General features: G+C 37.5%; 1 long non-coding RNA gene across 1 annotated transcript; it reads right to left on the bottom strand.

Annotated features, from left to right (window-relative positions):
- Positions 1-48,193: 48,193 nt before the first annotated feature.
- Positions 48,194-66,311, bottom strand: LOC150093968 (uncharacterized). The gene is made up of 2 exons (XR_016550317.1): positions 66,223-66,311; positions 48,194-49,540 (listed from the first exon to the last, which is right to left on the bottom strand). It is a non-coding gene; the product is annotated as an uncharacterized LOC150093968 (long non-coding RNA).
- Between the last annotated feature and the right edge of the window lie 5,778 nt (positions 66,312-72,089).

Raw genomic sequence — 72,089 nt, 5'->3', positions numbered from 1 at the left:
TAGCTTGAGGATGTTTGTCTTGGAGGTATGGCTCCAGGCTGGGGTGGCGTATATAATTCTGGGACGGATAACTGTCACGTAGAGTAGAATTTTGTTTCTTGTGCTTAGTTTGTTGTATCTGTTGATCAAGGGGTATAGCTGGGCGATAACTTTTGAAGCTTTGGTGCACATGTTCTTGATGTGGCTGTTGAAGCATAATCGCTTATCGAGAAGTATTCCTAGGTATTTTGCTTCAGTTTTCCAGGGAATTTTAGAGTTGAACAGGGTGATGTCTCCTTTGGGGGATGCTCTTCTTCTTGTGAAGAGCATCATTGTACTTTTCTGGGGTTTAATTATATTCGCCAGTCTTTAAACCATTTTTCTAGATTCAGGATGGTGTCTTGTAGTTTTTTGGTGACGAGAAGTGGTTGACGAGATCTGGCTAGAATAGCCGTGTCATCAGCATAAAGGGCGATGGTGGATGTGAGAGGATTTTGAGGGATGTCTGCCATATAGATGTTGAACAGGATCGGGGCTAGCAGTGATCCTTGAGGAACTCCAGCGAGGATTTTCCGTTGGGTTGAGACTGTTTCATTGATTTTGACTTGCATCCTCCTGTTGGAGCGGTATGATTTGATCAGGTGTATCATGTTTAGTGGAAGGTTAGCGATGATAAGTTTGCAGAGGAGGCCTTGGTGCCAGATCTTATCGAAGGCCTTTGAGATGTCTAGGAAGACAGCTGCAGTGTGTTGATTCCAATTGAATCCTGTGGTGATGTATTCTACCAGTCTATGGATTTGATGGGTAGTGCTGTGATTTTGACGGAGCCGAATTGTTCTTCTGGAATGATATTTAATTGGTTGACATGATCTTGGAGTCTGATGAGGATGATTTTCTCAGCAATTTTCCCTAAATTGGATAGCAGGCTGATGGGACGGTAATTTTCAGGTAGGTGTGGGTCTTTGCTGGTTTGTGAATTGGGATGACGTCAGGTCAGCTATTTTCCATGACTGAGGGAAGTGCTGCCATTTGAGGATGGAGTTTATGATGTTTGCCAGATGTGCTATGGCTTTGCGTGGTAGTGCCTTGATGACTTGGTTAGTGATGCCATCCGGACCTGGGGCTTTTTTGATCTTGAGATGGTTGATGATGCCGATTATTTCGGTAGGTGAGGTAGGAATTATAGGACTTGGATTGACATCGGGACGATTTACTGTGAACCTGACTTTACGATGGATCTTGTATACGTGGCTGATGTTTAGGTTATCATATGCAGGACTGCATTGTTTCTCTAGGTTTCTTGCTATGGCTTCGGCTTTGTCAGCATCTGTGTATGCAAGGTGCTGTTCTGCTTGCAGAGGGGAGGGGGAGGGATTTGCTCTTGATCATGAGGTTGCTTAGGAATTTCCATATAGAATGATCTGCTGTGGAGATGGAGGTGAGCTTGTTGTCCCATTGTTGGTTCCTGTGGTTCTGAAGAGCTTCTCGGACAGATTTGTTTAATCTGTTGAGGGCTGTTTTGTCCTGGGGAGCACGAGTGTTGTGATATATTTTTCTTTGTCTGTTTTTTTCCCTTATTAAGTCCATGATTTCTTCCGGGAGACGATTTTGTTTGTGGGTAATCGTGGATACTGTGGCTGCTGTTATGGCTTTATTGATTTGATTGGTGAGGTTCTTTATTGCCGTGTGTATTTCTTCCTTGGCTTTTATATGGGGAACCGGACCAATGTGTTCTGGTAGCATTTTCTTGAGTTTCTCCCAGATGATGGAGGTTTAAGGGGGAGGTGACTGATCTTTGTTCCCTAAGTGAAGTAGGATTGGGTTGTGGTCTGATGATAATTCGTTCAGTGCTTGAATGCTGTGCTGGTATTTGATGTTGTGTAGAATGGCGATGTCTAGGATACAAAATCTAAAACATTTTTATGTCAAGTTATTTGTTATCTACTCTGTATAAAATAAAAAGGTGTTAGAAGGTTTATTTATGATTATGCAGGAGTATAAACATCTACTCTATATATTCATGAAATAATTTTTTCTTTTTTTATTTTTTCTTACTTTATTTATCTTTCTTCCATTAAAGTTCCTTTAATTAGAGGTTTCCAGGAATTTAAGATAAGCCGAAATTTGAAACGTTTTTATATCACGGATGTGCCATAAAATTCGAAACGGATGTGACGTCAGCTTGGTAGGTCATGACTTTTGAAAGGCGACGAAATGCGTGATGCTTTATACACCTTTACTATGAGTTGCCATTGTGTTGCACTGCCATTGGATAGGTATATAGCTCTCTCCTAAAGGTGGTGCAACACATGGTCAACCGCATATAATCAGTCATGTCCTACCAGCCTGGAAATCGGGGGATTGGGCACCGTAGGCGCCAGGGGAGCATAGCCCCCTAGTATATATATAAATAAATAACATAACAGAAAACGTGAATACACATCAGAATTTTACAAATTGGGACTTGCTACGTAACTGTATTGCAAGAAATTATATCAACTTCTAAAACATTCGTTGACTTTAATTTCAGATTATATATTTATATTGCAATAAATTGTATGAAAATATATCAACTTCTAAAATATTCGTTGACTTTACATTTCAGATTACGAAACTTATCCTTATAAGGACTGGCTTAAAGGGGCGAAGCAAGAATGCTTTTCATATTCCGCGTTATCTGTAGAGGACAGTGTAGGGATAAGGTGTTATTGAGCTATTAAAGCTTTGATCATGGCAGAAGGTAACAGCAATAGCCGAGCCTCAGTTAGGACTTCATTGGCTACAGCACTACCATCCATTACCCTCCGAGGCTATTGGATTGAATGAATCAATCACCGCATCTCACGGTCGATTGATTCATCATTCCTCTGGGATTACCTTACAATTTGTTGTTACTGCCTTTTGGAAATAATTTATGCTATTATTTGTTTGGTGTATAAAATTTTATAATATTTTTAATACTTTTTTAATATCTTAAATATTTTTAATATTTATTATAATATACACTTTTTATATTTTATAATTCTATTTTAAATTACGATTAATCTTCCAGCTTTCACAGTAATTTTTGAGTTACAACATATCATTCAATTATAACAATTATCATTTTAATTGAAGAACTCAGAAATAGAATTGAGCTATTTTTTTTTAAATATTACAAAAAAAAACTGTGTTCTCGTGCGGAGGCGAACGTATGTGGCATTTAAAAAAAATAAATAAGAATGACTGAGTGTTATTAAATCAGTAACTTTAATAGAAATTTTACTTTTCAAAATCAATGAAAGAAAAATTAACTGCCAAAAGTGCGTTGATGTTGCCGCTGTGGCTGACAGGTCAGTTTTCAATCAGTTCACTTTAATTACTAATATTCAAAGTAAGGGGGGGGGGGAATAAAATAAAATAAAATAGACCGATCGATCTCTTCATGTGTCCTTTACCATACACTTGTCTTTTATTGGGGTCATCTGTGATGGCATCTGTCCGAAATCACCCTGCTAATAAATTGCTCTTCATAATTAATTTCCGTGGGTGTTGATCGTTTCAGAGCTGGTAAATGTTCCGATGCTGCCAATAAATGGTGATGAAAATGAAAGTATCAGCTTCAAATTATCTTTCGGTACTAGCGGTTATCAGCGACAAGAGTTGTTTAAGTACACTTATATGTCATGATGTACTTAAATATATATTAAAGCTTATATGTAGATGACGACATAATCTCTTAACGATATATGCGAAGAAAATTCCTACATCGGCGAGCGAATCTCATTCTGCTCTGATAAGCAGTAAACACCCATCAAGGACTGAAAATGTTTCCTAGCGCTTTTCTTTTCAACCGAACTGAAATCATAATGTTCATGAAAGAACTCCGCTCTTTCTCTCTCTCTCTTACAAAAAATAGAAAATATCTCCAAAATCCAAATTATTGTAAAAATGCATTAAATGAACCTTGTAATATCTTAGATGGACTTTACTTAGCAGTACTACGAAATCTATATTCACAAATACCATAATGATAACAATTATTTATAAAATACAATAATGACAACTAGTACTTAAATATCTTTCTTCTAGTAACAACACCATAAAATCTAAATTAGTAGCGTTCAATAAATATTTATTATTATTTTTTATATTTCTTATTGAGGGGTGATCAAAAAAAGGATCGACCGTGAGATGCGATGATGAATACCCTTGGAGGGTAATGGATGGCAATGCTGTAGCCAATGAAGTTCTAACTGAGGCTCGGCTATTGCTGTTACCCTCCTGCCATGATCAGTGCTTTAATAGCTCAACAACACCTTATCCCTACACTGTGCTATACAGATAACGGGGAAGATGAAAAGCATTCTTGCTTCGCCCCTTTACGCCTATATATGAGGACTATATTTCTTATGAAAAAAAAAAGAAAAAAAGGTCACGAGTTCTGGGCGCGTAGGTGATCGGACGTATTCCTTTAGACTCTGCCTAGTTGAATTTTATATAAGGTTTTTCGGGAAGCTCGCATTGCACTGGAACTAACACAGTCCGAGACCCACTATCTTCCCCTCTGTATGAAATGAAATATGCAGAGGTTTAATGGCCGGCAGGCCCCGCCCTCAATGACGACCAGTGGTGGATTAATGGTATTTTAGGGAGGTAGGTCTCTGCACTGTGTCCAAGAAAGTTTCCGAAACTCCTTTTTCCTTGTTTTTAGGATAGTCACCGATAATAAACTAACGTTTTGCTGGTAGACGCTTACTCTAAGCTGTCTACAGGATTAGCTAGTGGACTCTCAAAGTCTACAGGATCACTTGCAAACTACTCGGGAAACCCGAGCAACCGCTATTTTCTCTTGGGCCAAATTATGGACTCTCCATATGATGAGCTCGACTTCAAGCAGCTATTGGCAGTCTTCAAACATGTAGGAGGCCTGCTGCAAAGGAAATGGCCAGGAAAGGTAGCAATTCACCAAATAGAAGAGGTTGAATCAGAGGACTACCAATCCCCTGACCCTCTTTCTAACACCTCACAAGATTCCAGCAGAGAAAATACCGCATTAGCTGATATTCACACACTAGAGGATAATGACGACTTTCAAGTAGTCAGTAGGAAAAGCGAAAGGAGTCTCTAGCTCCAGAACCTGAAATACTGCCTCAGACCTCAGAGAGAGAGAGAGAGCAACACCAATGGACACTACAGCACAAACTGAAAGAGTAGCAGAGACGGATACAGTTACACAACCCAAAGAGGGAATTCCACCAATGATCTTACGATCCAAAGAAAAATGGTCATCAATCACTGAGTTGATGAAAAACAACAATATCAAATTCAATTCAGCAAAGAACACCGACGAAGGGATCCGGATTCAGCCTGATGGTGCATCGGATTATTGTCTGCTCACCAGACATTTAGATGAATTGAAAGTCCCATATCACACTTTTCAGCTTAAAAGCGAAAAAAAATCAAGTTGGTCATCAGAGGTTTAGAAGAAACCATATCATCTGAAGAAATAGCCACTGACCTCAAATCGCAAGGATTAACACCAATAAAAATATCACGCATGTACATAGCGGATATGCTGCCCATGTCTCTGGTCTTAGTGGAGATCAGTAAAGACCAACGAGAGATTTATGACTTTAAGACTGTCTGTAACTTGGTTATCAGGACTGAACCCCTCAGAAGGAAGACAATGCCACTGCTGTCAAAAGTATAGTCATGCGTAGAAGCTTCGTAGGGCAGAATACAAATGTGTGAAGTGCGAAAATAATCATCCTTCACAAACATGTGCCAAGTCAAGAACCACTCTTGCTAAGTGTGGCAACTGTGGCCGCCCACATCCAGCTAACTACGAGGACTGTTCACTCCACCCATTTAACCTGACAAGGAGTACAGAGACAGTAGCCCCGTCCACTCAGAAGCGAGTGACACAACCTGAATCGGAAATTAAAGTGCGGGCTATTACACCTGATAAATCTCATGCCTCTGTAGCTTCCTCACGCAACAAATCGGCAGAAACCATACCAAGCAGCCAAAACTCTGCTGCGATGCTTGCTACCACTTTGCGAGAAATGCTATCAGCTTTTAGCAAATCAAATCCAAACCAGGCTGACAAAACAGATTTCTTAAAAATACCCAAGTCATATTCTCGTTGATTAATGGATAATTCGGCCATCACAATAAATTCTATACAGGTTGCATTCTGGAATGCTAATGGTCTCAGCAACATCATTCTAGAACTCCAAGAATTTGCTGCCCGCTACAAAATTGATATTCTGTTAGTTAATGAGACCCATCTGCGGCCCTGTCATAATCCCAAGCTGAAAAATTACTCTTTAATTAGAAATGATAGACAATGCCAGAGGTGGAGGTACTGCAATCTTTATCAAGAAAAACATCCGTTACAATGAAACAAAACAGATTCCTACAACTCATCTGGAAAAAACTGGCATTGAAATTTACACCATTAATGCAGGCATTTTAAAAATATATTCTGTTTATAACCCTCCAGGCAGAATTCTGCTATCCTCTGATCTTTCTCAGTTGCTTGACACTACGGAAGCAACAATAGTAGCAGGAGATCTAAACTCAAAACATCCCTTATGGAATAGCAGATGTGCCAATTACAACGGAAAAATCCTTCACAATTTAGCTAAGCTGAGAAATATTATCATCGCAGGTCTGACTGAACCAACACATTTTGTAACACACGGAAGGCCCGATGTATTAGATATAGCCATATTCAAAAACGCAACCCATCAATTCCAGATGCAAGTAGTTAAGGACCTCACTTCGGACCACAACCCAGTACTTCTAAAACTGGGAGAAGATCCGGAATTTATTCCCAATCAGTCATTTACTAATTTAACAAAATTCAACGCTACAAGCAACACTATCATGTATTCAATATCTCCTCCCGTGAAGAAATTGACGCGGCAGTCAACAACCTGGAAAACAGAATTCAAACTGGCTTAGCCGCAGCCTCTTATATTTCTACTCCAGCTCAATAAATCTACTTCCAGAAGAAATCCTTGTTCTAATCAGAAACAAAAATAAAATCAGACGCCGCTTTCATAACACGCTCTCTCCTCAAGACCGTCAAGAGCTGAACAGAGCATCAAACTTACTTCGCTATGCACTAAAAGATCACAGAAATCAGCAATGGGAAAGAAAACTTTGTTCCCTGAAAACTGAAGATAACTATTTATGGAAATTGGCAAAAACTCTCCGTACTGACCGTTCCAATATCCAGTCCATTCACGGAGAAAGAGGTATAGTTTATAGGAACGATGAGAAGGCAGAAGCCCTCGCTGAAGCGCCTTCAACTTCAGTGCACTCCTAATTATGAGCATACAGATTTGCTCTTCATAGAGAAAATTCACCGTCGAGTCCGTACTGCGCTCCAGAAGCTTAGCAGCAGTGAAAATATCTGTCTCGCCTCACCTAAAGAGGTCTACTCAATAATTAGGGAGCTTAACAACAAAAAAGCCCCTGGCTTTTTTGTTGTTAAGCTTCTTAATGATTGAGATGAAATTAACAACCAAATTTCATCCCAGATGAAATTAACAACAAAACAATCAAGGCCCTTCGGCACAAAGCTATCATGCATTTGGTAGAAATTATAAATGCAATACTCAGACTAAATTATTTTCCAACCCGATGGAGACATAATCCTCATCCATAAGCCGGGAAAAGCGCCTCATTTACCGCAAAGGTAAAGACCCATCAGTCTCCTTTCATGCTTGGGAAAAATGCTGAATATATCATCCTCAATCGACTTCATGATGTGGTGAACAATAACAACACAGTGCCGAAGGAGCAATTTGGGTTTCGAACCGGGAACAGTACTACACAACAAGTTCACAGACTGGTCGAATTCATCACTACTGGATTTAATTGGCGACAACATACAGGAGCTGTTTTTCTGGATGTAGCAAAAGCTTTTGATAAGATTTGGCACAAAGGCATCATCTATAAATTATTTATGGCCAACGTTCCGCTCTACCTTAGCAAAGTTATCGACTCCTTTCCAAAAACCGGAAATTTCAGATCAAGTTGAGAGGACTCAAATCCTCTTTGAAAAGAATCACTGCAGGTGTCCCTCAAGGCTCGCTACTGTCTCCGCTGCTTTTTAACATCTTCGTTGCTGACGTCCCTAACACGACACCAACCACCACAGCATGCGATGCGGATGACATGGCAATTCTGAGTAGATCTCTCAGGCCGAATTCGACTACGCAGCGCTTACAAACCGCAGCAACAAACCTAGAAAAATGGCTGAGGAAATGGAGAATAGATGTGAATGCGTACAAACGTACTGCTATTTTCTTCACAATACGGAAGGCCGACTTGTGAAGACAATCCCACTACGGAGAAGTCAAACTTTTCAATACAGCTAATCCATGGAAATCCAGCACCAAATATTTAGGTATTCAACTAGACAACCCCCTCAACTTTAACTCTCGCATCGATTATGCCTGCAGCAAAGCAAACTCCGCAATTATGCAACTTTACTCTCTTCTCAACCGAAGAAGCCGTGTTAACACTGAAAACAAACTACGAATCTATAAAGCAATCATTAGACCCACATCGACTTATGGATCACCGACTTGGGGTCACACCTCCCCTGGCAACATCAAAAAGTTACAGGTCATCCAGAACAAATGTCTCCGTATGATATTCAATGCTCCATGGTTTTGTCAGGAATATTCTCCTCCACCGAGACGCTGACATTCCTGATATTCACATGTTTCCCCGTGATACTGTCATTACATATTTCACCAAAGCAGCTCAATTATCCCAATCAACTCATTCGAGAGTGATCTAACTACGATGAAAACGATAGGTGGAAACCGTTTCCACCGCTTTCGGTGGAAACACCGAAAGCGGCTCTGCTCATCGTGCAGACCCTCCCACACTGCCCTAAAGTGGGTGAGCCAGGTGCTCGATAAATTCTCATTAATTTAAGCCATTTTTCATAGAGACGAAGGAATTATAATCCAAGGGATTGAGATCCATCCAGCCACAAAGGTTAAGGTTAAAGTATATATATATTTATAAATATTTAAAGATGAATATGTTATTTAATAATGATATAGTAGGAGTTTAATATTCTTATCTTGCTTCATGAGAACAGAGCATTTCTGTTTAGTGGCAGAAATGCTTAGTTTACAGGAGTAATCCTTTTGGGTCACTTAAGTGAAATTTAGAGTGATCTTGCAGATTACTTAGAGTTTTTGGAGAGAGAGGCAACCCCCGCACCTTATTCTAAATGGAATATGTAATTACAATGACAGATCTAAATATATTTCTTTCTTCGGATTCTATAAAAGAAGCCCAAATAATGGATTTGGGATTCGCTAATACTTTTCGTAAATTTTGTAAAATCATTAAACACATTATATGGGGGAGGAAATAGCCTTTGCTAAGGTGTCGGTAACGGTAGGGAATTCCATTTGAAGGTATCTAAAATATCCCCAAGGGAAAGAGATTGGGATTTATTTTATTTGATACTGAAGCAGCAAATTTTGCACTGTGCCAGTGGATTAGCTGCACTAGAAATCTATAACGAGCCCCCCCCCCTACAAGAAATGCTTTTTGCACTGTTTTTGACATATGTTGAAGCCACCACAGACTACTGTTTGCCTGTCCTGTGTTTAAATCCTTTTCTGATGAGAGCAGAGTAAAAAAAAAGAAAAGATTTACCGACAGTTTAGCCATTTCGAACAAGTGCGATATTTACTCTACACTCGCTCAGTGGAGAAGGTTACGAATTTCCACTTGAGTTCTGTAAGAACGTGGAAATGTCCCCAGGGTGGTTGTTCGAAGAATCGGAACAAAGTCATCGCAACTTTTACGGAAATGTTGCTTCTTGATCTCCGAGCCAGCAAGCTAACGATTTAAGAAAATCCGCAAGCATTTGTCCATCGCCTGCATTCTTAGTGTGGGACCTCCTTAAGAAAGAAAGAAAGAAAAAAAACCTGCTAGAGATTTCTCTGAGGAACATGAAGTTTATCTTTGTGATGAAAGGACTTTCTTGTACGTTTATAAACGTTTTTTTTTTGGGCTGAAATACAATATCGATCAGTTCTATTGTGTGCTCAGGATGTCTTATTGCGTTTTAATCAATGGAGTGTTCGCCATTTGGTCATTTCTTTTGATTAATCGTGTTGCTTTTCATCCGATTTTTCGGGGTTAGAAAGCGATTGGTGATGCATAATGATTAATTTCTTTTTTAATGTGGTATATTAAAACCGATCAAAGCCTCCCTAACAGATAAAATAATTCTGGGGTTCCATGATAATATCACAATCAATATATTTCTCAATATTTTGTTATATTTACTTTTTAATATTTTTTAAATTCTACACACACACACACAAAAAAAAAAAAAAACATTATGACCATCTAGGAGAATGTTGAGCCTCCTTTTGGCCGAAATAACCACTTATATTCGTCTTAGTGTTTGACTCTACTAGATACTAGATCAAAGGAGGTGTACTGAGGTATTTTGGATCAACTGGAACGAAAGAGGTCAGCGAGTAAGTGAGGCACTGGCATCGACCGAAGAATACTGCATTCCACTTGATCCGATCCCACAAATGTTTGATTGGATTCTAATCAGAAGAATTAAGCGGCAAGTGGAGCACACAGAGAGTTTGGATTTGCTCTTCGAACCGTGTTGCAAGCCTTGTGACACCGAGCCTTGTCTTTCTGGAAGGGTCTAGACCATCGGGCTAAATTGTCATCATGTAGGGCAATATCTGGTTCGAAACGATCTCAGGTACGAAGTAGTAGTCAAGTCGTGTTCGATGGGGTCAGACGACCAAATGATGTACATAAAAGCAATCCCCATACGAGGATAATCCCCATTTCCAGCCAACCATTTAGTCTTGGATTAGCTCTTTCACTAACAGGCTGGTGGTCATATTGTTTTGGCTTATAGTGTTGGTAGTTCAACCAAAGAATATGAAGTTGTTTGATGCCAAGTAGGCAGATGTGGGGCAAATGCTTAGTCTCGGGTGTTGCTATAGACTAGGATCAAATAAAGACCCTTGGAACTGCAAAGGCAGTAAACTTAGTGGATTCAATTAGGACTATTTTTATTGATGATTTTAACTATGGGAGTATAGACTGGAGGAAGGAAGGAAGCTTGCAAAGGAGGGAAAGAGAATTTATAGAGTTACTAAGGGCATCTTCCTGAAGCAACATGTTATGTAAAGAACTCGTGGTGCAAGAATATTAGATCTGCTAATAACATCTGGCAATCCGATCCCAAACTTTTACTAACTGGAAGCAAAGCAGTTACTGAATTTACAGTCGGATATACTAATAAGGAATATGTAAAAATATAAAGTAGGTGATTATGGTAAACTCTGATGGTAGCTGAAAGCTGTGCTATCGTATGAAAAACTACTTAGTAGAGGAGTTGGCAGTACGTCAGAAGTAGTCAAAGTGTGTTTCGAGGATGTTATAACTGACTGCATTCCCAGGGTTAAGAGAATTAATCAATCGCAGGAGTGTGAAGTGGATGAATAAAACTTAAAAGCAAGACCTAGATGATGTCATGGAACCAATATCATGGGAAACGTGATGAGGAATCATATGAGAAGTACAAATAACAGTACGAATGACAAACATGGCGAAAAAAGGAAAATCAGACTACGAAACGAAGTTATCATAAAGGAAGGATAAAGGAAATTTGACAGAATTCTTGCACTACTTGGAGGGGTTTTAAAATGAAGAATGACCGTGGTAAGATAGCCTTAAAATACAGTATATAAGAAAATGGAACATACACTGACTTTTCTTTCTTTCTTTTTAATTTTGCCAATGCATTTTGACAGAATCTTTCACAGAAGGGTTAATATACCTACTCAAAGGGATGGATATACAAAATAGGCTTGTAATATGGATTGGAACGTGACTATCTGACAGGTATCAAAGAGTGAAATATGGAGGAACTGAATCTAAAAGAATGAGAGTGACTAGTGCGGTAACACAGGGCTCTGTCTTTGGACCACTCCTGTTTAACTTGCATATTAATGACATTGAGGATGGCTTGGAGGGGGAAGCAGTCAATTATATGCAGATGATTCAAAGTTGAGCAAGGTGATAATGGGACATTTCTAATACATAATCCTTCAGGCTGACTCGAACAAACTAATTCTATGGACAAAGGTTAATGAGTGTTCTGTCTGAAAAATTGCAGATTCATTATTCTATTAATGAAATTTTTTTTGCAAGTGGTTGATGAAGCTAGAGATAGAGTGGGAAGATAGTGATCTGGATAGACAGTGAGTTGAAATTTCGAGTGCAAATTGCCAAGGTTGTGAAACGTCACATCAGATGGGAAGATAAAACTGACCAGGAATAAGAAAGTTATTCTTCCACATTACCAGGAAATGGTAAGACTATCTGCATTTCGCTGACATATCTAATTTCTGATCATTGGATATAATAAAATTTTGAATCATTTACGTAAGAAAACCTGTAGTTCGGCTACTGATTCATAGACGGCATTCCTTTCGTGTATTGAACAATTTACTTATTTATTCATAAAGATAGGAAAATGGATGGCGCTTGAGGTCTTCCTTGGAGCAATTTTCCTTATTTAATTATAAGACAACATTAATAACTTATCACGGTGTCTGTGATTTCATATTTATATAATTTACCTAACCAGTGAAAGAAACTGCAAAGTTATTATTCTGCATTTCGATATAAACAGTATAATGCTGCAGTAACTAGAATACTGGCTTTTGCCACCTTTAAACAATTAACAATCCGCTATATGTAAATATGCAAATTTTAATTGCCTTCCAAAAGTGATTATAACTGGCTGACAATGAATACATTTACTTTCATTAAGCAAGTAATAGGCAAGTTTCTCTTGTTTTACAAATGACCTTAAACATAAGAGGAAGCGTAATAGTTTAATTAAATAAAGACACGGTAGTCAGTTAATTACAAGCCTTAGCTGTACTTTATATGATTAAGTGGTCACATGACAAGAAAATTTGTGCCTTTTTCTCTTTATCTCCACCTAAGCTATTAGAAATATTCCGTCCAGGGAACTGTTGTTCCGTACAATGACCCACGAAACGCATTAAAGGTATTGAGTTGTGGCCCTCCTATCGTACAAACGTTAGTATGCTGTCTTACTTTTGCAATTTCACCCGAGTAAATAAAATAACAATTACAAAAAAAAAAGCCAAAAGTTGTAAAAATGCATTATTTCATTTGTAATTTATTAAATATCGTTCTTACTAAATTGCTAACTGACAGAGACATCTAACGGCGAGATTTCTGTTCACATTTTGCTGTTTTTATTTTATTTTTCTTTTGTATTTTTTCTTTTATAATTTTCTTTCTTTTTCTGAAATAATAGTTAGGTTTTTTGCTATAGAATATGGAATATATTATCACAATCCATTTAACGAATCCCTTCCCAGGGTTAGTCACAACATCTCTTTAGAGAATTTTCTAGCTCGACGTTAAATTGGTTTTAAGTTTCAGTTTCATGGATTGGATTGGTTTACAAATTATATTTTTCTTTTTGTGATCTTCGTAAATTGTTTTATTTCATTTAAATTGTGAAATCAATGAGCAATAAATGAAAGCATGGATCAGCATTAGTTCTTCTGCATAAAGAAATATTTGAGCTGTAATTTGGGGATACATATTAATAGGGCTCTCTCTCTCTCTCAGTTGAAGGTCTGCGCTTTTTATTTTTAAAATTGAATTTGCTTCGAAAAGATAATTTTGAAAGAAATAGATAAAATAGGAATAGTGTACATCTAATAATAATTCTTCTCTTATTTCTTAATTCTTATCTCTTAATAATACTCTGTAATAATTATTATTACAGGTAAGTAATAAGTATTTTTTTAATAATAATTTTTTTTTATAATAATAATAATTTCAATTTTCTTTCAAATATTTACATATGTACAATGATCATCTATTCAGTATATTATTTTACAAGGTTCAGCACTTTGTGCTACATGTAATGACATTTAAATAGTAATGATGATAACAGTTTTTTTTTTAAATAACAATCATAATAATAATTTACAATTATATTGTTCAGAGTTACATAAGTAGTATTATATTACATGTTGTAGTTTACTATTTTTTTTTCAAGTTTGAAAAGGTGTGATTATACAACAGTATTTACACATATGCAATCTAAATATCATATTTGCTAATTCTCACAAACATACAGTGTAAACTCATGATTTATATTCAAAAGAATTTTTTATTACATTGCATACATTTGTTACAGTTATTATATACATTACACACATTTTTTTTGCTGTGTTGGGAATTAATTTTTTTTTATTACATTGCATACATTTGTTACAGTTATTATATACATTACACACATTTGATTACATATGATACATTACTTACATTTGTTTACATGTGTTACTTACATTACGTACATTGGTTTACATATAATACATACGTTACATACATTGGTTTTCATATGATACGTACATTACATGCATTTGGTTACATATGATACATCTTGGATGAGAACTAATTTCTTTGCTTTCATCCTCGAAGCTTATATGTAAGCTTATCTGAGGTAGCAAAAGAGAAGAGTGAGAGAGTTAGGATGGTGAGTATCTTACCGCGGTATGACAGCGAAGTGTTTAGAAGGAGGGCGATAATTGCCAATGACTTTATGCGTGGGTTATGCATGGAGAGTGGTGTGGAATTTGTGGATGTGTGGAATGAGTTCGATGGGCGAAAGGACTTATATAAGATGGATGGGTTACATTTGAATGGAGTTGGTGTACGGAGACTTGAAAGAGTGTTGATGAATGATGTGGAAGTGGATGTACAGACTCAGGGAAACTAGATTTATTAAGAGGGGGGGAGTAGATATGAAGACTTTAGGGGGGGCAGTTAAGTGTATGAATGAGTATATTATGCCCGGGCGAGTACGACGGACAACAAATCAGAATGGGATAGTTAGTATAAGGCATAAAAGTAGGGATGGGACAAATGGGCTTCTGCGATTCATGTACACTAATGCCAGGAGTATTAGGAACAAGAAGGAAGAGTTTTTGGCCATAGTTGGCACTTCCAGGCCACAGGTTGTCGGTATTAGTGAAACATGGCTGACAGAAGATGATAAAGCTAGTGGGATTGAATGCGACGGGTATAGCGTGTTCAGGAGTGACAGGGTGAGTAAAAATGGGGGAGGAGTGTTATTGATGATAGCTGATTAGCTTCAGCCAAGGAGTATAGAAGTTGAACTGCAGGATGGGGAAAAAAGCACATTTGAGGCTGTTTGGTGTGAGATAGAATCTAGCAGAACAAAATATACAATTGGGTGCTGCTATAGACCGGGTGATGGAGTGGATGGTGGGGATAGTATGCATAAGCAAATAGAAGAAATGAGTGGAAGGAGGGTAATTATTATGGGTGATTTCAATTATGGTAACATTGACTGGAAAGAGGAGAGGGCACATGGGAGGAAGGAATTGGATTTTATGCGGTTATTAAGGGACAACTATCTACGGCAACATGTATTGCAAAATACCAGGGGGCAGAGAGTGCTGGACCTAGTAATTGCAACTGAGAACGTAGCTGTAACGAACATGACCATGTTGCCACCAATTGGTGAGAGTGACCATAAGGTCATGACTTGGGAGGTGGCTAAAGGAGTCGAATTTACAATTAAGACAGGGTACATGTGGAATTACCGGGCTGGTAAGTATGACAAGCTTAGGTGTGTGCTTGGCTCAATGCCATGGCATGTAAAACTGCAAGGGCTGGATGTTGATAGTGCATGGGAGGTGGTTAAGAACTGTTTGCAGGAGGCAATGGTTGACTGTATACCAAGAGTCCGAATAATAAATCAAGTAGGGGTTAAATGGATGAATAACACTATTAAGCTTGAGCTGCAAAAAAAGAAACAATTGTGGAGGGAATTTAAGGAGAAGGGTGACCATCAGGTGCAGGAACAGTATAAAGCTCAGGCCAGGATGGTAACAAGGGTGGTAAGAAAAGCAAAAGCAGATTACGAAAGGAAATTGGCCATGCAGGCTAAAGAGAATCCCAAACAGTTTTTTCAATATGTTGCAAGTAAAAGGAAAAATGCTCATGGTAGAATGATCTTAAAAAATGCTGAGGGTAGGGAGGTAACCGAATCAGTCGATGTTGTGGAATTACTGAGCGAGCACTTTGCAAGAGTATATCATCCAGGTGGTGACTTTGCAGAAATGGAAGAACCAACAGCTTATACTGGAATTGTGATGAATGAAGTAGAGGTAACTAGTCTATTACAGAACCTCAATGTCAATACATCTGTGGGATTGGATGGTATACCAGCTCGTGTCGTACGTGAAGCGGCCAAAGAATTGTCAGTGCCCTTGACCATTTTGTTTAATTTGAGCCTCAGGACTGGGTCAGTCCCAAGGGGGTGGAAAGAGGGGAAAATAGTTCCACTGCACAAAGGTGGTTCCAAGGCTGCTGTTGAAAATTACCGGCCAATCAGCATAACAGGAATCATTATCAAGATCTTAGAGAAAATAGTCAAGAGGAAAATACAAGATTGGATAGAAGAAAATGGGATACTGTATCGGGGACAGCATGGTTTTGTGAAGGGTAGGTCATGCCTCAGTAACTTGCTCACGTATTATAACACAGTGACGGCTGAACTGGATAAGGGTAATGGGTTTACAGTGATTCTACTGGACCTTGCTAAGGCCTATGACAGGATACCACATGGAATTCTAATCAGTAAATTGCAGCATATGGGAATGGACATAGGGTTGGTGAGATGGATAGGAGGGTGGTTGACGGAGAGATATCAGAGAGTGGTTTACTCAGGAGTAGAGTCCACAAGACGGCCTGTGACTAGTGGTGTGCCACAAGGATCTGTTCTTGGACCACTGCTGTTTAATTTGTTCATAAATGATATAGGAAAGGATCTGAGAGGAACAGTTCATTTGTTTGCGGATGATGCGAAGTTGGGTAGGGCAATAGTGAATGCAGATGACGTCAAAATTTTGCAGGATGATTTGGATAGATTGGAGGTCTGGGCTAAGGAGAATGGATGCCAATTTAATGTGGCAAAATGTAAGGTTATGCATTTTGTAGTGAAAAGATTGGAGGCAGTTTACTGCATTGGTGGAACCGTGCTCCAGGAAATTGATGAGGCACGAGATTTAGGAGTGTTGGTGGATAAGGAATTGAAATTTAGGGGACACATTGCAAAAGTGGATAAATCAGCTCATCAAATCACTTGGTTGCTGAAGAATACGTTAACAAGCAGAGACAAGCAGGTTATTGTTCCTCTGTATCGAGCCTTGATAAGACCCCATCTCGACTACTGTGCTTAGATTTGGTCACCTAGGTTTCTTCTTGATGGGGAGGAGGTGGAGAGGATCCAGAGGCGAGTGACCAAGATGATAGCAGGTCTGTGGGATGAACCGTATGAGAACAGGTTGAGGATTTGTGGGTTGCAAAAATTGGTTGATAGGTGGAGGAGGGGAGATATGATTGAGACATTCAAATTACTGAAGGGTTTCTATAAACTTAATTCAGAAGATATTTTTGAGAACAGGGCTGGTTGTGGGAGGACTAGGGGACATCCATGGAAACTGGGCAAAAGTGTGGTTAGTAAAGGTGTTAGAGCTGGGTTCTTTACTTTTAGAGTAGTGAATGAGTGGAATGCGCTCCCTGAGTCTGTGGTGGATGCTGTGACAGTGAATGAGTTTAAGGCGAGGTATGATAGATACTGTATGAATGTCGAATAGTTGTGATGAATATGATTTGGGGCCTCCCTCGATGAGTCTAATGACTCCCTGGAGTTGCCCGTAATAATAGTAATAGTAATAGAAATAGTAATAGTAATGACACCAGTTGGTTATTATGAATTGTTTTTTTTTTTTTTTTTGCTGTGTTGGGAAGCTGCGGAATCTGCGATTAAGAAATTCGCGCGCGCGCACTCACACATACACACACGCACGCACAATAAATTGGAATGCTTTGATGCATCACTGAACTGGAAGCCTGAACGAATATATTGTGTTTCATTTCGTTTGTATGGTATTTTGGGTGCGTGTTTCTTGTTCATAGTATGTCCTTAGAGCTCTTTTCAGGCTATTGTAGTTTGTAAGGTTTCTGTATTCAAAAGGTAATTTGTTTATCATGTCTGGGATCTAGAAATTTCGCGTGGCCTTTCCGTAGTGATTATTGTATTTATATGTGATATAATTAGTAGTCTGAGGTCTTGTTATACGGTAAGTATTTCTGACTGTCCTGTAGTTGGCATCGAAATAATGTTTTAGCAAAGCTGCATAGTGACATAAATGTTTTGCTGTCAGTATTTTTTGTTCTGACATTGCAATGTTTATAAGGTCGTGATTTTCTCTTTGTTCCCAAAAGATTAGGTTTGTCATTTTGTATTGTAGCGACATTAATCTATTTAATTTGTAGGGTGCGCAGAAAACATACGTTGTTATAGCGTATCTTAGTATATTTTGGCATAGTGCTTTGTATATTAGTGTTTTTAGGCGTATGTGAACTATGTCTTTTAACCTGTAGAGTTTGCCACTTATTGTTCGGAGTTTGTTGTGTAGATGGTTTATGTGGCTATTCCAGTTCATATCTGCATCGAAGTAAATTCCAAGGTATCGTATTGTTTCAACCTGAGTGATTGTAGTGGTTTTGCTGTTCTGTGTGTTTTTTATGTTGGAAAGTGGATGTTGGATGGTTATATATTTGTTATCAACTGGTCGCGTCAGTGGATTTCTGAATATCATCAGTTTTGTCTTTTCTGAGTTTAGGTGTATGGAGTTTTTCGTGAGCCAGTCTATGATCAGATTTATGTCATGTTGCATATTTGTTTGGGCTATGCTTGCGTTATTATGGATGGATATTATTGCTGTGTCGTCTGCGTATTGGAATATCTTACCTTTGAGTGGTAGCTGATTAATATCGTGCGTGTAAATGTTGAATAGAGTTGGGGAGAGTACAGCTCCCTGTGGTACTCCACAGGTTACTGGTAGCTCTCTGCTTCGGTTTGACCCGATACGTGTGATATGCTTTCTATTTTGAAGGTAGTTTGTAAACCACCTGTGAAGAGGTCCGTCTATTCCAACATGCCTCAGCTTTTCTAACAAGGTTTGATGTGTAAGTGTATCGAATGCTTTAGTTAGATCAATAAAGACTACCATGGCAATTTTGTTTTTGTCTAAGGCGGTATTAATTACGTCTGTAAAATCTTCCAAGAGAGATGTTGTTCCCTTATTTTTCTGAAAACCATATTGTGTTTTGGGGATAATATGAAAGATCTCGGTGTATGCTGTGAGTTTCTTCAGTATGATCCGCTCCATAATTTGATTGATAATTGGTAATGTTGCTATGAGTCTGTAATTGCTGATTAAATTTCTTTTTCCATGTTTGTATATGGGTGTGATTATGGCTGTCTTTAGCATACTTGGTATCTGTCCTGTATTAAATATTTTATTTATTAGTTTTAGTAGGATAGGACTTAAACTAGTTGCATGTTGCTTTATATCTTTAGGTCTGATACCATCTATTCCTGGGCCTTTGTTTGGTTTGATTTGATTTATTGCAGAGAGAAGTTCTGCTTCTTTTATGGTTGGAAACCATAATGCCTGTTTTGATTGTGGTCCAAGTGGAGGGTCTCGTTTTGTGATTGGGGGAATATTTCTGTGTAGTTCTTGGATGGAGTCTGCAAAGTATTGGTTAAAGTCATTTGCTAGTTGTTGGATAGAATTTGCGTCTTTCATGAAGCTGTGTTTTATGGTTTCGGAGGCGGTGGTGTTGGGAACAAAATCTAGCATCTCATTGATCAGATGCCAGGTTTGTTTCATGTTGTTTTGTGCAGAGGTTAGTTTGTCTCTATAGTAGCTTCTTTTTCCATTTCTGATTTGTGTTGTAAGGCGATTCCTTGTTATCTTATATTCAATTTTTAAAGCTGTGTTATTTGGATATCGCTTTAATTCTTTCCATAAAGCGTCTTTTCTGTGTATTTCTAGGATTAAGTTTTGTGTTATCCAAGGATTTTGTGTTGTTTTTGAACGAATTCGGATTTTCTTTGTAGCTTTCTTATATATTTCCTCCAGTGTGAGTTTAATGTTGTTGTATAAGATATCTGCTGAATCTGATGTCAGGTGTTCCCAGTTTGTTTTTCTTATTTCGTGGTTGACTATTTCTTCGTCTATTATTGTTTTCTGTCGCTTTTCTTCTGTTGGACATTGCAGGGATATTGTCTTGGTGTGCAGGTTTAGAGCGGTGAAGTAATAGTCTGCTACTTTGAACTTTATGACTGATGCAGTGTAACTATTTGGTGGTGCTCGGACGTTTATATGATCTAGACAGGAGGCAGTGATAGTATTTCCGAATATTTCTTCTCTAGTACATGATGTTATTGTTGGTATTAGATTATACATTGATAGTGTGTCTAAGTATTGTACAGTGTTGTTCTGGTTTTCGTTTGCAATATTTATGTTTATGTCGCCAATTCGCCATATGTCGCCATTATGTCGTAATAAAAATAAGTGTAATAATACTAAACCAAAAATTACAAATTATACAGCATCACACACACACACACACACACACACACACACACACACACACACACACACACACACACACACACACACACACAGAGAGAGAGAGCCTCCATAGCTCAATCCATATACTCGTAGACGAAGCCATTTGGGTTGAAAGACCTGTCTTCAATTCCCGTTTATTGCGTTTCCTCAATAAGGAGATGTTTTTTCCGTATTTTCCATATGTGGTGCTTGATTAGATTTATCAGGAAAATTAAATGTTTCTTTTTTTGGTCACCGGTGGGGAGAACTGCAGTACAATCACTTCAGCGAAAGTGAGCACCGGGATCGCAAGCACCTCAGCCAGCCTTCGCCAAATACGCTGTACTCGTGGGCAACGGTAGAAGAGGTGGCCTGCAGTTTCGACTGCACAGTAGATGTCGCAAAAGGGATCACAAAGTCGCGAACTATATCCTGACTTGACTAATTTCACCGGGAGTCTGCCGTAAGCGATTCTCCAATCCAGGCCCCGGTGAAAAGGTTGTCCCCGGCTGTTTTTGATGTTGGTGAAGAGCACCTCTTCATTCGTGCCCAGATCAGGCTTTTCCTAACAAAAAAAACATCGAAGAATTTCCAGTACAGCTTGTTTAGGCTGAATTGAATCACCGGAACCCCCTCTGTTGTAAATCGTTTAACCATTTTGCATACTGTGTAATACCACTCTGGCACTATCTCCGCACATAGTCCGGCGTGGCCAGTGGTCCCGAAGTAGGGTAAGAAATGTCCTATGAAATATCTAATTAGATTGCCTGATGTGTGGTTTGATGCCAATGCTTTCCATGTCGTTTGAACACTGTTGGTGAGGTAGCAGTATTTGAGGATAGGCAGGACAAATCCTACTTACATGGGGGGGGGGGGGATGGAGAAAAACCCTGCGTACCTCGTGTTTCCTGTGGTTCCAGAAAAAGTCGATTATTTGTCTGTGAATAGCGTTGCCTTGCGTGTCTATGATGTTTGTCAGGTTGATTGTGTGTAGCAGCGTTGGTTTTAGAATTGTTTTTATGACTGTCGCTCTACCGCTGAATAATAAGTAGTTCGGTTTAAAGGGAGTGAGTTTATCGCGACATGAGTCTATTAATTTTGGTGTTGGTAACACCGGGGTCCCGAGGAGGGGAATCCTTAATATCATTAACGGACCGGTTAAAGTCGTCAAACCATACGGAAGATTGGCAGGGCCGAAGTTTCCGAAAAGTTTGATTTTTGTTTTGTCGGATTTGCGCGAAGACCACTGAGCACGCTAAACTGTCGCAGTATGCCAAAAAAAAAAAAAAAAAAAAAAAGATATAAATGGAATCGGAATCCCGAAAGGTTCCGACAATATCATCAGCATACACGACAGTCACAGGTTGTTGTTGTTGTTCTATTATAAATACTTCTGATTGTTTCCCTTACGCAGGCAGCCACACCGACTTTCTCTAGGCTAGTCAGGGGCGAATGCTGGTCTTGAAATTCACGCTTGCTCTTGTTATCAGTCAGGGAGTGAGAGGTGTGATTGAAGTCTGATTAGCGGAATAATGAATTACTGAAAATTTAAAACTATTAAGTATAGTTTTAAAGCTGGCCTCACCACCATCTTATACAGCTTTCCTTTCATCTTACAACTCACCCTCTTGTCGCACAGGGCCCCGCTCATCTTCCTCCAGTTCATCCAGCCGCATGTTATTCGGTGCTGTATTTCCTCATTCAGGTCACCATTCTTCTCGATAACCGATCAGAGGTACTTGAATTTCTTCCCTGAAGTTAACCTTTCACCCTGCAGTCGTATGATCATATCCTCGTCACTCCCTTTGACATATATTCGGTCTTTACCCGGTTAATTTTCATGCCTCTCTCCTCCAATACCTTTCTCCACTCTTCCAGGGTCTTTTCAAGCTTCTCTCGGGATGATTCTCAGAGAACAATATCATCGGCAAACATCATGCTCCCTGGCGCCTCCTTCTTGCCATCCTCCACTAGTACATCCATGACCAGATTAAAGAGGTAGGGGCTCAAAGCTGATCCCTGATGGAGCCCTACGACAATGGGGAACCCCTCTGTCATGCCAACACTAGACCTGACCTGAGTTTTCGCTCCCTCATACATCTCCTTCACCAACCTCACGTACTTTCCGACACCCCCCTTCATCTCCCTATATTTCTCCATCAATCGCCTTAGCGCAAATATTGCATCGGTTGTCCCTCTTCCTGGCATAAATCCAAACGGCTCCTCACCAATTTTTGTTTCCCGCCGTATCCTTCCTTCAATTACTCTTTCCCATATCTTCAACGTGTGTGACATCAGCTTGATCCCTCTATAGTTGCCACAATCTTGAATATCTCCTTTTCCCTTGTAGATTTGGACAAGAATGCTTTTCCTCCATTCCTCTGGTATCTTTTCCTGTTGGACTATTTTCCTCATCAGATCCCATAACATGTCTACGCCCTCGCTGCCCAAGCTTCTCCACACTTCTCCGGGTATCTGGTACGCCCCCACAGCCCTTCTAGTCTTCATTTTTCTCAGTGCCCAATACACTTCCTCTCTGCTTATGTCCTGCACCGATCTCTCGTTTGCCTCTCCATCCTCACACCTCTCTCTTGGATTCTCCTCATTTAGTAGATTACGAAAATATTCTTTCCATCTTCCTCTGATTTTGTCCTCCTCTTGTAGTACTACTCCTGTGGCGTCCTTTATCTGCTTGACTGATGTTATGTCTTTTGAGGCCTTATCTCTAGCTTTCGCTATTCTCAACAAGTTAGCTTCTCCACCTTTTCTCTCTAGTACTTCATAAACCTCTTCAACTGCCCTCGCCTTCGCCACAGCTCTCTTTGCACTTTTCTTCGCCAATCTATATGCCTCCTTGTCGGCTCTGGTTCCAGTCATGTCCCATTTTTTCTTTGCCTCTTTCTTTTCCTTGATCTCCAACTGCACCTCCTCATTCCACCACCATGCCTCCTTATCCTCGGGCGGCCCCTTTCCTGATGTTATACCGAGCACCTCTTCTCCAATTTTTCTAATATTCCGACTATTTACATCCCACCACCTCTTCCAATTTCCACCACTTTATTTTCCTATCTTTCCGCCACTTTTCCTGTTCCTGTTGCTTATGAAATTCTCTCTCTCTCTCTCTCTTGTGCTTTCGTGTTTCATGCAATATCTTTCGTTTGCATATCTACCTAGACCTGAACGGTATCCGAGATTAGGAAGTAAGCTCGGTTGTTTTATACAGAAAATAATTAAGTCTTCAAAGGCCCTTTAAATCAACGAAAATATGTCTAGTTTTCTTCACTACCGTCTTCAGATAATTACATACGGGACTGCACCCAAAATCTCTAGTCTTCCACTATTTTTGAGTTTATCCTTACCTAAATATTTGTCTTCGAATTTTTGCTACCAAGATGAACTTTACATTACAAGTTGTTAAATTGCTATTTCCCAGACCAACGGAACACCTATTTAAACCTGTCGGAAGTAATAGAATGATTTCCCCAGTTCTTGAATTTCCCTCACAATTTTCACGTCGTCTGCAAATTTAGACATTAAACTCGTAGACAATTCCGCTATCAAAATCACTCGCAAAAATTGAAGTCGCTCTTAAGGCAATATTTCTTCATTTTGTAAAGAAGGTTGGGCAACGATGCACTACTGAATAATATACTGCAATTCAAATAACCAGATGGCATTCTTCAAAAACCTGACTAAATTTAAACCCACCGAGCAATTTTTTCTTCTTTAATCCTCTGTACCTGTATTCTTTGGAAATTGATTTTCTCCGACTCTGTGGTGATGATTGGTAGAATGCATAATATCTCCTCAGATTCGAATTGCACTGCGGCATATCATGTTAATGTCGGTATGTTATCACACTTTGCCTATTGGAGACCTGAAATGGAAAAAGTTCTGGGTATGATCTCTGCATTATTTCTTGTTACAATGTCATTTTCATAGTCCCCAGAATTCATCGTGGGCGGTTCCTCGAACACCATCTATCATCTACCTATTCAGCTACATCACGCCATCTATTACCCAGTATTCTGTCCATTAATCGCGTTTTTTTTTTTTTTTTTTTTTGTCCGGATTGTGCCTGTTTTGAGGGAAGGTAAACCTGAGTTTCCTAGAGAAAATCCCTACTACCACCTTATGAGACCATCGCTGAAAAAGCCTGCATAAAGATTCCTCTCCTCATGACGAGAATCGAATCAAGATCTCCAAAAGAAGTTGCATACCCCCATTGCTCTTCCAACCAGTGGCGTAGCTACGGGGAGGGCAGAACTTTGCGTTTAAGAAATCTTGCCATACTGTCTGCAGAACAGCAACTGAATGATAGACTTCGCCAATGTCATCGATGATTTTGCTAACAGAAAAGCAAGAAAAATAACATTTTAGAATGTTGGAATTAAAGTTTTACTTCAAAAATAAACATACTGTTTTAATTTATTTCCCTATACGTCGTTCTGACTTTTTGTAGTATGTTTGGTGTGTATTGAGAGGGGCGCCAAATCTCAAGGATCGCCCCGGGTGGCAAATCTAGCTACACCACTGTTTCCAACTGCTCTAAGTAGACGCTGAGCCATGATACTAAATGTGCTATACATTTGCAATCTTTCATTGAGATTGACCTAAAAAAATCCCCTCATTTCTTGTGAAATAGGTAAGCAAATAAATAAACAAATAAAATAGCATTTGTCTTGTGTTACGGCACGCAGCTTACCTTATTTTCTGCAATAGGTTCGTTATGGGGTGAACCCTGGGTAAATAAGTAGGTTGATAGGGTTACCGACATCCACATTGAAGTAATAAATAACTTTCTTTGCTTTTATTATGTTTAATGAAAAAGATTTTTTGATTTGTTTTTGTTGATTTTGAAACTGACATTAAATTGGAGTTGCCTAGCAACCAGCAATTTAAACCGCTCAGCAGAATCTACTTACATGCAGTAAGTGGGTTCTGCTGAGCGGTTGCTACCAACTCTGCTTCAACAAAGTTTCTTTTTTGAAGAAAACAAACACTTTTATAATATTGGCGACTTGCTTTGTTCAATAATCTGATCGAAGCAAAGGTTGTTTAGATTTATCACGTGAAAACTGCATAACGGCAGGAGTTAATTTTCTCTGGCTCAGCAGTGTTCTACTTTATCATAATGAAATCGATGGAGGCAACCGTCTTACCTTTTCCTTCAGTGCGAATATAAAGCTTGAAGGTTTTCTTACACAATGAAATATGGACTGAAAATTCGATAACATCAGGCACACAACCCTATAGGGATTGTAGTCATTACTCACGGCTAAATCTAATAAACCTGTTACAGAGGAGAAAGAATTAGTTGAGGGAAAGGACTTTTCTAAGTAACAGCTAGTACAGATCAACCACTTCTCAGCACTGTCATCAACAAGCAGAAGGCACACACACACAAATGACCCGTTTTTCCGTCGTAAAGTGGTCAGGTAATAAATCATTGATGTCATCCTCGGAAGTGGTTATAACCCAGTGCGCGCGCGCGCGTGTGTGTGTGTGTGTGTGTGTGTGTGTGTGTGTGTGTGTGTGTGTGTGTGTGTGTGTGTGTGTGTGTGTGTGTGTGAGAGGAAAGTCTGAAAAATTGTTTCGCATATTCTAAGAGTAAAATTATAATGAGTGCTATAAGAAGCTTAATGTTTTCTCCCAAGCAGAAACGATTGTGTTTCAAAGGGGCATTATTTAAAGATAAATTCTGATTATAAAAAAAAGAAAGAAAGAAGGAGGAAGTTGAAATTTCCGAAGGCAATCTTATATCCGTTCAATTATTACAATTGAAATAAGAGTTGCTTCAAAGCATCTGTTAGATTCATCTTGTCATTTCCTCTTTACATATTTTTAACTCATTCTGGGCGTACAGATTTTGCTGAAATTTAGCATTTGTAATTTTTACTAAATTATCATGGCAGCTAGTTTTGGTTAGCAATGAGCGATGTTTAATGTTAAGAATGAGCAAATTTGCAAATTCTCAAAGAAAACAACATAAAAGTCTTTCAAAATTTCATGCAGTATTCTTTTTTTCTTTTTGGAAATACTAATTAGTTCTCCTCTGCAGCAACATTGTTACCTTAGAAATAGAAAGATTTTATTTGTTTCGGCACTGGAATACTTTTTTTTTTTTTTCTCGTCGGTAGTAAAAATTCTCAAAACAATTTTGTCCTTGACCTTTTCAACTGATGAAAATGATCAACAGATGAAGTACGACTTCACTTTTGGACAGAAACAGAAGTGAGAAGAAAATGTGATCTCTTGAGGTGTTGGAAAGATCTATCACTGCCTTTAGCTTGCTATAACGAGTCAAGTCGTGATTTTGTGACAGATTGTGATTTACACGCCTACAAAACCATCTCTTTAGTTTGTATGGAATTTCTTAGAGAGTAGGCTTTCATGCTATCACCCGATCACCATACGCTCTTCTTTAAGAAATCAGTGCTTTTCTTAAATCATCCGCAATCATATATATATATGTCAACGGACATCCCTATGGGCAAGATGCATCGTGCCATGTAACGAGTCACGTGTTTGTAGCCAGTACAAATTGGAGAAACATGATGCTTCCAACAGCAGTACAGTAACGAGGGCATGAAAAATAACCCTGTGGCAAGTGTCTAACTTGCGTCCCCCCCCCCCCAACCCAAAAATGAAAACATTTTGAAAAATTCAAATATAACAAGTTAAATTTTACTAAATGCGATATGTTAAATACTTACTATTATCCCCATCAAAATGAGTTTGCAGAATTTGTGTCTAAAGCGGCGTATTGCCGAAATTTAAAAATACAATATAAAACAGGGGACTTTTATATCTATTTATTTATTTATTTATTACATTTTTTACGTTTTGCGCCCCAAACCTAGTTGCGCCTCTTTCGCTACGCCCTCGTTACGGCACTGGCTTCTAAATCACTACAACTGTGTCCTGGTGAAATGGTTGAAAGAAGAGAACAGGCGGAATTCGAAAGAGGCGTTGTGTAGCATGTCACGTTGCAGGCTTATCTGTTCTACAAATTGTTGAGAAACTGACCTATCCCAGATCAACGCTCAGTGATTCCATACTGAGATGGAAGCGCAGGGAGCCGCCTGCAAGTGTTACCCGCAGTGGACGACTCACCACACATACCGAACGTGACCGTAGGACACTACGAAAGGTAATATGTAAAAGTCGCCATTTTTCGACTGACACGATGAATACGGAGATACGAACATTGACTGCACGAATCTGCACAAAAACATTCAGAACCGAGGCTCACATATAGGTTTCCATGGAAGGACCGCCATATGCAAGCCCCACATTACCCAAATGAAGATGCAGCATTGTCTTCAGCGGTGCAAAGACCATGTACAGTGGGACGTGGAAACTTGGAAAGATGTGTTGTGGAGCAACGAATCAAACTACACCTTCTTTCCGTCCATCTTGTGGTAGAATGCGGTGTGATTGTATGGTCCTATTTTGTACTGGTTTGGCGTCAGATTTTTGTCTGTGGTTCCACGAATATCGAACTCCTGGAGGTATCTGGACATTCTGGGCAAATACAATGTTTCTTTCTTTGTGGCGTTTCTACGGAAACGACCTTTGTCTCTTTCAGTGAGCCAACTCCATCATAAGCCTGCTGCTGTAACTACGTGGTTTGGGGACTGGTGGGCCTCTTCCTGTCAACTACAAAGGATGTAATTTCTGTCCAAAAAATCGATGGACGGGAAGAAATACACAGCATCCCATTCGATCACTTTTGTCAATCATACTGATCATCCTCCAACTCAAATGAACTCTACAAATCAGGAAGGAAAGCCACCACTGAACAAAACTTACGCCGATGCAGTTCATTCCAAGAAATTGACATGCCTTGAACAAATAAATCCCAACTTAACTGCAGTCATAACCGCTTCACTAGCTACCGTGTTACAAGACTTTAGTAAATTCAACCCAACACTGATTTCTACGAGAGACCCACTTCATTCTAACCGCACTTAGCAATGAATAGAAACAAAATCCTACCAAACTCTCTGTTGATCTCTGCTTGGAATGCCAACGACCTCACCAACAAAATTCTTGAACTGCAAGAATTCGCACTCAGATACAACTCAAAAGTAATTCTAATCTGCGAGACGCATTTCAGGTCAGCAAATAATCGAAAATTAAGAGGATATGCTATTTGGCACTGTCATTTATATTTAAAAACTACCTTAAACATAATGCCACAACTCACCCCCAAACCAAAAACTTAAAGACCATAAGCATTGAAGTTTACACCACCAATGCTGGAAAACTTAAAATCTATGCAGTCTACAACTTACCTAATAAATCTCTACAGATGTCAGATATAGACACCATTCTACGTACCAAAGATTCCTCCATCATTGCAGAGGATTTAAATGCCAAACATCCGCAAAACGACCAATAGAAAGATCGCATACTAAATAATTATGCCAGATGCAATTATATTTCAGTAGCTAGTCCCACTGAACCTACTCATCATGGTGCTTTTGGCAGCCCGGATGTTCTGGATATATTGCTATCCTAGGAAACACCAGATATTAGTATCAGCTACAAACGATTAATGAACTCCCATCACATCACAAGCCTATCTTACTTAAATTAGGTACTCGGGAACATTCTCTCTATTCTATTCCTTTATAGCTTCAGAAAAATTATCCAAAGTAATCCCCGAACACATTGGTCCAGTGCCCACCATACAAAAAAAAAAAAAAAAAAAAAAAAAGGAGGAAATAGACGAAGCAATAGACAACTTCACAAATGAAATTAGCAAAGCATTAGCAGCAGCCACCAAGACTAAAACTCCTTATAGGGCCAACCGTCTTCTGTTCTGATGACATTATTGAATTTAATCAGAGAAAAGAACAAAGCCAGGAAAAGAGATCACAACACATGCTCCACAGGATCGAAAAATCCTTAACAAAATGAAAAACCAAGTTAGAGAAGTTCTCAGGAACCACAGAAATCAAGAATGGGAAAATAGGTTAACATCTCTTAATCCTGAAGACCACTCAATATAGAAAGTTTGGAAACTCTCCGTAGCAAACAAAAGTCTCTCTCCCCTATGCAGGCTGAACACGGTATTGTTTATACAGATGTAAAGAAAGCCGAAGCTCTTCTCAGCAATTTGGTAAAGCAGTGCAGTCCATCATATGAAAACATAAATATCAACCTCGTCTAAAAGATTCACTAACATGTTAGATGCACCTTAAGATAACCCCAAAACAATTCACAGCTGAATAACCCAACTTCTCCAGCAGAAATAATTCACATCTCAACAACAAAAAAAAGCACCAGGTACGGGCGGTGTCACAAACAAAATCGCCAAACTGCTCCCACACAAAGCTATAATGCATCTTGTTAACATCATAAACGCAATATTAAGATTGCAATTTTCCTGCAACATGGAAAATTGCCGACATTATTCCGATCCATAAGCTAGGAAAATACTCGCACTTTCCTCAAAACTATCGACCCATCAGTTTACTATCCAATGTAGGGAAAATTGTAAAGAATATCATCCTATCTAAATTGCAAGAATCAATAGATAAATTAAACATAATTCCAAATGAACGATTCGGTTTCCGATGGAACTATAGTACAGTTCAGAAAATCCATTGACTGACGAATATATTACTACAGAATGAACTGGAAACAACACATTAGTGCTGTATTCCTGGAAAGTGCAAATACTTTTGATAAAATCTGGCACCAAGGTCTTCTATACAAACTTATCAGTGCAAATATACCAATAAATATGATACGTCTAATTAAACCATACCTCAGCCACAGAAAAATACAGGTCAAGATTAGTGACACGAACTCTACCCAACGAAACATCTTAGCTGGAGTTCCACAAGGCTCCTTATTGGCTCCGCTTTTATTCTCAATCTACATGGAAGATATCCCACAAAATCCTATAACGACCATCACAGCTCTATATGCAGATGATATTGCAATATTAACAAGATTTCTCCGTCCTGGTAACCAATAGATCCAAAGACGGCATCTCCACGCGGGACAAATGATTCATGATTGGAAGCTTCAAGTAAACCTTTAAAAAAGCACAGCCACACTCTTCACAAGAAGGCTAGCATCTCCCAAATGGGATATTCAACTGTTTAATGCTAAAATCCCACGGCAAACAGAATCTGAATATTTTGAGATGCAATTAGATAAAGGACTACGATTCGACAGTCACATCAATCTCATCTGTACGAAAGTATCCAAAGTAATTGCTCAACTCCACCCCACGATTAACCGTCGTAGCAAACTAAACACAAGAAATAAACGATTAATCTATCAGATGGTGATACGACCTACAATGAGTACAAAACAAATGCTTACGGATGATACTAGATGCCCCATAGTTCATTACAAATGATGAGATTCATCGTGATACCAATATTCCATATATCTCTTCTTTTCTTCACTCTCTAAAGTACTTTTCAAATGTGGCTACGCACCCAAATCAACTGATCAAACAAGCTGTAGACTACAGCGAATATGACCACTACAAGCACAAAAGACCGAAGGCCATTTTACTGTCCACTGAGTGCATTCAATCCCACATTCACCCAAAGGAATTAGCTTAAAGCTCACAAAGTTCTCTTACCAGCGTGACTTTCTACACGGATAGAGGGGATATGAAAAGCGATTCGCTTCGCCCATCAATCAGTAGCGTTATTGTTTTATTTGAATCCCTAGATTCGTATATTTTATTCTGACATATTTCTAAACAGTACTAAATAAATGCACAAGCATATAATATCCTGGTTGTATCACTCTGCGAGCGAAAAATCTAGCTCTCATTCCATTCTTGACAGCATTTATCCTCAACTTCCAAGGATGTCCTCGCTACTTTTCCCCACCCTCCATAAAATGAAATAATAATAATAAAAAAATCCATCAACTGGAAACCTGTATGATCCTTTCCATATTTCTAAGTCTTAATCATATCACCCTCTCTTTCTCCTGTTTGCTAGTGTCTACAGTCAACGAATTCTCGATTTGCCATCAGAATCAGTATTCCACAATCCTGATATTTTTTAACACTGCTTTCCATTCCCTCCAATGATCAGCCTTAGCTTTAACAAGGCTGCAGGATTTAAAGTGGTAAGAATATGATATTTTCACACTTGTTTACGTTTGCATTATGTTTTGATACTACATTTCAAATAATACAATTTCGGTTTAATGCTGTTTATCATGACCACGGAAACCAGAGACCAGACCTTCGCCCAATAGTCCAAGTAAGGTCGTATTAAGGATTTATAAAGAGGCAAAATGACTTTCTTATCTTCACATGTCTTCACATGACAAGATTCGTTTCAGTATTACAAATATCCTCTGACTTGTATTTGCAATCTTTGCTAATCCAATGGAATAGTGTTAGTTGTTTTATACTCCTTTATGAGTGGCTTACATTCTTGGGTAATTTTTCATTCATATTTCTTCTTTACACTACACAATGTTCCTTCATCTTTCTCTATTATGCAAGAGCAACTTGCGACTAATTAAAAAAACTATTATACACTAGTCGAAAAGATTAAAAATATTTCGTAGGCAAGAGATAGAGCAACATTATTTCATTATAATAAAAATGCTCAAATTGCTCTCGAAAAATATTAAAAATTTCATTATCTGTCTGATGTCGGATAGTAAATATTGCTTAGGTTATTGAGCGCCCAGCTTTTATATTACCTAAGGCTTGGAGCACAGCATCAAACTATAAAATATCGGTTATCTCCTAGGAGATAGCGGAAGATAATTTATTAGCAAACAACTCCGGAGAGATGTGGTTAAACGAACGTTGTGTTAATCTTTAGTACACTCCACCATAGGAGACTCTGACATCATTAATAATAACAAGTTGTTTCTTCCTCGTGAGACATTTATATTACGTACATATTCTTAGAATAAGATTTAATTCTGTATTTTGTGTGGATTTCTTTTCAGATATGACGTCGATAGACTAAATCGTTCATTAAAGTTTTTTTAATTATAAATATTAAAGTGATTGCATCGTCTAAGGCTTACGAGAATTTACTGCTACGTATTATTTTTTCACGGCTATTTCGCCTGCTTTCGTTTAGGAGTGCCCCTTTCTTGTGTCACTGGCTTTCTACTCAGAACTTCTTAGGGCATTTTACTGATGTATTATAGAGACAAATATATGCAGAATAATAGAGGAAGAAATTTCGGACATACCTTGCTTGGATGTTGTTGCTGTCTTCTTTCCGCGATGTGCATGCTTCTGCTGTTAAAGGAAGGGTTTTTTTGGAAAAAGTGTGTGTGTGGGGGGGGGGGGGGGGGGTTGAGGCAATGTGGGAGAATTAATTTGAAAAAACCGGGTTTTTTATATAATATATATATAATATTATTATTAAAGGTGGGTGGAGCGCTTTTTTTTGGACGGGGGGAAGAGATGGAAAAAGGGGGCTGAAAATGAATTTTTTTTTGAGGAAGAGGAAGGGTTTTTCGGAAAAGGCGTCAGGGGAGGAGGTTAACGGGGTGCGAGCAGTTTCGACCTAAAAAAATAATAGTTTTTAAGAGGAGTAACATGGGAATTTTCCCAGAAATAATACCTATTATTACTGATAGGTAATTAATAAAGAAACTAGTGAGTTTTAAGAGATGGCAAAAAGTTTGCATATCTGAATTACATCGCACCAAACATATCTGGTGTGGATTCGAAGATTATCGGAAGTGACTAAAAAAAAAAACTTAATTTGTGCTTCTTTTTTTTTTTTTTTTTTTTTTTTTAGAGCACGATTCCTGGATTATATATATATAAATCTTAGCCTACCCACGATATTAATGGCGCGATTTACATTTTGTGGATGGATTACCATAAAAGAGTAAGCAAATTATTTCACCAAAGTATCGAACTGGGTATTATTTTTTTATAGTTATCAAATAAAGTCAAAGTTGTCACAGAGAAGAATAATTCCATGGCAGGTTTTCTTGTGCAATGTATTCTTAATGAACGTATTCAAGTTATAAGCTGTACGATATAGCAAAAAAAAAGTTGGCTCGATGGGTGAAGCAATAATGCTTTCTATATTCAGCGTTATCTGCAAAACAAAACGTGTGGATGGGGTAATATAGGGCTATAAGCTCTGATCATGGCAGGAGGGTAATAGCAATAGCAGAGCCTCAGTTAAAACTTCATTGGCTACAGCATTGCCATCCAAAAATGGGTACCCTCCCTGGGTACCCATCAGTGACACGCTCACCCAACCACCGAGCAAAGCCGCTCATATTCCAGCGAAAGGCATCCACCGACAAGGCCCAACACGGGCCAAGCCGGAAAACACCCTCCCGGGAGACTCAAAATGCTCTCTCAGTGCAACCTCCCCCCGAAATCTAGGCTCCCTCACTGGCAGCAAAATTCCGGAAGAAACCTAAGAGAGCGAAACTTTGCGTCCATTTCAATCGCCTCTTACGACATGCATTGGTTACAAGGCGCTATTCTTAGCCCGACCACCACATAGAGAATAACAAAAATTTTTCAACTTTCAACTTTACTGACATAACGGGTGAAGCAAAAGCTTTTCTTATTCTCCTCTGTCTTAAGTGAGTGGAGAAAGTTTATGAGCTAAGCTCGCTACTGTCCTAGTCTGAGCGGGCTAAGAGATTAGTCCTCAGCATTGAAGTTTAGGATGGCTTTAGGTCTTTTATGTTTGAAATAATCCGTTGCGTCATAATCTGCGGCCAGTTGGATCAGTTTGTTAGGGTGCACAGATGCTTTTGAGAAGAATTTGATTGCTATAGCCTGCATGAAAGTGAAATATAGGGGACATCTGTGTTTCGATGAAGCTCCACAGTTTGCACGAACCACGGGGCATTCAAGATCATTCTAAGACATTTGTTTTGGACACGTTGTAACTTAAGAATATTAGTATTAGCTGTATGACTCCAGGCTGGTGAAGCATAGATGAGTATTGGAAGAACCATCAGTTTATATATGAGTAGTTTGATTCTGGTGCTCAGCTTACTGTTTCTGTTAATTAGCAGAGAGCTGGGCTATGGTTTTTGATGTGTTTGCACAGAGTCTTGATATGGGAGCTGAAAGTCAGTTTTCTGTCTAAAACTACTCCAAGATATTTGATCTCAGTTAGCCAAGGGATTTTTGTGTTGAATAGGAGGATACCTTCTTTAGGAAGCAAAGATCTTCTAGAGAATAGACAGCAACGCTTTTCTGGGGATTCACTTGGAATCGCCATTTGGCGAAGAATTGTTAAATTTGTGATAGGTTTTCTTGCAGTTTCTTGATGGCAAGGTGTGGCTTTAAAGATCTGGCCAATATTTCTGAATCATCTGCATATAGAGCTTTAATTGAAGACAATAGGTTGTGCGGGATATCACACAAGTATAAGGAAAATAGAATCGGTGCTAATAAGGATCTTTGTGGAACTCCAGCGAAGATGCGTTTTTGTGTCCAAACTACCCCACACATCTTGACTTGCATGCGCCTATCGTAGAGGTATGCCTTTATTAGATGAATGATTCCCATTGGTATACCAGATGATATCATTTTGTATAGCAAGCCATAGTGCCAAACCTTATCGAATGCACTGGCTATGTCCAGGAAAACAGCCCCAGTGCATTGACGCCAATTAAATCCTGTGATAACATATTCCACCAATCTATATATCTGTTGTGTGGTACTGTGAAATTGGCAGAACCCAAACTGCTCTTCAGGAATGTTTAGCCTGTGCACTAATACTTGGAGTCTTGAGAATAACTTTCTCGGCAATTTTGCCCAGGTTTGAGATGATACTAATTGGTCTATAACTTTGAGGAAATTTCGGGTCTTTTCCAGGTTTATGTATTGGGATTATATCTGCTAGCTTCCAGTGGGAAGGGAAATATTTGTAGCGAAAGATGGAGTTTATTATGTTAGTCCAATGCGCATTAGCTGTGTGGGGGGTAGTAGTTTTATCACCTTGTTGGTGATTCCATCAGGACCAGGAGCCTTTTTGGTTTTTAACTTCTTGATTATGTATATTTCTGCAGGTGATGTGGGTGTAATTTGACTAGAGTATATGATAGAAGATTTAAGCATAGATCTGACATGACGGTGGATCTTGTATATGTGATTGAAGTCGAGGTGGTCATAAGAGGGTTTACATTGACTCTCTAGATTTCTTGCTATTGCCTCAGCTTTATCTGCATTGTCATGAATGAGGCCAACATCTGTTTGAAGAGGCGGAAGCGGTTTGTTTTTGTTCTTAATCTTTCTGATTATATTCCATATGAGAAGAGTGGTTATCAGGAGAGATAGAAGACAATTTTTCCTCCCAAAGTTGACTTCTATGCACTGTGAGGGCATCTCTTATCTCTTACTGTGGAGTTAAATCTATTCAAGATTCGTTCATCTTGAGATGCTCGGGTGTTGTGATATCTCTTTTTTGCCCTGTTCTTCTCTCTGATCAAGTTCACGATGTCTTCTGGCAAGTGATTTGGTCTGCGAGTAGTTGTGGAAGTAGTAACTGCTGCAACGGCTTGTTAATTTGTTTAGTTAGATCCTTTACAGCTATTTCAATTTCATCTGTTGATTTTATTATCGGCACGAGACCAATATATTTTGGAAGTACCTTGGATAGTTTGTCCCAGGGTATGAAAGAATCTGGAGGGGGAGACAAATTTTCTTGGTTTCCCAGCTGCGATAGAATGGGATTGTGATCGGAAGATAAATCATTGAGTGTCATTATACTGTACTGTAGGCTTACATTTTGTAGGATAGCTATGTCCAAAACATCAGCCCGGTCGTATGTGTTATGATGGGTAGGCTCGGTGGGGTCTGCCACAACCACATTGTTGGACTCTGAATAGTTGGCTAGTATCTGTCCATTTTTATTGACAGAACGGCTGTTCTAGTCAGGATGCTTAGAGTTAAAGTCACCGGCCATGCTGACAGGCTTCCTGTTGTCGAGTACGGCGTTCAGATCTGAGAAGAGTAATGTTTTTTGCAGAGGATTATAAACTGCGAAGATTTTTAGATTACCCGCCGAACACGTAGGGATTTCAATGCCTGTAATCTCGAGATTAGTGGTGGGTGGAATATTTATAGAGTGATGATTAATGTAGTTCTTTACGTAAATAGCAGTGTCACCATCTCTGCAGGATAATCTGTCTGTTCTGTACAGCAGTTATTCACTAATTGTGGAATTATCTGATGGTTGCAGATGGGTTTCACTTAGCAAGAGTAGATCCGGCTCATATCTTTGGGCAAACTCCTGGAGCTCGAAGACCTTACCCCTTAGGCCATTCGCATTCCATGCTATGATCTGCAAAGAATTTGGTTTTAGTTTGTTTCTATTCATTAGTGAGCGCTGATTTAATGGCTTGTGTATCTTTTAGAAATCTATTAGTAGAACTTGGTGAAGGGTTGGATCTGCTAAAATCCAACAGCATATTCGCAAGAGAAGAGGTAATGATAGCTGTCAGATTTGTATGTGGTGTTGGCTGTTCCCAGGATGACTGTTTGGGACGAGTTACATCCGCATATGTCCTAGATTGTTGTTGCGGAGTTACACGTTTGGAAACCTCTAGCTTCAGCAGATGGGCGTCTGACCTTTTATGTGGTTCTTCAGGGGGCTGTAAAGTAATCTTTGACATAGGCGTGCTGAGTGAGGAAGAAAATGTTTCTGCTTCTGTTTTCCTATTTCTTGGATTGTGAGCGCATCCTTTGTAATTGGCAGTGTGAGGATCGCCACAATTGGCACATTTTGCCAGGGTAGATTTTGGTTTAGTACATGTATTTGTTGGGTGACTGACTCCACATTTTAAACATTTGAATTCGGCCTTGCACATTTTCTGGGCGTGGCCCAAACCATCGGCATCTATGACACTGCCCTGTTGAAGCCCTTTTTTTTAATGGTTCTATAGTAATTTTCAGTCCACAGATGGATGCCAGGTGTTGTGACCCCCTAGCTTGGTCTGATAGGTCTCTTATCTGTTCAATTGTTATTTTCTAAAGGTAACCGACATTAATTTCTTGGGGAGTCTTGTAAGTTCTCAACTAGCAGTCACTTCTTATTCAAGTGGAATTGGGCCTAACAGACATTAGTAGAAAGTACATCGCATTATCTGTATCATTCTAGTGGTTCTCATTAATCAGTTCATTCCCTTATCAACATAGAGAATATTTATTTTTACCCTGCGCCACTTTATGTATAGATGATATTAAAGATAACTTCAAGGAATAATTAATTAATAAGCACAATAACACTCAACTTAAGCAAAGCATCCCCTAAATTTCTCCATAAGTTTCTCTTACACAGAAGTGGCGTGTTTAATTCGTTACTCTCATTACTTTTGGTTTTCCCGCAAAGATCCGATTAGTTTAATGAATGGTACAGTGAGGTGAAAATCAGGAAAGCACGTGAATTTACACAATAAAAAAACATTTATTATTCTAAATTAACACAATACAAAGAATTATCTATCTGAGAATACATTAAATCGTTCAATTTACTTTCTCCCTCGATTAAGTTATACAGTCACAATATTATTAGAATCAATTCTATCTCTCATCTCAATTCTAAGTTGCATATATAAAGACAATATGAAACTCCAATTCGACCTCCCAGCACAATTACATGATTAGGATATACTCCTCTACTTTACTCAGAGACTATAACTTTCTTTTGGCAATAAGTAAGAAGCCTTATCATAAGACAAAACTTAGTGTATACACTACATACTTCATATATCAATTGTTTATTTTAAACTCAGCACGTTAATTCGAACATCTATCTATACTCTGTATTACATAACTCCTAAGGGCACTTCATGTTTCTCAGGATATACTTCTTAATATAATACTTTTAATTCAGAACTAAGGTCCCACTAGCATAACACGTTCACTAGAAACATTCCTTTCTTAATTTAGCCTTGAAAACGAAATTTCTGGGCACATATTATATCTCAAGATTAGACTCAACACCCCTTATGGAATACATAATCTCTTATTTCCACAAGATAATTAATTTGACATCTAATGTCCTCTGGTTCTAGACACGTTCTTTAGGAACAAATGGATGCCTCGACTTCCTTTCATAATGGAGTCTATGCAATAACCATTATTCTTTCCCACAGTTAATCTAATCATGGAATGGAATCAAAATTCTCTTACCGCATTCAGACGACTTACGGAACATCTTGGTTGTGGATTACTTCAATCTTCTAGGGAGATTCCTCAGGAAAAAAAAAAAAACGAGTGTCCCTCAGCAGTCGCTATAGTTCTGGTATACTCAGCAATTTCGGGATACGTTGCATGAGTGCTTCCTCGTTGTCAGCATGGCCTTTCATCACTAGATTTGTGGATTATTAAGCTGCACGTCCTTGGATTTCTCGGAACGCTTTTCGGGCATCACCTACTCGGACCTAGTTTTCGGTCAAGTACAATTTCAGAAGTATCATCGTTGTGTCTTGGAGCACGACTCGAGCCTAGGACTCCGAGCTACGAACATCAGCGATTCATCTCGGACAACACACTTCGGACGAAAGTCAGGAACAAGAGAGCGTTCCCAGATCAGCTAATAATCATTTATATCTCCCGCCATTCTCATTCATTGGATATGCTCACATATCAAATCAGCTACGTACCGTCACTCATAAGCGCCATATAGCACTCTGGTGGCCGAGAACTTAATTTTTCGCGAAGTGCAGCGCTGGCGGACAATCTACCCACCACTAGCATGACTTGCAGTATTCGTTACACGTGTATTGCCGTAGGCAGCTTTACTGTTAATAGGATTAAGTTCCAAACAAAGTATCTAGATCCATTGGCATTTGCTTAAGGTACTAAATTTGTCAAATAATACACATTCTTAACTTTTAAGATGTAAGTGAAATTTATAGACTTAGAGTATAACACATTATTTAATTTTAACAGTATCTTTCCTGATTAACACTTTGTCTTTGGAACCCATCTCTAAAAATTAGGACGATCCCTAGACCACTCCATAGTGGCCGAAAGACCGTCCAACTCAGCGTTCCCCCCCCCCCTACCACCGAGCAGAACCGCTCATATTCCAGAGAAAAGCATATACCGACACAGCCCCTCACCGGGCCATGCCGGAGAACACACTCCCTGGGACTCAAAATGCTCTCTCAGGGCAAACCCACCGAAATCTAGCCCCCCTCCACCGGGAGCAAAATTTCGGAAGAAACCTAAGAAAGCGAAACTCAGCGTCTTAGGGTAACAGCAATGCCATGCCCTCAGTTAGAACTTAATTGGCTACAGCATTGCCATCCATTACCCTCCCAGGATAGGTGTCTCTTCACCCTACCAAAATGAAATTCAGTCCTTATAAGGACTGGCTTAAAGGGGCGAAGCAAGAATGCTTTTCATCTTCCCCGATATCTGTAGAGGACAGTGTAGGGATAAGGTGTTATTGAGCTATTAAAGCTCTGATTATGGCAGTAGGGTAACAGCAATAGCCGAGCCTCAGTTAGGACTTCATTGGCTACAGCATTGCCATACTCCAAAGGTATTAATCACTGTCTTGAATTAAATTCAAAATGAAATTAAGAAGGCCGCTATGGATTCTATATTATTTTTATGAAAAAAATTTAAGTGGTATACTCAAAATTATAATTAAACTAAGTTATACTCTAAATTTAAGTTAAATTTAGTAAATATTAATAATTTAATTTCGTATAATTTTAAAATACATATACAATGATATTATTGTCAACAAATTTTTGGATAAATCTTCATCTTAAGAACTTTGCATTTTCTTTTCACACATTTGACATTTTTAAACGATGGTAATCCATTGTAAGCAATTGTTAATTAAATTTATTTTATGCAAGTTATTTGCATTAACCTTCATTAACTTCTTGTGTAATTAATTTAAAAAAAAAACCTGACTTTTCGTTGGTCCTGTCAAAATTTCCATCCCTTACGAAATCGACTATCGTAAGTAAACTTTGAACCAACACCGATGAAATATGGACTGGCTTAATTATTCACTTTCTTGTCTTAGGTTTCGGTTTTATCTCGCTATTTCAAAAATTCAAAGGCAGGAAAAAACTATCGGAATTTATTTTTATCCGTAGTCCAAAATTACTGTTGACTTCCGCTAGCTTATTGGTAAAGTGATTAATTAAGATAAATGTTCGGTCTTAGCAGCAGAATCATTAGTTTTCCCGATAGCTTTTCTTTTTTTTTTCTGTTACAAGCTCCTTCTTGACAGATACAACAGATGTAATTTATAAAGTTGAACACCTGATAACTGAATTGAAAAGGGATTTTATCGCGATTATTTTCTACATAAAAACTGGAATAAGTCTCATACTTTGGAATCGATCCATTTGGATGCTTTGCCACGAATCACTGGATTGATTTTATCTTAGTAATCATCCGAAACAAGTCAGTTTTTCTGATAAACAAATTATCTGTACTGAACTGAATATCGTGCTACTGTAGCTAATGTTATTTTGTGGGACTACAGAGAAGTTTATGCTGAAAAAATAAAATAATAAAAATATATAAAATATATAGCGCTCATGTAGGGAAATATTTAGTTTCTTAATATAAAGGAACCTTCCAGTAGAAATGTGTGCGGTGGCCGGGATAAGTATAGCCCCGCTGTAGCCCATGCATGTCGTACGAGGCGACTAAAATGGTACCCAGAGGGTAATGGATGACAATACTGTAGCCAATGAAGTTTTAACTGAGGCTCGGTTATTGCTGTTACCCACCTGCCATGATCAGAGCTAATAGTTCTGTATTACCCCATCCATACATTTTCTTTTACAGATAACGGGGAATATGAAAAGCATTCTTGCTTCACCCATCTAGGCCAAAAAAAAAAAAAAAAAAAACGTGCGCGTTGGGAGCATTGCCACTTGTTTTGCTGCAAGACCACGACTCTCTGCCTGGATAAATCAACGAGAAACACCTGTTTAATTAGTTTTCGTATGGTGACAGAAAAGTCGTATGGCTCTTTGTTTTAGTAATAGACAATTCGGCTAATCCCAAAAGTAGCCCAACTTTCTCCACCTTTGCAACGAGTCAACTCATTGCAAAGGTGGAGAAAGCTACACGCATCTTGCAGCCTTTCGGAAATCAGGAATATCTGGAATTGCACGCCGTTCTGTCGCGGTATCGCAATACTTGTGTTCAAGTAACCCTTATTTTATTTAATAATCGCCCCGAAGTGCAAGAGTAGTGATGCTGGCAAATCGGATATGCCAAAGAGAATCCTAAAAAAGAAAGAAAAAAACGAGTGCTGAGGTTGCTAAGATTCCATTCACATTCAGATAACTTTTATTGCAGTATGTTGTTATCATTGTTCTATTTTATCATTATTGTTGTTAATTTCTTACCGTGTCTAATTTATAAATTAAATTTTATCATAAGTATGAATGTATAGGAAAATACATAGTGTGTACAGGTCTCATTACTATCCGCGGGATGGCTTGAAACGTATAACCCCGCGGATAACGGGGTGTGTGTGGGGGGGGGATACTGTACTTGATTTTGTTTCCTTGGGGGAAACAAAATCAAGTACAGTATTGAAATGAAACCAAGTATATAATTTCTTGGTATCTTTGACATATAATAGAACCAGGGTAAAAAAAAAAAAAACACTTGCAACATATATAACCTAGAGTTGGTGAATGTTAGAAGAGAGCAGAGTCCCTATTTCCTTGATAAAAATAAATTTTCTTTTCTCCAAGCTAATGCTCGAATTCCAATATTCGCTCTAAATTGCGTTTTTCTTCTTTCCACAATTATTTTACTCCAATTGGCTTCGATCGCCAGAAGTTTTAACTCCATTAATCTGCCGTTTCTACAACACACCTTCCGTAAAACAACCTTACTTTATTACTTAAAAGAAAGAAAGTAGTACACGAAAGGACAGAAAATTTTTTCTACCCACCATCATGCTTACTTGGCGCAGGGTAGAGATTGCATGTCTTCGTTTGGATTTTTACCAAACCTCGTGGTAATGTTAAAATGGAAAAGAAAAGAAATTCGAAAAAAAGAAAATTATGTAAAATCGATTCCAAGGAGTAAGAGCATTGGAATGCGTGTTCCGTGTTGTCTGATTTCTTGTAGTTTCACTGAAGGAGAGTCACGGAGAAGTTTTTAAGATTTACGGACAAACTTCGGGAATGGTTACTTGAACATCACAAAGAACTTTTTTGTTTTTAGGCAATTAATCAGTTGATCTCTGTCTCTTTGTGTATGGTATGGTATTGCTCTCTCTCTCTCTCTCTCTCTGTGTGTGTTAATACGGATGCTTGACTTCAAATTACTTGTTTACTGGAACAATGATCCGGTTTTTTTTTTAAATTTATTTGTGAGGAGACGGCGTTTGTTTCGTTGTTTAGATTACTCCAAAGCAATTAGGGCTATGGAGACCATTATCGATAAATAATGGTGGGCACGATTTATTTATTTACACATCGATTTGACCTTTTTTTTATTTCATGCGATCGAAGTGCCTAGAATGTCTTTATTTTAAGTTAAAACTCTAAGTATCGAGAAATGTCAAGAAAGTAGGATTTAATTCATTTACTTATTTTACAAAATGAGTAACCTTCGATGCAGACTCAGAAGAAACTAACGTAATATCAATGGACGGTAAAAATGAACCAGTCCAGACCTTACAATATTAACAACACACACACGTAGAGAAGAGACAGAGAGAGTCAGTTTAGTTCGCATTTGAACCGAGTGCAATGAAAAAAAATATTATAGACGGATTCAATTGCTTTTAATCTTTTGTTCATGATCGATGTCTTGTAGCTATTTTCTACAAGAGGGGATGGAAAGAAAATTAGTCTGTGTTGTTAGAATGGAAAATTCCATTTTGTCAAGAAAGACACTGGTGAATGGAGAGACCGTTTCATTTACTGGATGTGATAATTTCTCCAATCACGTTCGAGAAAAGAAAACATCAAACAGTATAATAACGCCATCTTCAGTGGCGACTCGTGGCTTGAAATCGTGGGGGTGCTGCAACTTTCGAAATACAGTGATACCTCGGCTAACGAATGATAACTGGCTAAGTGACCCTGCTAACGAATTTTTCGCTAACGAAGATTTTTTTCGCTGTTTTTCGGACTCGGCTAACGAAGTGGATGCGTGCGCTAACATAAAGCAGCAAACATGAACGGTCGGGCCATTCCAGGAGCTTATCTTTTCCATCTGTATGTGTGTGACAAAGAAATGAGCTGACCACATCACATAGGGGAGACCCACCAACCCGACTGGGTTGTTTACGTTCGAGGCAGCGACAAGTGAGACTCCTCATACCAGTGTCAGGTGACATTAAAAAAATGCTGCACTACTGGGAAGAGTTTCAGTCTTTCGCTACAAAGTGGCATCCCAACAAAGCTGAAATGAACAGACTTTGTGCCTTGGTTGAAGACAATGTCTGAATCCCTTTAAAAACATTCTGAAAAAAAGAGAAGTTCAATCAACTTTGGACAGATTTTTGACTTCTCCTTTAGCAAATAGACAGAGGCCAGCTGCTGAAGAAGGGGAGACTTACCTTGAATAAACTTTGAAAATTTGGAAGAATAGTAAAAACGTTGTGTACATATTTTCAGTTTAATAAAAGTGTATATAATAGTGTAAAGATAGTCAGTTATTCATTCTAGTACTTTCCATTCTCCTTCATCTAATTGGATAGCTGTTCATCTCAGCCTTGGTGAGTGTTTGCCCTTTTATAGTGTGCTTTTTACTATTTTATAAAACTTATCTTTCAATAGAAGGCAGCATCCAGAACGAATTAAACGATTTTCTATAGAAACCTACGGGAAATCACGTTTCGGCTAACGAATGTGATTCCGGAACGAATTATCTTCGTTAACCGAGGTATCACTGTATACATACACACTGTAAGTACAGTGCATAGGTGTTTGGATAAAATATCAAAATAATGATAAAAAAAATTAAACATGAAAAAATATTGTTTATTATCGATTAATTATAGTTTGGTATAATTCAAAATTACTGAAAAATAAAATCCATTATCATAACCCCAATAATGTTCTAAAATAAAAACTATAACAAAATGTTATTTTTTAATTGTAATGTCCAAATATTTAAAGAGACGGAATAAACACGATAAGACTACGAACACTCTAAAACATCGCAAACTGCATATAAACAACAGTGGAACTGCGCGACGGACAGTGCCGCATTACGCTAATAGCTCGCATCTCACTATGACGCGCATATGCTTGAGCACGTAGCAATATGACACTGTGGTAAACACAGTGCTGCTAGCGTCCTTCGCCCTCCTAAGTGCTACAAGATGGATTTTTATTATTTTTTAAACAAAATAAGAGAATTGTATAGGATTGTTGATGATAAAATTAAATATTACAAGCAAATAGAAATAAATTAAATATATTTATATATATCGAGAAAAATTGGGGGGAGGGGGGGGCTGCAGTTCCGTAGTGCCTATGCACGAGCCGTCCCGGTCATCTTGTTTCTTTTCTTTAGTGCCAAAATACATTTACGACCCAACCAGGTTTCTTATTCCTTTATTATTCTCGGAAATATTCCCAGCACAGCATTAGCTCTCTTTATCCTGACAGTGATAAAAATGCCTTTATATCGAATGGCTGACTATGTGGCCTACTATACAATCTCGACCGTCAAGGAGACAGCTAACACTTTTAGGAAAATGCGATGTTAAAATCTGAAACATTAAATTCGCTTTATATGATATGATGTAAATCCTTGCTATTGTTCGACAAAAGCGATATATAAGCCGCTCAGTCATCTTAATGAATGCTGTCAAGTTGTTGTATACGAAAATTGTCCAGACCTTACGAGATTACTTACGGGAAAAGGTAAAGGGATCTTGTTTGTACGGAAGATTTCATCTCATCAGACAATACATTGTCTTTCCGGTATAAAAGGAGACAATTTCCGATATAGCTTGCATTTGCAATTACTATTAACATTAACAAATTGTGGCAAACTTTCCATAGAGTAGGCGTATATTAATGGTTACTAATTAAAAGAAACACATTAACCACAGTAAAAATTATTTAATTGTAAATATTTCATCCTAAGTATCTTAGGACATCATCAGTACAGTAGTTTAAAACAATAATAGCAATAACATACAGTTAGGGAGCATGATTACAATAGAATCTCATTAAACGTGCGTAACGTGCTGTAGAAGTAATAAAAAAAATAAAAATTATTTAACACAATTTTGTATGACAATTTTCCTTATTTTAGGAATAGTAAGAACGTCGTTGCGGTTTAAGTTTAGTCTGTGTAGTAGGGCTTCAGAACTTTCTTTGTATAAACGCTCATGTTTATATAAAGATCTATGTAAAAGTTTAGACTTTTCCCAATGGATCCTATGGTTTGGATTTTCAATTCCGTGTTGAGAGAGGCCAGATTTCTGCGATTTAAAAAGACGAATGTGGTCTTGATGTTCCGAGATGCGTTTCTGAACAGACCTGTCTGTCTGTCCAAAGTAAGACAATTTGCATGCGCATGGAATCTCATAAACGCCAGGCAATATCAAAGGTGAGAGTTTGTCCTTAGAAGGTAACAAGTTGTAAATTTGGTTGATAGGTTTGTAAGTAGTGCAAAATTGTATTTCTTCATAATTTTAGAAAGACGTTCGGAGATGCCTTTAATGTAAGGTATGGGAATCCTATGGACTTCTTCCTGTCTGGTTTGACGTGTGGGGAAGTGACTGATAATTTTTTTGAGTTGTTTTTGGATTATATCCATTAAGGATGGCTGTATTTTTGATTACTTCTAATTCTTGGTTTAAAGATTCTTCAGAGGAGCAGAATTTGTGTGCTCTCGAAACTAGTGATTTAATAATTCCAGATTTCTGAGATGGATGATGAGCGAAAGAATTGTGAATGTAGCGACCTGAGAATGTATGCTTGCGAAAGACAGACGTGGCAATGAAATCGTCTTCTTTTCTTTGGATGTGTAAATCCAAAAACGAGATACCCTGTGGAGATTCTTTTTCTAACGTAAAGTTGATGCGATGATGGAGGTTAATTTTATCTAGAAACAGTTGTAATTCGTGTTCGGGATGATCCCAGACTGCAAATACGTCATCGACATATCTTAACCAAATTTTTTGGTTTGGGTTCAAAAGTGAATATTTTTTCCTCAAGGTGTTCTAGAAACAAGTTTACTAGGTTTGGTGATAAAGGAGATCCCATTGCTGTCCCTTCTTCTTGCTTGTAAATTTGACCTTTCCAGGTGAAGTAACCTGATGCAATAACAAACTTGAACAATTCAACTATATCAGACGGAAATTTTTGAGTTAGTAATTCTATATTCTTTATGGGGAATGTTTGTGAAGAGGGAGACAATATCGAAGCTGATTAACAAGTCAGTTTTTGATAGTTGAATGTCTTTAATTTTTGTGTGAAACTCAGAATTTTTGATTGAAGAGACTGAGTGGCCTATGTGAGGGCGGAAAAGGTTAGATAAGAATCTTGATAAACCCTCCTTATACTTTTTTTTACGGTTACGTGAGAACTGTCCTAATCCACCCTTTCCAAGTGGCATCTAAAGTTTTTTTTTTTTTTTTTAAATTTTCTTTTAGTGATTATTATCGTGCACCTAAAAACGTATAAAATTGGTGTTAAAATATCGCTGGAAGAACTGTGTTCTCATAGTAACTAATAATAATAAATGCATTTCTAATTTTTTTTATTACATATGTAATAAAAAAACGTTATAATTTCCCCCAGTTCAACCATCATTAATATTTTCTTCTTTGAAAAATATTAAAACATTTATTAATCCTGTAACCTCCTAGCTTGTGTTGCATGTGAATAAATATCCATTACTGCAAAAAATGTTAATCAGAAGCTCTTTATGGCTATTAAAAGACATGAATAAACTGTACTATAAATTATAGCAACAACTGCTGTTAGTAATGTCGCAAGGGCAAATTATTACGTATTTGTGGTTTAAAAAAAAAAGTTTGATTCTGTTTACTGGTTTCTATTTTTACTTTTTTGTGCGTGTTTACCTTTCTTGGAGACTATAAAAAGTGGGTAAAAGTTATATTTTATGAGAACGAAATTGAAGCCACGTCCAACATGTTTACTTGGGTTTAACAGAAAGTTCAACAGCATCTCGATAAATTCGAGTCTGTCATCCATGATGAAATAAAATATGTCCTTCCAGCAAAGAATATACTTTAAAGCTTAATTGATATTCATATCGTGTTGCTATCGCAACCACTGAAACAGAATGTTGGTTTTTCCTCGAGAAATGAACTTAAAACTTACTTCCATATCTTTATTTCCCGCTTCGTATTATTTTTGTCTTCCATTTTAGGTGTTATCAGCCAACTTAAAGAGCTACACTCTGTCCGCTAGCGAAAAAAAGTGGCAGAAATGCATGGTCTGCTATTGAATCACGTGATAAATTATGGTACAGAGAATTTTTATTTCGTTGCTTTATCTTACTTTTTCATTAGGTGCTTTACTTAAGTTCATATAATATTTACATTTATATATTATTTTAATCATTTGCATTAAAATTAATTAGTTTCATATACTGTACTTACAAAAAAAAGAACGGGATAAGGAGAGAAGTGGGAAATGATTGGATTTAGGGATCGGAAAACAAAAAATAAATTAAAAAAAGTGCATTAAACTAGTAAAATACAAGTTATTTTATTATATAAGAAACATAATACAGATGAAAATATACAGTAGTATATTTTCATTTTTTTCCCCCTTCCATGTACAGTTCGAAAATTATCTAAAATACTTCAGCTTGAAATACCACAGCAACAATGGCATATTGAACTCATGAACTTGAGTTGTCTATAATTTACTATTGTATTCTATCAAAAGATCTCTGACCATTCGCTGTGTTAAGGCTTCACCTGCCTGATATTACTTCATCCGGGATCCTGACAACAGCTCATGCCATGGTCACGTTAGCAAAATAGTAGAATGATAGTCCGGAACAGGAATTTTAGTGGAAAGTTTCATCCCATGATTTTCTGAGCACCGAGAGATCTTTTCAAGTGATTCGTAAACTGTCCTTGAAGTTTCCGAGTAAATGCCTCTGTATGCTTTATGATTTAAATCTGCTAAAAAATCTCTACTTCATTCTATCAATTAAATTTGGTATCTGTCGTTCTCCATTTTGAACCTAATGTTTTTTTTTTTATTTCCTTTCTCTAAATATTTGTTTGTTCGTCCTCAGGGTACGAAGAGTGAAGTTATTTCTCTTAAAAAAAATAATATTCATAACTCCAATGGCTTTTTTTCATATTTATTTTTAAGCTTCCCAGAAGTTTAAAACGTAATTGCTGGCAATCATTACTGATTCACAGTTATTGTACATATGATTACTTTTTTACTCTTTGCTTATGCTAAAATAAAATATGAATAACAATACAGATCAACGACATCTTTTCAGTATTATAGTCAAAAGAAAGAAAAGATGGTGGTGGTGGACTTGATGGAGAACTTGGATGTGGCTACAGCCCAAGACAGGAGGTTGTGGAGGAGACTCACCACAAACAGCGACCCTACTTAAGTGGGAAAAGCTGAAGAAGTCAAAAGAAAGAAAAAATTACAATATACATATATCATAAAAGTATTTATTATAATAATTACATGAGTTCTTGGAAGTGCCACGTAATAATATTTTTTTAAACATTTTATTATGTCTCAGATAAATTACATAATAATAATAATATATGTCCGCGCGGTTAGCCCAGTGGTTTTATGCTTTGCAACCTTCCTAGGCTCGATTCCCATCGCCGACGTGAGGAGCTTAAGGATCTTCCTCATAGCCAAGCTTGGGCGTGGACAGCAAGGTTTTTTCCGCAAGTTTATCTGGGGGTTTTCATCCCGCAAGCAGGCAAACGGCCCCATGAACACACAGGAATACAGCCAAGAATACCTACAGGCATAGGGGTAACCATCCTTATCCTCGTACTTCGGTTACGAAATCCAAGCATGCTTGGAAGGTTGTGGGCCTCAAAGGCCTGTTAAAGACATTGGGATATATATATATATATATATATATATATATATATATATATATATATATATATTACACTGCAATTACAACATATACTTGCAAGCTAATGATATTTTTAAATAATTTTTTTAATTAAAACGTATGATTACATATTTAAATTACATGTGATACATACATTGCGTACATACATTTCATTACATGACACGTACATTACATAATTTTGATTACATATGGTTCCTACATTACTTTACATGCATTTGATTACATGTGATATATACATTGATTACATTTTTTAAAAAAATTCAATCTTTTTTTTATTAAAATTGCATATTTACAACAGGTTTAATTCTTTTTCTATTTTTGTAACAATGAAATTCATACAGATTTTTTCTTTCTTCTGTATAATGTATTATATTCTTTCTTTGGGAGGCATTTCTGTTTTCTTCCTCGAAGCTTTGCAGAGCTTATCTGAGGAAGATAACAGATGGCGGTGGTTTCATGGTTGTTTCTATACTGGTCCAAAGCCAGATGTTGATTTTACCGTCTGTTGGTACGTGCTTCTAAGACTTCGGCTATTACAGTTTAACTTTTTTTTTTTTTTGCAAGTAGGGTTGGATTTGGACATGGTGCATTTGTTTGTGTCCTTGTAGTGCCGTTTTTTGAGAGGGGTTTGTCATAGATTTTATTGGGGGGGGGGGGGGAAGAGAGAGAGAGAGAAACAGGAATTGCTCTAATTTTCATTCTAGCTATATTTATATAGCGCCTGTTTCAGCTCTCTGTATGTCCCTAGGTTTGTCGTTGAATGGCAGTTTGTTTATCATGTCAGGTACATAGAAGTTTCGGGTGGTTTTGCCATGGTGATTGTTGTACTGTTATGTAGTTTGTTGACTGTGGTCGTGTTATCCGATATGTTGTTCTGGTTAGTCTATAGGTTGGGCTGTAGTAATGTTTTAACATGACTATATAGTGGCATAAGTGTTTCACCTTAAATATTTTGTGTTGTGTCCATGCTGCCTGCATTAGTGTGGGTTGTTCCCAGAATATCAGTTTTACCATTTTATCTTCCAACCATTGTAACCTGTTAAGTCTGTAGCATAGAGGCAGCCTGCCTCACGGCGCAGCTGCCTCTATGCTACATAATAAGGGCACTCGTTCAGCCATATTGTGGCAGGCACCGTTGCTACGCTAGCTAACAATTCCTGTCAGTGTAGCAAGTGTGGAGAGAAGTTTTTCCAAGCTTAAACTGATTAAAAATTATTTGTGAACAGCAATGACCCAAGAAAGATTGGTTGGTCTCTATAGAGGCAGACATAGCTTATAATTTAAATTTAGAGAGCTTAAAACAGTTTTATTTGGGTGATATCCCTGTAGAGCAACCATTAAATTAATATTATGTAATTGTTTTGCATTAACGATCCTCTTGTAATAAAAACAAAACAGCAATTGGAGATTTTGGTCTTATAATCCATCAGGGACAATATTTAATTGTTTGCCTCAGGGCGTGATCTAATCTGGTGACGACCCTATTTGTATGTATACAGTTATGAAGTATGGAAAGTTCAATCGTCTATACTAAAACATGCGCATGCTTCAGATCTGTGAGCGATAATGATGATGTGTTAGTATACAGATTATATAGGATAAATATAAATTCAATTTTATAACTTTAAATGTTGTATGATTGTATCTGAAAATAAGTTAAACAGGAAAATTAAGCTCCCATGAAGAAAGTTCAAATATGCATGGTATATGTACACAGTGGTGCACCCAGAGGGGGGGCATGGCTCCCCCAAAGAAAAAGGAAAAAACACTAGAAAAATTTCCAAAAATCTTTTCCTAATTAAAATTCATTTTAAACTTGTTGTATCGTGTCTTCTATTTCTATACTACTTATGAATTAGTGATCATTGCAGATGCTCAGTCATAGGTCATATGCAATGCATGGTGTATATTGGTATCTTTAACATATATATATGGACTGAGGTTGTTCAATACCAGGCAATTACGGCAAGTTGGAATAAGCTTGAAGCACTTGTGTTCAGTGAATACCACACTTTTAAAGCCAAAAAGCAAAAAATATAGTATATATTCTTATCGGTTTAATATCTGATACAGGTCCCCACGATATTAAATTAATTTTCGGAAGGCGGCAAAGTAAAATTTGAGTACCTGGGATCCATTATTAATGTGAAGAATTGCTGTCCAGAAGATTAGGAATGGCTAAAACAAAAGTCAGAGACTTGTCTAAAATCTGGATCTATCTCAATGGGAACAAATTTGAGGATTTTGGATGAAGTTGTTTTTCCAGCAGCAACTTATGGATGCGAGACCTAAAGAATTCAGATAAGAAAAGAATAGCTGCTTTTAAAATCTGGTATTACAGAAGGGTGCTGAGGATATCGTATACTGAAATGTGTACAAATGAATGGGTGTAAGAAAAGATCAGTAGAACTTTAAGGCTCCTTAAGGATATTGACAGAAGAAAGTTAAAATATTTTGGACACATTGAAAGGATTCAAGGAGGACTTCTCAGAACAGTAATAGAAGGTAAAGTTTGTGGAAAAAGAGGAAGGGATAGACCTTCAGTGAGATGGATGGATGGCATGTGTGTGGAGTGACTGATCTACAGAGAGTTGAAGCCTTCACCTTTGCACCGAGTTGCCTTGGTGTTGCACTACCTCTAGGATCGATTCTCTACTGGAAAATATTATATATATACTTTACTACACATAAAATAAAAACAAGAAAGTAACAAAGTTAATATCAAACATGCATTTTATTCAGATTTTAAATATACCATAGAAAAGAAAGCTCAAAATATATAACAAAAACAGAAATTAGGAAATATTTAGTGCTACAGATGTATTTGTGGTACGGTAAACTGATTTCACGTCCCAGTTAAGGGTCATACCCTCAGTTTGAAAAACACTGGTCTACATCTACATTTATTATTATGTAACACCTCCAGGGAGCCCAAAGGCTCATCGTGGGGGGGCTCCTGCTCTACAGCTCTGTCTCCATCACTCCACCAATCGTAACTACCTTCATCTACACCAATGCAATCTACTGCCGACCAGCACCACTAGTATTTTTTGCAGCCTTTTGGTTGGAGAGCGGACACTCTAGCCAGTCGGCCAACCAGGCCAGAATGGTGTGCAAGTGGACAAAAATCAATAATAGACTATTTTATAGCAAATGAAGTCCTAAGACACTCTTTCCAAAGGCATTTGGTTGCTTCACAACCAAATGCCTTTGGAAGGAGTGTCTTAGGTTCGATTCCCGTTGACGATGTGAGGAACTCAAGGATCTTCCTCAGCCATAGCCAAGTTAGCCGGTGTTCGGTGTGGACAGCAGGGTTTTTTCCACCAGTTTATCTGGGGTTTTTCATCCTGCAAGCAGACACACCGGTTCCGTGAACACACACGAATTACAGCCAGGAATACTGACCCAGCCATAAGTCTGATTCGTCAGCCTATGCCAGTTCCTGAGCCTGGATAAAATTTGGGGGGACTTAGATGGTGCCGTGCATTCCCGTAATGATAAAGTAGCAATTTTAAATTACTTTAAAATAATTATAGCAAACTAATGAACATAAAATTATATGTTCGTTGATCAAATGTTGTAAAATTAAATAAATAAACAAAAACACATGATTTTTGAATTCCATAAAAATCAATGTAATAAAATTATTATCAGTGTCGCTGTGAATAGGTGTATGAATTCATGCTTATTAATTTGCATAACCTGGATAATAAGTAATTTTCTTAAATTTATTATCAGCAGTATCTTCTGATAAGCCTTGTTCAACTTTCTATAAAAATCTAACATTACTGAAAGTGAAAAGTTCGTGATTTTATGAATATCCTTCTTTCCTTCCGTGTCACGATCCTTTGTCTTATTTCTCGCAATGCTTTAGAGGTGACCTTGAAATTGATCACTTACGTGACCTTCAACCTTCCTGCAGGCACTGAGGATTAAAGAAACAGCTAACCTCAGGGGCTCACATTGGTGAGTATGTGCAAGGCAAACCCGAGATACCCGATTTCATACCTATAAACTGGTCTTCAACTTTTTCTTTCCTCTACTCTCTTACTTCTTACTCTGTCCCCAGTGCTATTAGAGACTATTTATTCAGAGACTATTTCTTCTCAAACTGCAGTTTCCACTATCTACTAAAAAAAGGCAAGCCTAGTTGCTTAAAGGTGACGGCTCCACCATTAGGATACCTATCATCATGCTAGTAACTTGTAACTACTAACTTGACACAGGGAAACACATGTTACTTTCAAGTCTCAACAAAATCCAAACCAGACAGAAAACGGGAAAAGACTGTAAATTGGAAAAAATTCAGAAACTTTGGAAAAAGAAAAATGTGATGAAATATTCTACATGGAACATTAGATGCATAGCACATAAAGAAGAAAAATTAGATAAAATTTTAAGAAAACATAGAAATTGTAGTTCTTACAGAAACAAAACAAAAAACAAAGATAAACTTAAAAGAACAAATAAACAACTGATTATCATATAATATATAGTGGAGTGGACAAATAAATATGTGCAAAAGTTAGTGTAATGATTTGGATCCATAAATCAATTAAAGCAAAAATAACTCATTTTTCATACTGGAATGAAAGAATATTAAAAATGCGATTAAAATTAAATAAAGCCAATTTAATAGTTGTTGGAGTGTATGTCTGCAAAAGTGCAAGATAGCATTGAATTTCCTTTGTACTGAAATCTCTGCTCGATCTACGTTGTTTCATCTTTATCCTGCACTTATACGTTTAAAGCTGGATTATGAGTCTAAGTCTATGGTTCTGGAATCTAGAAAAACCTGCAATGGTTGGATCCCATCCACCATCAGGGTATACAGATAGCTACTGGTGTCTTTTCCACATCACCCACTCAGTCTTTATGTTGAAGCAAATGAACTGGCTCTGTCACTTAGATGAAAACAGTTGTCTCTTAATTATGCCCTAAAGATGAAATCTGTCCCAGATCATTCTACATGGACTAGTCTCTTTTCTCTGCATTAGGAAGCTCAATATCACATGTTTCAGACTTTCATACATCCTTTTGGTATGCATGTTATACATTGCCTACACCAAACATAACAGCATTCTTCTGTGGTATGTTTGCACTCCATTCTGAAACCTCTCACTTTGTCAGCTACAGAAGTCTGATACTCCATCTGTCTACCTGCAATTGTTTAATGCACACAAAACAGCCCATTCTGATTTCTTGTCCATCTAGACTGAAGGCTTAAGAACTGATACCTATGCTGCTGCTGTGTTTCCTGACATTACCATCTCCAACCAGATCCCACCTGATTGCAGTAATCATATAGCAGAGTTGCATGCCATTCAGCTTGCACTTGTGCATATAAAAGAAAATCACTACCAAAAGTGTGTAATTTATACAGATTCATTGAATTCTTTAGAGAATATCCCCTCTCCTATGTATAATCCACATCCAGTGCTCTATGAGGTGTTACACCTGTTGTACAAAATGAAAACCCTCAATTTTGATGTTCGGTTGTGCTCAATTCCCAGCCACATTGGAATTAAGGGAAATGAGACTGCAGCTGTTAGATCAGCTCATCCTTTCTCCACATATTGTTTGACAGTACCATATACAGACTACAGACAGTTTATAAGATCAAAGCTAATTGCTCAACTGCAGTCATGTCAGGAAGCAGTGACAAACAAATATGAAATTAAGCACTAATGAAATTTTTAATTATCCAGCAAAGCCATATACACTCAGGCAGATGCTTTAAGACTCATACAGATTGCATGATGTTTTTAACTTTCTACAAAAAATTAATTTGTACAAACACATTTGACTGTAATTTTGTATATATGTAGATACCGCATACCTACATATTATTTACTAGTTTATTTTTGACTATTTATATACTGCTGTAGCTTTTGACCTTGTGTATTGGTGTAACCTTGCTGTAATTTTGTTTATATGTAGATACTACATTATTATTATTATTATTATACATGCACCTCCATGGTGTCTGAAGACTCATCGTGGAAGACCCAATCTATCATACCTATCCTTGAACCCATTAACAGAAAAAGCACTCACAACTGACTCTGGCAACCCATTCCACTCATTCATCACTCTCCAAGCAAAAAATCTAGCCCTCACAGCCCCACACCTTTATTCAACTACCACGGATGACCCTTGTTTGCCCCTCTTTAGATAAGTACTGAAACATTTTCTCTGCATCAATCCTATAAAGCTTTGGAATCAGGGTAGAATATTGTAGGATAGACAATATTCTACCCTGGATGAATAATAATAGAGCATAAAAAGGAAACACAGAACAGGAGACAACTGTGGAGCCCAAACCTCTTAGGTGTCTGGAGAGACATTTTTAAATTCAGCTATGCATGCATGCATTTGAGGAAAAGTAGAAAGCCAAAAGACTGGCTTTTTCTGTGGGTGATGATGCAACATCATCTGGGTGCAGTGTCAGACAACATATGTGTTATGGCCAATTGCTTTCAGCAAGATGTTAAAAAATGACTGCTTTTTTTTTTTTTTTAATAATTTGGCTTCCACCCATGAAAGGTTTATTTGTAAACCTACAGTACATTCATACTGTGGACAAGTACAGGCTATTTTTTAATTTTTATTAATTTTATATATATTTTTTCATTTATTTTCACATAGTCTGGAAATCCTGCTCTAGCAACCAAATATGGAACTTTTTCAGGCCTCCAATAAGTGGGTGGTAGTCTCACACCAGGAGATGAAATTCATCACTCACCTAATTTGGACATGATGTAACTTTCCACTTTTGGCTCTTTCAAAATCAGTTTGCGATGGGTTGATGATTTTCTTGCAACTGTTTCAGATGTTGGTAAGCACTAAGGGAAGATTGAGTTCTTGATGTTAGCTAGTTGTGCTGTGCATGAATCTTCATTTGTATAGCCTTGGCACACCTTTTGGAGAACCAAAGCTTAGTTAGGGAACAGGAATTTAGTGGGGAATGGAGAATATAGGTTTCCATGCAAGTGAGGTAATCCTCACTTGCATGGAAAGTGATGCATTCAGTGCAGTCAGAAGGCTGAAAGCAAGAATCCAACCAAGAGAATGAGGCATAGCAGTCAATGATGGTAATCCGAATTGAGCATTTTTATAATGTTAGACAACTTTTGGTTGGCAACACCTGTGTGAGTGTCACTTGGCATGAAAAGCATGCAGCTAGGTAGTCTGAATTACTTAAAGGACATAAAATCTTCACATTGTACTTGGAAGGGTCATTACTGAGGAAGAGAAGCAGGATGTTTGGAGATGGAATGGGGTTATCTGGTATTCTGTTAGGCATTTGGTAAGATCACTGGTAATAGCAAATGTCTCAACCTCTACCTACTTTGTGCAGCTGGAGACAGAAAGCCACTTGATATTGCGAATGTTGAAATCTCCAAGGAAGATAACCTCACAGCTAGTAAAGTTGGACTGAAGGAAATTGATATTTAAGGAGAGGAAGTTGAAAAGTTCAGAATGGTTGGTGGCATTAGGAGAGCCCATATAGCCTTGGTGTAAGCCAATAAATTTTTTTTTTGTATGGACAATTGTTAGCTGATACTTACTTGCCTATAGTAAAAAATCCTACAGCATCAATTAAAAACAAAACTTGAGGTCTTCTAGAAAGGATTATAAGTTGGCCAACTGAAACAGTGTCCAGACTAAAAAAATTTTTTTATCGCCATACACCAAAGACTATATAGACTACCTAAGGTTCATAAACCTGGAGCCCCATTGCCCCATCTATAAACTAGCAAAACACTTGGCATTCAAACTTGATAAACATGTCAGCAAGAAATTGTCTTACATAAAATACTCCATGCTTGTAAGATACTAGAGAAAATGGTTAATGGAAGACTTCTCTGGTATTTAACTAAAAAAAAACTAAAAATATTTAAAGATTTAGTAATATGCTAGCTTTTTACAATAAAGTTACAAGAGCAGTAGATGAGGGAAAGGCATATACAGGCAGCCCTCGGTTCATGCCAGTTGCCTGCATGTGCTTTTTTTACTGTAGTGTGGTTGACTGAGAAATGACGTTTGCAGGCACTCTAGTGTTTGAGTGTTTACCGAGCTACTACAATGTATATGTATCAAACCTAGTTTTAATGTTGAATCTACCTAATTGTTCTATTTAATTTTTTTTACGTACATACATATTTAAATTGATAAAGTATGTAATTACATACCATGTCCGATAATAGAAGTGCAGAAAAATTAACAGAACTTGGTGTTAAGAAGGCGTGGAAATCAATCACACTTGAAAAGAAGATGGAGGTGATTCGAAGATGGGCAGACACGTGCCAATGTTTGTAGAAGTATGAACTTGCCTCCATCGACTGTTACTACAATTATGAAAAATGCAGATAGAATAAAACAGTCTGTGCAACAATCTATGGCAGTACTAAATGCAAAACATGTTAAGTTATAGCAGGGGTAAACTTCATGAAAAAATGGAAAAATTATTATCATTATGGGTGGACGACTTGAATCAGAAAAGCATTCCTCTGTCGCAGGCCGTTAAAACTGAGAACGCAAAAACAACTTTTGAGGATCTTAAAAAGACAGATGGAGGCATAGAAACATTTTTAGGAAGCAAAGGTTGGTTCATGAGATTTAAGTCTCGAAGTAAGTGCCATAGTGTCAAATTATGTGGTGAGGTGGCAAGATGTTGCGGCAGCAGCTGCTTTCCCTAAAGAATTTCAAGACTGTGTAGAACAAGGAAGTTATCCTCCTGATCTCATTTTTAATGTTGATGAGACTGGGCTCTACTGGTAAAAATTGCCATCATGGGAAGGGTTATTAATAATAATGCAGATATGGTAGTCATGCAAGAGGATCTGAATAAGCTAGACAGATGGACAAATGAATGGGGATTTCAGCTTAATGCAGCAAAATGTAAGGTCTTGAGGTTTGGGACACATCGAGGATGTTACATACTCTCTTGGAGGAGATATACTGGAGGAAGTAGGGGAGACAGGAGACCTGGGGTTGCTGATTGATAGAAACCTGAAATTCAGGAGACATATTGCAAAGCTGGTGATGGTAACACAGAGGATTGCTGCAATAATGAGAAGGATGATGACCTGCAGAGATAAAAGAGTTATCATTCTGTTGTATAAGATCCTGATCAGACCACATTTAAAGACTATTGTTCACAGATTTGGTCCCTAGGATTTGAAAGGGATAAATTAACTGTGGAAAGGATACAGAGGCAGATAACAAAGACAGGTTCAGGACTGTACAATATTAGTTATGAGGATCGGCTGAGGGAATGTAGACTGCATTGTTTGATGGATAGAAGGAGAGGTGATATGATTGAGACTTTTAAACTGTTGAGAGGTGGTCACAGGGTTGACACTGGGAGTTCTTTTGCTTTGTTGAACAGCAGGAAGGAGTGATGACAAGGAGCCATCCCTGGAAGTTACGAAAGGAAACTGTGCAAGAGGGTGAGGAGTGGTTTCTTTGCATGGAGGGTGGTTGAACCGTGGAATGCATTGCCTGATAGAGTGGTGAGAGCAAGAACGGTCAATGAGTTTAAGGTGTGGAATGATAGACTGTGTTTCCTAGGAGGGACCTCCCACGATGAGTCTTGATAGACTTAGGTTTCCAAGGAAGGACCTCCTGCGATGAGTCTTTTGACTCCTTGTAGGCCTAAATAATAATAATTTTGAAAGCAACACTCTTCTTTCCAATACACAATGTGGTTTCCATAGACATCGTTCAACTTTAGATCATTTGGTTCGTTTAGAAACTTGTATAATGGTGCATATTCTGAAGCAAGAACATCTGGTTTGTTTTCTTTAACATGAAAAAAGCTCATGACACAACCTGGAGATATGGCATATTAAAGGATCTCTATAACCTAACATTTGCAAATTCTTTAAGCATTATCTTAAATCAGAGTATTTTAGCTGGAAGAGCTTTAATTTGGCACCTCTCAAGCCCAAAGTATGGTTAAAGTATATAGATGAAGTCTTTGCCATTTAGCCTCATGGCTCACAGGTCTAAATTTTTAGATTTCCTCAATCATATCCATCCTTGCATTAGTTTCACTGTGGAAGAAGTAAAAGAAGGAACTCTTGCCTTGGTTACTCTAGTTACAAGGCAAGTGAATGGGGTCTCTCATGTTTCATTTACTATAAGCTTTCTACTCTCTCTCTCACACACACACACAGGTAGACACCTACATACCACTTAACACCACCATCTGGCCCAGAAACTTAGAATTTTCAAACCTTGAGCCTGCAGGACAGAGTGAATTTCATCCTCAAGACCAGCATTGCATCTGGAACAACAGGCTCTATTCACATCATTCAGACAAAATGGATACAACAAAAAACCTCACCAAATTCCTTTAAAAGAACAACAAATCCCCCCCCCCAAAAAAAATCAGGCGATATATACTGAGCTTCCTCCTGAACATGACACAGAATCAGAACTTATGTGAACTTCTAAACAAAATTTCCACCTGCCTAAGATAAATGAAGGATTGCTTACACCCTCTCCTTTCCAGTGTGGAACTCAATATTTCAGACAGACAGGATAAAATACCTTGGTTAGAAAAAAATAAAAAATACATCTGAAATGGGGAGTCAAAAAGCAAACTATCACAACGTCTTAGAGAAAGACCACTTCATAAGTGAGAAAAAAGCCAGGCTACTTTACAAATCCCAGTTTAAATTAGAGGGACTCTTCTTGAAAGTGGTCACTTTCATTGCTGCTAACAGAACCCAGTTAGCAGCATATTTTTTTTTTTTTTTTTTTTTTTTTTTTTTTTTTTTTTTTTTTAGCAGCAATGGAACAGACAGTATGATTTTAAATAGATTTTGGCACACTGCCCTATCCTCCCATCAGCATTAACAATAAAGAGCACCACTACATGCCTGCCCTTGTTATCCAGGTCATTTTAGTTTGTGTTTCCACTGCCTGCATAGTGTTAAATTGCCTCTGATAATGCTATCTTAAGCCAGTGAAACATCAGCTGTAAATAATTAATTTTAGATAGTAAATTATTTATTTACATTCCAATGTCTACATAGTTTTCTATTCCAGAAATTTTGACATGAATACTGTATGTGAAGGTTAATTGATATATTTCTTGAACCTCTGCTGAAGATTGCAATTTATGGAGAACACAGAATGAAAGATGCTGTTTCAAAGATAAAAGGTAGATGGAATGAAAGAAGATAAAACATTGATTCAGCATTCTTTAAGCAGGATAGTAAATTCATGTTAACCAGAAACTTCTTATGTTTTAATAGTCTTGGAAGAGAGTGGAGGAATAATGGTGACTTGAGTAAATATTGTCATTGAAACATCTATAGAAGAGACACTACGTTTAAACCAGATTTTTATGAGAAAGAGTAAGTGGAGTGAATCTATGATAGAGCTGTGACCAGTTAAACTGATTGCCCTCTTCTGGGGAATCCAGTTAATTTATTAATTAATTGATAGCAATGATTGTCACAAGATTATCTTCATTCTCACTGAAGAAAAACATAGAGATTAGAGTTTAAGGCATTGATTATTAAGATTTTGAAGCTTTGAATGACGTATATTATAAAGTTTGTCAAATGAAGAAGAGGACATGGAGTGTATATATTATTATCATCAAAGCTATGGAAAGAATTTGAGGTCAGTGAGGAGAAGATCATTTATGTGCAGGAGGAAGAAAATGGAGTAAAAGTACAGAGCCTTGGGATAGTCTGATAGTTAGGAAAGCTGTGAAGATTAAGTATTTACCTTGACATGTAGTGAATGACTAGAGAGGAGAACAGTGACCCATTTGCAAAAGGTAGAAAGCAGACCATAAATTGATAGTTTGGTGAGCAAGCCTCAGTGTCAGACTTTGTAAGATTCCCTACAAATGTCAAGAGTAACCACGTGTTTTACCAAACTTTTCCTTGGCTCGTGTCCAAGGGTGGGTTGCAAACTGAAGTTAATCTGCTGTGAGTTGAGTGTAGTAGACACCATACTTCTTGGTGAAGAAGTTAGATATTGACAACATTCTCTATGATTTTGAGAGAACAGTAGGTTGGTGAGTGGTTAATTGTATTTGTGACTATCTGTAGGTGAAAGATGAATTTCATTGCCCCACTTATCGGACTGAAATGGTTTGGAAAAGTTCCTTATTAGGCATCTAGAGCAGGATTTCTGGATTAAGAAAAAAATACAAAACATAGAAAAAAAACTCATTACTCCACACTATATATACAACCTGAAGTGCAATTGGATGATAACATGTTGGCTAATTTTAACCCCCCCCATCCACACACACAGCATGAAAACAAGCTGTGTGTAGGCTTGTTTTCATGCTTTAGGATATATGCCATTTGAGCCTCCATATGTTAGTTGGTATAAATAAGCCCTTTAGTTGGAAATACCTTGGTTTGAATCTTCTCTAAGATGGGAGGAATCTTTATCAGGTGTTTTCAATCAAATGGTGAGCTAGCCGGTTTCATACAGAGGTAGAGGGTTTTTCCCTCTCAGAAACTTTGATTTTTATTTTTCGTCCCTCAGAATAGGCAAGCTGGCCCTATAAACACAAAGACCTATAGGCATAAGTACATGCCCTTAGGGGATGTGGCAGAAGAGTAATGTGCTGGCTGCATTAATTCATCGTGAATCCCTAATCAGGGGACACTACCCATCCTAAGGAACATATGAGTGGGAGAGAGAGAGAGAGAACAGGTTAGACACATTAACCAAAATAACTTTGATAAAATAAAATTAACACAAATATTTTGTAACAAAACTAAAACTGCATCATTATTAAACAAATAATTCAGAAAGAGAGAGAGAATATACAAAACAAATACAGCAACTGCTGTATGATAGAAAGATCAAATATACATCATTTCTAGTATTTACATAGAATGAGAAACTTTTTGGGGGATAGGGGTAAAGAGAGAGAATCATTCCGATTCAAATTAGGCTGATATAACAGGGCTTCAGAACATTCTCTGAAGAGCCATTCATATTTAAAACTGCTTCTATGGAAAGGGCAATCGTTGTTCCATGCTGTGTTCGGTTCCAATTTCACATTGTGCAAGACTCGACTTTTGAGGTTTAAGTTATTCAGTGTAATACTGATGTTCGCTAATTCATTTTTTTTTTCACAGAATGGCCTGCCTGGTCAAAGTATGTCAGATTACATTCACACAGAATTTTGTAAACACCAGTCAGAGACAAAGGTGACATGTCATTTATAGTTGATAAGCGATTAGAAATTATGTTGATTGGAAAATTATTATTCAGGATCTCAATGGACTCGCAAGACTCATCATGAAGGCCCATCTTAGACAACATAAAGGCATATTAATTTTTAAACCCATGTCATCTGGGCATTCTCTCTCCAGCAATGGATTCCATGGTCCTCCCCCCCAACCCCCCATTATGCTAAAAGTCATTTCTCACCCTCTCACTCATCATTTCCTTTCGCAACTTCCAGGGATGGCTCCTTGTCCATTTTCGACTATGTGAAAAATCTCCCTAGTGTCAGTTCTGTACATACCTCTCAACAGTTTAAATGCCTCAATTATATAATCTTCTCTCTACCAAACTCTGTAGTCTATATGCCCTCAGTTTATCCATATAGCTAACATTGTACTATCTTGATATCTTTTTAGTTATTCTCCTCTGTATCCACTCCTAGGTTAATTTATCATCTTCAAATGTGACCAGATTTGGACACTAATAGTCCACATGTGGTCTGATGGAACCACCATCAGACCACATATGGACTATTAATTACATAATGGAACCACCACTCTTATCTCTTCTGGTCAAAGTCCTTAGCATTGCAGCAATCCTCTGAGATGCCTCAATATATGCTCTGAATATGTTCCCTAAATTTCAAATTTTTATCAACTATCACTCCAAGAACTTGCCTCTTCGTTCACTTCTTCTAGTATAGTTAAATCAACAGAATGCACAGCCTCTCATCAGGATCCCAAATTTCAACTAGATGGAAGACCTTACATTTAGCTGCATTAGACAAACATCCTTAAGTATTTGTCTCATCTGTCCAGTTTATTCATCTTCCTGAAAATATGTTGGCATGAAAGGAAACTTCAAGGTTTTCTGTCTATTGGTTTAGAAATTCCAGAAATGCATAGAATTGGAATCATGTGTTCTATTTAAGTATCCTTCAATATCCTGCTGCCAATCATATTATAAATATTTCAAGATCTATGAATGATAAAAAAGAATGCAAAACTTATTAAAAGGAATAACTTAAATCATTTTTCCCATCAGAATCAGAATTTTCAAGATCTTTTTCTTCTGAAGACAATGATTTAGTGTTGAAAGACAAAAGAGGAGAAGACTCCAGGTTTAATGGCATTCATATGGAATTTCTCCTGAACTTGGGAACAAATGTTAAAACGTGACGTCCATGATTCTTTTCTGATATTCTGAAAACTGGAATCCAATTTAAGATGGCAAAAATCATTGCTCTATTAAAACCTGGTAAACTGAAGGATCAACCCCTAAGCCATAGTGCTATTTAAACTGCACACACAAACTTCTAGAAAGGTTTATTTTCAATAGAATTAACCATATTGTCTTCATGGATCAAATACCTATGGAACAGGCAGGTTTTAGGCTCATTCATAGTTGCTATGATCAGGTCTTATGTTTATGTTTGACATCATTTATAGCAGCATGCTTTAAAAAAATAAACCAAAAAAACTGCTGAAAACAGCTGCAGTTTTCATTGCTCTCATAGCAGCTTATGACACCATTTAGATAGAGGGAGGGTCTAATGTATACACTTATTAAAGCTATCTCTTGCTTAAATACAATCCCTAGCAAACAAACAATATGTTAAGCAACATATATTTTTAAGTGACTCTAGTAAACAGAAAAAAACTAAAAAATGGTCTACTCCAGGGATGAATGTTAGCATTCTCCTTTATTTTGTACATTTCAGACCTTCCTGATACACAATCCAGAAAATTCTGTTATGCAGATGATATTGCTCTTGCCACTAGACACAATTCCTTTAAAAATATGGAAGAAACTCTATTGTCCAACCTACAGACTCTAGGGGATTCCTTTAAGAAATGGAGACTATGCCCAAAATGCAAATACTTGTAAAAACTAAAGTGTCCTGCTTCAACCTGAACAGTTGGTTAGCCAATACAGAACTTCAGGTCTTCCTTAAATGGTACTACATTATTATATAACAAATTTTTTAAACTGTTGAGAGGTGGTTACAGGGTTGACACTGGGGAGTTCTTTCGCTTGGTTGAACAGCAGGAAGGAGTGATGACAAGAGCCATCCCTGGAAGTTACGAAAGGAAACTGTGAGCAAGAGGGTGAGGAGTGGTTTCTTTGCGTGGAGAGTGGTTGACCGTGTGGAATGCATTGCCTGATGGAGTGGTGAGAGTGAGAATGGTCAATGAGTTTAAGGAGTAGTATGATAGACTTTGTGTTTCTTAGGGGGGACCTCCCCTTGATGAGTCTTGACAGACTTTATGTTCTTAGGAAGGACCTCCCACGATGAGTCTTTTGACTCCATGGAGGCCTGAATAATAATAATAATAATAATAATCTCCCAAGGATTTAGGCATCACACTGGATCATATGCTATCATATAGGAAACATATGGAGAATACTGTGGCTAAAAGGGCAGAAGGTGCTACCATGTAGCAATTTTGGTGTGGAAAGTTCTTTTTGAAAGTATTTAGCAATAATTAGCTTATTATTTTTGCATTATTATATTTATGAGTGAGTGTTTAACTGTAAGGGTTATCTCTCATTATACAAGGTTCATACAAATGTATGCACCTTGTAGAATGAGAGATTTATGGAAGAACAAAACTGGAGAGCAGGTTTGTCGTGTTGAGAGTGAATGCCAGAAGTGTGAAGAGAGTAAGAATGATAGCAGTGAGTTGAAAGATGAAATGCATGAAAATGTAATATCCAGGTTGATGTTGTAAGTTTGCACTAGTACAAATGATTCAGCAGGTGACAGGTATGGTATGCAAGAAGATATGAAAGAGTTGCTATTTTGTGTAAAAGTTGCGAGTCTGCTGTCATGGTATGATAAAAAGGAAGGCTAAGATAGAGAGCTATGATTGCAAATGAGTCAGTGCGCAGAATATACAGGAGGAATGGTATGGAGTTTGTGGATATCTGGAATGAGTTTGATGAAAGAATTTATATAAGATGAATGGCTTGCATTTGAGTCAGGAGTCTTGATTCAAACTTTTCTGTAACTCTGCACTTTTAAATTCTCAGAAGTGCAGAGTTACAGAAACTAGAATATTAAGGGAGAATATTAAGCTAGAGATTGATAAATGGGAGAGTAATCACATGATGCTAAGTGTAGCACCCCAAGTTCTTAACTTTAGTGGGCTAAGCAACACAAAGTGTAAAGGAAGTTTCCTTTAGGCCAACTCAAAAAAATTGGCGCACATTAATTATTTTTTCAAGAAATCCATTTCCAAAATTCTGCCGTCCCTGCGACGATAGCTTTTAGCGGTTCCCGTATCTCGTACGCGCTCGAAACCTTCAAACTTACCTGATAAAAATATGCTTAAAAGTACATTTATCCGTTTCTTCTCTGACATAGCTACAGCTGGAATCAAACTACGTAGTAAATATATATATGTTAATATCATAACGTACGTAATAAGTCCCACTTTCTCTGATACTCCTCCTTGAGCTACAATCGCCGAATAACTTCGTGCTAATACTCCACAACCACTCTTCTGTCGCCTTAACTTAGAGCAAAGAGACGAGCTCTCGCCCAGACTTATCACACACACGATGTGTACCTCCGCGTCAATAACTAGTTGCTTTACTCTCATAACAATATTGCGTTATATTACAGACTGAGCAGCAAATAGTAAATATTTGTTAATTGTGTACGTGTATAAATATTAAATTAATCTTTATTTTTACTAATAAAGTATTAAAATTAGATATAACGTTTAAAAAAGGGGCGGAAGCAGACAACTACCTGCTGATGCTTACCTGAAATATGTATGCACTTGTAGCTAGCGCGAAGATTAGTGTGAGATTGGCATTTTCGGATACTTTCAAAATATCAATTTAAACATTCTAACAAATTAATAACCCATAGAGAATAATCAGGCCCAGTTGTAAAATACTCTTATCTATTTTCGTTCAATCTTCAAAAATAATGTAAAGAATATTTGAATAAATCTCTTAACTTTATATTACTATTTTATATTATTTTGAAAATTTATATAACTTTGAAAATTTGTATAAGCAGGACTACTCGATAGGTAACATTATACTGTAAAGCAGTTTTCATTTGTTTTTCATTTCCTGTTCGTTTTATTCACTTTATTCAAAAAAAAAAAACTTTTTTAGAAAGGCGCCGAACATTAATTGCACACACAAGAAAAACACTATGCGCCAGACCTGAAATAACTGTTTATAAATATGATATGTTAGCATAATAAAAAATAAAATAAAGATTAAGTACAATATCAAGTGTCAAGTACAATACAAAATAAAGTAAAAGAAAAAATGTGTATGGCAGAATGATTTTAAAGAATGCCGATGGTAGGGAGGTAACCGAATCAGTTGATATCGTGGAATTACTGAGCGAGCACTTTGCAAGAGTATTATTATTATATTATTATTATTCGTGACACCTCCAAGGAGTCCGAACACTAATCGCGGAAGTATATCATCCAGGTGGTGACATTGTAGGAATGAAAGAACCAACAGCTTATACGGGAATTGTGGTGAATGAAGTGGAGGTGAATAGTCTATTGCAAAACCTCAATGTCAATACATCTGTGGGATTGGATAGTATACCAGCTCGTGTCGTATGTGAAGCGGCTGAAGAATTGTGAGTGCCCTTGGCCATTTTGTTTCATTTGAGTAGCGGGTCTGGGTTAGTCCCAAGGGGGTGGAAAGAGGGGAAAATAGTTCCACTGCATAAAGGAGGTTCCAAGACTGCTGTTGTAAATTACCAACCGATCAGCATATCAGGAATCGTTGCCAAAGTCTTGGAGAAAGTAGTCAAGGGAAAAATACAGGAATGGATTGATGAAAATGAGATACTGTACGGGGGACAGCATGGCTTTGTGAAGGGTAGATCATGCCTCAGTAACTTGCTCAAGTTTTATAACACAGTGATGGCTGAACTGGATAAGGGTAATGGGTTTACAGTGATACTGCTGGACCTGGCTAAGGCATTTGACAGGATACCACATGGAATTCTAATCCATAAACTACAACATATGGGAATGGAAATAAGGTTGGTGAGATGGATAGGTGGGTGGTTGATGGAGAGATATCAGAGAGTAGTTTATTCAGGAGTAGAGTCCAAAAGACTGCCTGTGACTAGTGATGTGTCACAGGGTTCTGTTCTTGGACCACTACTGTTTAATTTGTTCATTAATGATATAGGAAAGGATCTGAGAGAACCTGTTCTTTTGTTTGCTGATGATGCAAAGTTGGGTACAGCAATAGTGAATGCACAGGATGTCAAAATTTTGCAGGATGATTTGGATAATTTTGAGGACTAGGCTAAGGAGAATGGATGTAAATTTAATGTAGCAAAATGTAAGGTTATGCATTTTGGGGCGAAAAGATTAGCAGCAGTATATCACATTGGTGGAACTGTACTCCAGGAGATTGACGAGGCCAGGGATTTGGGTGTGTTGGTGGATAGGGAGTTGAAGTTTAGGGAGCACATCGCAAAAGTGGCTAAATCAGCTCATCAAATCACTTGGTTGATGAAAAATACTTTAACGAGCAGAGATAAACAGGTTATTGTTCCTCTATATCGAGCCTTGATAAGACCCCTTCTAGACTACTGTACCCAGATTTGGGCGCCTGGGTTTCTTCTTGATGGGGAGGAGGTGGAGAGGATTCACAGGCGAGTGACCAAGATGATAGCAGGTCTATGGAATGAACCTTATGAGAATAGGTTGAGGATTTGTGGGTTGCAGAAACTGGTTGATAGGCAGAAAAGGGGTGATATGAATGAGACATTCAAACTACTGAAGGGTTTCTATAAGATTAACTCAGAAGATATTTTTGAGAATAGGACTGGTGGTGGGAGGACTAGGAGTCATCCATGGAAGCTGGGCAAGAGTGGGTGTTAGCAAGGGTGTTAGAGCTAGGTTTTTTACTTGGAGAGTGGTGAATGAGTGGAATAAACTGCCAGAGTCTGTTGTGGGAGCCATGACTGTCAACGAGTTCAAGACGAGGTATGATAGATACTGTGTGAATGTTGAATAGTTGTTCTTGACATGATGTTAGGGCCTCCGTCGTGGAGTTTCCCGTAATAATAATAATGATAATAATAATATTAAGTGACTTAAGCCATTCAGCTGAAGGTAAAAAAAGAAGCATTATTTCTATCATTCAAGATATCAGTTACCAGCAACATTACACCGAGAGAAAGACTGATTGCTAGCACTGCTTTTGAAGACTATCTTCTGCTATGGGTGGTAGATATCTAAACTAAAATATTTGAAATTTGTCATTTTTACTTGTGGAGATTGGCGTAATACAAAAGATATTGCATTTATCACTGGCTTATATAAGTATATCAAAATAAAACTTCCTTGTAATATTATACATATATCATGAATTATTTTAATCATTTGAGGCTACTTCGAGGCTTTCTGAACTGTTGACTATAAATATTGTTTGATTTTACAGAGATTATGTTCCACAGCTCAGAGAACAAAAACTAATAAATGAAAACTAAGCGGTGCTATTGTGTGCTGGCAATACAAACTGGCTGATTTAAGCGGTATGAGCAGTGTATACGCATTGCACAATGGCGACATTGATAAGAGGACTCTGTATCGATGTGCAAAAATGACTATTTTTAAATTAAAATAAACTTTAAACGAAATATTGGATGTTTTTTTTTTTTTTTGAAGGAAATGCTATCTTTAACTGACATATGTGCAAATAAAGTTAAATTGTTCTTCTGCTTGCTTAAGGGTAGCAAAACGTTGCTTGAAGGTACTTCCGAAAGCAATCCTAAATGCACTATGGTATGGGTTCTTCACAATGGTACGCTTTGTTAATTACGAACCATTGAACCGAACGTTATGGCTGCCTTCACTTTATTATAACAGCCTCATATACTGAAATGGTAAAGCATATGTCATGTGTAATTTAACATGCAGCATTTCCTCTCTATTTTTTTCTTTTTTCATTTCCGTTATGAAATTAATTGAAGTAATAAATCATAAAGTAATACAATGAGATCCACTTTTTACCATTGTTCCAAAAGATGCACTTAATTTGTGTGTGCGTGTGTGTGTGTGTGTGCGTGTGTGTGTGTGTGAGAGAGAGAGAGAGAGAGAGAATGAGTGAATTAATGAAATTGAATTGCTATAGCTGCTGCATTACGTCACCAGTTTCAAAATGCAATGTACAATTTCCTTTAAAAATACTGAAAAAATGATTCAGGACAAAAATTAGTAAATAATTTTTTTAAAATTCAAAAAGTTACAAAGTTTAAAATTTTATTTATCGTAATAACAGCTGTCACTAAAACTTGTCTTGCAAGTGTAGTGTACAAATGGAAGCATATATATCAAACTTATCTCTTCTAATGACCTGGATGAGTTATAGGATTCATATAATTATTATTATATGAAACATATACGTAGCGTCCTCTATCGTGAGCTTTAGTGAAACTGTTACATCTCGTTAGCCGTTGAGTAAATTATTCATGAGAATGTGGATGAACCCATTTAGGCCTATATACCATTTGCAGAAAGTAATATTGTCGTTATGCATTTATGTTATTATTATTAGGTACCAGACAACACAAAAATGACACTTAATAGACTAAAAATAAAAAAATAAACGATGATCTCAGAAAGTTTTTCCTGTTATTTTAAATTTTAAGTGTCATTATAATGGAAATGCCGATGTTACGTGTCGAGTAGAAATCCCACGGTAATTAGTTTGGGATTAAAGAGAAAAAAAAAACAACAGTCTAATAATATTTATTTATTTTTGAAAAAAATATTATTTGGGAAGTATATTGAATTTTACTTAATCTTAACACTAAATAAAAACAAACAAATAAAAATTCTATTGACATTTCTTAGAGTGGATTCGAATACACATCTTCTTAGATGCAAGATGGATTTCGCCCTCCATCTTGCAATCGAGAGGCGTTTGTAAAAGCATTTAAGCGGGTGGCTTGCGTATGTTCGTGATACACAACCAGGCTATGTCTGCAGAAGGACCATTTATAAGTTCGATTCTGCTCACCGAATAGGAATTCTAATCAAAAATATGTTTTTGATTTCCCTATCCTTGAAGAAAGTATTTTTAATCTTACAACTCAGTAAAATCAACCAAAGAATTAGGATTAGAATTAGGATTGTGAACATTGTCGCTTAACTAGTACGCTTTTGGAATATACTCTATCTTATGGGGTCGCATTCCCAAAACGCTATACTTAGGGGTAGAGATTGTATACATACACATGCATCTAGGTTGAAATATGAATGGGAGTAGAAAATTCTGTGGGTTAGTAGCTGAACTGTAAACGTGTGTTTGGAAACTTTTGTCCATGTTATTGTAAGTTTACCAGAAGTGGAAAAAATGATGGATCCTAGTCGTGATGAAAAGCCGTTGGAAGTATCTGTGGAAGAAACACAATGCGAAAACTGACAGCCTGTGCGACACTGGCTGGGGTCAGGCTGCAAGAGAGTGATCGCTAATTAGCCGACCTGTTCTCTTTTGAACAACGCAAAGAAATTTTTAGCGAGGTTTCAGGCCTTTTATTAAAGCCAAAGAGGACAAGTCGGACTTCTTTGATCCTGTTTGGCAATCGGTGGACAGAGATCCTTATTCATCAACGATAGCTGAGCTCATGGCTACTGATGATTTTAGAGCGAGGGTATAGTATAGATGCCGCCATATTGTGATCCTAAACCCCAATTCGCATTATTCAGAAAAATAAGCCTCACTCGGTTGATTTTTTTCTGAATTGCAGGATTAAAAAACAGAGTTTCTTGAGAAAAGTTCTCGTCTACCTAGTTTAAAAAATCGACTGACAAATGAAACTATGAAAATCATATAATATTTTTGTCTGGATATCTGGTAGGATTGTTATAAAGAGTTAAGGCGTAGGCTGTACATCGTCTGATAAGTCTAACAAGTGTGCTTGCGAAATTACTAATGGCGCTATATCACATTATCATGCCAGACAAAAATACGTGCAAATCATGACAGATTCACCATGAAAATAAACTGAAAAACAAACAACTCGTGTCTCAAAATCAAACTCTAAAAATGTCGTCTCCAAACGAAGGGCAATGTCGCAACGTTTTTACGATTAAAAAGACAGGTTCGAATCCCGTCTAAGGCACCAGAAATGTTTATAAGGATTTTTTCAGTTGAAATTGAGTTATCTGATCTCATACGATGGTCGCTTTCCAGAAATTCGGATTTTTTTCACCTGAAAAATAAACTATCCAGAAGGAAAAGCGTAATCAACAGACATTAGCCTCATAGCCTTAGTTGAT

The sequence above is a fragment of the Typopeltis vanoorti genome, chromosome 23 (assembly GCF_054136105.1).
Source record: "Typopeltis vanoorti isolate ZY-2024b chromosome 23, IOZ_Tvanoo_1.0, whole genome shotgun sequence".
NCBI lineage: Eukaryota > Metazoa > Arthropoda > Arachnida > Uropygi > Thelyphonidae > Typopeltis > Typopeltis vanoorti.
The sequence above is the reverse complement of the archived record's forward strand: the minus strand, read 5'-3'. Positions and strand labels throughout refer to the sequence as shown.